Consider the following 72089-nt stretch of genomic DNA (forward strand, 5'->3'; position numbering starts at 1 on the left):
TAAGCAAAAATAATATCTGCTTTCTTCTTTGAGGGAAGCTCCTTCTACCCATGATTGCAGAAGATTAAAAACTATTTGCTTTTAACCTCCTCAGATTAAAAGAATGTAATCAGAGACAGAATGACAAATTGATTAAAATAAAAAGCTTTTTATAAAACTTGAAAAGTACTATCATCTTGTTATGTATTCATTCATATGAGTAATGTTCCATTTGAGGTCAAACAAAATATTTTCCAGAAGTTATAAATTTCTGTTGAACTACTATATTTCAAGTTTCTCAGCCTTAAGTTCTGTAAAAATCATGTTATATTGAATAAAAATGCAATTTTTAATAAATACAGAATCTAACACTGAAAAAGTTACAGATGGACAAATGTTTTTATCTTGTGGTTTTCCTGTTTATTTATGTTAAACAGTATGTAGAATTAAATCCATAAAAATGGAAGCTGTTTGAATCAGACCATCCTGATTCTAAGGTAACACAGAAGATCAGCTTTCTTTAAAATGGACAGAGAACTGGTATATGTGTGCTTTTGGTTTTTCTCTGGTGAAGAATTAATATGAAATATCAAGTTTTCAAAGGTTTCCATTTGTGGTCTTTAAAAAACATAGCTGTAATTTTGTGAACCTTATGCCAATAGCAGTGGGATTTGCCCCCACCTCTGATGCTGAGCTGTCCTGGTCAACTGCCTTGGCTTTTATAAGATGTGACAGGAAGCTATGTGGGGCAGTTTCAGAATCTACACCTCACCAGCTTTCAGAGCTTTTCACAACCTCCTTCCTCACTGCCCCCAGCTCTTGAGGAACTCTGGACCCCCCAAAAAGAAAAAGAGCCAGTACCGAATTTTAGGGTCTCTCAGCTGCTAAACTACTCATGCAGTGACCTCCCCCCACCCAGGGCAGCTGAATGAGGGAGCCCAATAGGCATCAGAGCAACCAGTTGGACACAGCATTGTGAGAAGTATAGGTAAGGGTTGTTTTCAGCCACTAGGCTTCAGGTTAAGGGATTCAGTGCAGCTACACAGTACAAAAATCTAATCCTCCACCAAAAGCTGGTACAAAAAATGAGTCCTCTTTCAAAAGCTCCACTTTAACATAGCCTTCTTTAGCAAACTTCTTTAGCCACTTTAGTGCTGCCCAAAAATCATCTTATATTATGTTGGCCTGGGTTTTCCTCAGAAACCAATCATAAATAAGGATTGGAGCTCAAGAAATTAATTTGGAGTTGAAATAGGGAAATGAAGAAAGTTGCAAATCCATCTTACAAAGAGCAACCACAGCTCAGTCTTCCTGGAAAACTTGGAGACTTGTGGAACCTGTCTCATAAGTCATTGTTTTCACATGCCCTCATGTGGCCCAACAGGGAGCTGGACAGTGGCAGATGATTTGGGAGAATACAATCATCTTTATGAGAAGAGATGTTTTTTCTTTTCTGTTCTTGATTGTATCAGAATTAGCGTTTTGTATAAAACTATCAGAAAATGATGCCATGGGTTTTAAGGTCTGGAATATAGAGTTGACACTGACTGGCCTGGGCTTTATGTCTGAGTATGCATATGGGAAAGAATGTATGCAAGTTGGACACTGTGGCATGTCTGATGAGGACCAATGGCTAGTGTGTTTAAATAAAATTACATGATGAAGGTTTAATGAGGTGTCAAAAAAGAAAGAAATATGTTTTGCATTCTAAAGCATAAATATACTTTGCATTCTAAAGCATTTATGCCTTTGATGTAAATTATATTATAAAATATAAAATTATAAATAAATATATAAAATTATATTATAAAATATTATAAAATTATAAAATATTTTTGAATTCGCCATTTCAATATTTAAAGTGATGTCAGGACAAAGAGATAAGGAGCAATTTTTCTTCCAGAATGTATTGCCGAAAGTTCCAGCTAAAACACATGCCCCCAATCTTGCAAAATCAAGATTTTTTAATGCAGCATTTTTCACCACTCTAATTTCAGTTACAACTTATCTTCAGATTCCTTCTTTCCTAATACTTTCTCAATAGAGTCCTCCAGATTTTGCCCCAGGATGCAAATGAAATAAACATATCCCTACAATTCAAGATCACACAATCTAGTTTGAACATATTAACACCACATCGAAATGTTTCCATGTCATATAAACTAGCAAAGTGCTAACAAAACCACTCAGCTAAAAACTACCTAAAATTTCTAATTTCCAATTATATTTGCAATGCCAAAAGCATTGCCCATACCAAAAAATTAATAAATGTTTGCTAAATAAATAAATGTATGAATAGCACATATTGGTACTATATGAAATAAAGGCAATCACATGAATGTTGATCAGCAAGTCTATCGTAGTCACAATTTCATGTAACATTATTTAATGGGGAAAAATAGAATATATGTGTGTGACATAAGAGTGGTGGGCATGTGGGAAAGTTTGATAGAGGTCAATGCATGGAGAGATCTCTAGATCTTATAAAGAAAAGGAGAGCTACAGTTGGGGTAGATAGTGATAATAGCAAAATAATATGCCTTGGAAAAGAATGTTTACAGAAACAATAGAGTTAAGGGAGAATTTTAAATATATTTTTAGAGATAGTAGAACATTTTTGAGAAAATAAGGTCATAGAGGCCTTAAAAATATTTATAAAAGATGACAGGAAGAACGTTCACTTAGAAAAATGCACACCTGACTCTCAAGAGTTTTTTCCCTATTAGTAATATAAAATGTGAAGTGACTTGAACAGATAGTGTTGCCATTGATAGGATTTGGGAAGGGGTGATCAGTGGGTCCCACCAGTCACTCAGTGCAACATGACTTGTACTTACATTTCTGTTCTTACAATCACTCTTTCTCACATGTTAGGCCCTTATTTTTTTTTAATTGAAGAATAGGCCTGAATAACATGCTCATTAGTACTGATGAATAATGATTTAATTGCTTTCTTATTTGCATCTAATCACATAAAGGTCTTTAGCACATCCAATATTTAAGATTGTCATTTTTGAGGGAATTAAAGTTTGTTTTTCTGGAGAATTCAATCATATTTATTATTTTTAAAGATTTTATGGTTAAAGAAAAAAGAAATATTTCCTGATAATAAAGAGTACTAATAGTATATGTATGTATACGTATGTATACGTATATACATATATATATATATATATATATATATATATATATATATATATATATATATATATATACAGAGAGAGAGAGAGAGAGAGAGAGAGAGAGAGAGATGGTGGTTTGACTTCCTTCAGGTACATTTCCGAAAGACAGATTGCTGTGTCATGGTTGTTCTATATTTTTTCATTAATTTTTATGTATTTTAAACATTTATTTCCCTCAAGCCTTTATTAGGTGGCTCTTGTTATCAATTAAACTTTTTAGAAATTAAAAAAGTTTTAAGTAGACTATTTCATGAATTAGTAATTGTTTTATTACAAAAACTGCAATTAAGCCAAACAACAAAAATATAAATGTATGCATAATTTATACAAATAAAGCTACATGGCCTGCACAGTGGCAACCGCCTGTAATCCCAGTGGCTAGGGAGGCTGAGGCAGGAGGATCTTGGGTTCAAAGCCAGCCCCAGCAATGGTGAGACACTAAGCAATTTAGTGAGACCCTGTGTCTAAAAGAATAAAAAATAGGGCTGAGGATGTGGCTCAGTGGTTGAGTGCCTCTGAGTTTAATCCCCAGTAACCTCCCACCTCCAGTAAAGAAAGCAAGAAAGCAAGCTATGTGTGTATATAGTAATGTACCAGTTCTGCAGCAGGCCTAAGTCAGTTCATTCTATCAGGAGATCCCTGGTTTTATGCTCTGGGCTCCCTCAGCAGCTTAATTTCCAGTGTGGCTATTCTCCTAGTAGCCACAGTGCATAAAACATTTGGAAAAGAGAGCATCTGTTCTGCTGCTATTTCAGGCAACAGAGAAAACACTTTTTCCCCCATTGTGTGTCACTCACCTAATGAAGACAGTGTGGATACATTCTTTCCATTAGTTAATATTGTAGTGCTCTGGTAAATTAAAGGGGAATGAAATAGGACCAAATGAGCACTTAGGGTTCACCTGGAGTTAACAATGGAATCCATCTCACCCAAAACCTGTGGCTGAGAATGGGAGAGGGAGGGATTCAGAAGGAAAGGAGCAGTTAATATTAACAAGATAAAGACAAATGGTTGGTGCAAGAGGAACAAATGTCCACAACAAAACTACATAAAGACAATGGGCAATGGTGCATGGCTATAATCTCAACAGTTTGGGAGGCAGGAGGATCTCAAGTTCAAAGCCAGCCTCAGCAAAAAAATAAAAAATTAAATTAAAATTAAAATAAAAACCCAACAACAATAATGACAAAAGTACACAAAGAACCTGAAGGGTGTTACTTTAAAGGTAAAATTCCTTAACAAACTTTCTCAACAGTGGCAAGACCAGCCTTTTACAAAAGTTCTAATCCAAGTGTATTTTCTGTTGTGTACATAGGAAATGCTGTTATTTTAATAACATTGGGCTGCCTAAGAGGCCCCAACAGGAACTTTTACAAATAGATTCTTTTATTGACTAAGTGGAAATTTAGTAATGAAATTCAAGTACTCAAAGGTTCTTATTAGAAAGGCTGGTGGCTAACTGTTCTCAATCTCTGCAGAGGATGCAACCAGGGGACATGTGTTTTGTTCGGAGCATGAAGAGTTTATATATAACATAAGGAATCTAAGCAATTTTTTTCTGTGAATGGGATTATTAAATCATGGGTGTGTTGTTAAGGGAAGCTCTGAAATTTATCTCAAGACCTAAATAATTTTATTTTTTAAACTAAAGTTATTCAGGGAAATTCCATTTAAAGGATGACTGGATAACTTTTTACTAAATATTTAATAAACATTGATCTTTTTAAAGGTTGATATTTTAAGATGGAAGACAACAACCATGAATAGACTAAAATAAGACAAATTTTTTTCTAAATAGAATTAAATCCCCAATTCCTTGCTTAAAATACTGAAACAGAAAAAAATGTAAATGATTACAAGTTATTAATACAACAAATGTGTGTAAAAGTCAGCTTAAAATTGTATATTAAAATAGTCACCTCTTAAAATGTATTCAGCATATAAGCACTTTGGATATAGGATTTTTAGAACACGGGACTAAAGCCTAAAATGATCCAGGTTCTTCCAGGTTCTCAGAAGGTGTAGATTTATTTACTATAGTTAAAGCCTAATTAGTTCTCAGGGGATGGTGTATCTTTTAAACGTCTTTATTGCCACCATATTGGTTTTCTGAATAATCAGAAACTTCTGTTGTGATTGTGTACTGGTGTTTGAACAGAAACTCACTGTAAGTAGAAACAAATATCAGCAATTGCTAGTTGTCACTTGAGCAAAGTGCATGCACCAGAGGGGGAAGAAAGAACTTGGTGGAATATTCCTAAGATGGATCATCTGACCCAGTCTTGAGGACACCAACAGGTGCCTCTGTCCCTCCTCTGGGCTCGGTGCCCTCGGGCATTTCTTCAGCTCTGGTGGGCATTCTCACTGCAAAGGCTGTGAAGGAGGGCAGAGCCCTTCCCCCTGTGCGACTCCATTTCCTTGGCCACATGCACACTGTGAACACAAGCCCTGTCCCCTCCTGTCAGAGCTGTGCTCCTCCTGCACGATTCCCTGTTCCAGCTGACCAATTTTTCCCATCATTTGCAGGTTGATGTTTGAGATGGCACAGGAAATGGGCTTAATTGCCATTGCAGTCCGGCAAACCCAGGGCAAAGGTCAGTCATCTTTTGTTGTTTTTCTTTGCTAAAATCTATGATTCTCTTGGCCAGAGAGCCCACTGATCTTGTGTGCTGATCACTGAGACAACTTGAGTTGGAGTCTTTCCCATTTTCACAGCCCTCTGAAATGGGGCCAGAGGGAAGGAAACCGTGTTGGGAAGCGTTAGCCTCAGCAGAATCAAAATACTCTCTCAAACGGCCGTGTAGTTTGGTCACTCGACATTTGCTTCTGATAGCCTTAACAACCACAGGCCTACATTTTGTAAATTCTTCTCTCTGATGTGTTCTGGTCTTTGCATTTGTAAATCATAACTGTGTTAGATTTATTTTCCTGAAGGTCCTCCCGAGGGTCCTTCTGTGTCTCTAAGTATCATGTGGAAGGGCTTCTCGCTTGTGGATTCCCACCCTAGCCAGCACTGGAATTTTCATGAGGTGGACACTAGATCAATGATCTTTTGCAAAGTGACCACAGAAGCAGGGTGCTACTTGGGCCTCTTCCACCCGCTGATCGTGGAACAAGAGCCTGGATCCTCCAGAGCCCATGTGCAGTCTGCCCCAGGTTCCTTGCCCAGTGTCTGCAAGAGACACCAACAAGTTGGCCCTGCCCCTCCTGATCCCCAACCAGGCTCTCAGAGGCTCATGTAGCTTTTTCAGAAGAAGCAGAGAAATAAAAATCTGTTATTTTACACTTATTCCTCTTGAACATAGCTCAATAAGAAAAAAAAATGATTCAAACTATGGGACTCAGTATGGTGGATTTTTAAAGACATTCTAAAAGAACTTTGATTAATCATACTTCTCATTTTGATCATTTTACTTTCCTAAATTAAATTTTAAGAAAAGTAACAACTCAGAGAGTTAATGTTAGGGGTCATTTTTTAAAAACTACTTTCTTGAGATAACCAGCATGTGGTATACAGTCCCCCCACTTGAAGCAAACTGCTGTGGTGTTTAGTAATGTTCACTAGATTGTGTGGACAACCCCATAACAGGATCACTTTGAAAAAGTGGCTTGCAGAACTTCTCCTGTATCAGTGTAGATTGCTCCAGTTTCCCAGCATGTCTGTCTTCACCCTGTGACCGGCAGTGAGAATGAGGCAGGCCGATGTTCAGACACTGTAAGATTCAGTCATCAGAGCATAAATGATATGCCACAGGGCATGATGCTAATTTAGGGAAACCCTTTCAGCAACACAGCTTCAAGTTTTACAGTGCCCTTCTGATTAGTGAGTTCACCCCAGAATATGCAGGCATGTACTAAGGGGGCGCTCTCCCACCTCAGAGCGTCCATGTGGTGAAGCACTAGATTCCCAATGGTCTGTGTTCCAGGGCGGGGACCGAATGCCTGGCTGAGCCCAGTGGGCTGTGCCCTTTCTACTGTGCTGGTCTCCATCCCCCTGAGGTCTCAGCTGGGACAGAGGATTCTGTTTGTGCAGCACCTGATGTCCCTCGCCGTTGTGGAGGCAGTGCGGTCCATTCCCGAGTATCAGGTACGTGTAGTTCAGCTCCCTCTTACCTTCTTATTGAGCCTGCAGAGCTCGGCCTGTGTGGTTTGTGGCATGTGTTTGCAGAATTGGCAGCTCGACTTGAACCTCCACCTGCCCTTTGCTGGCTGCAGAGTGGAGTTTTACGAGCACCACCAGGTGTCTCTGCTAGCCCTGTCAGAGTGCCTGTGTCCCCAGAATGCTCTGTCCTTCCTGTTTGTCAGCTTTCTTGCTTTCCTTTTTTCTTTCTGATGGAGTACTGGATGGGAGCTATTTTTCTGTGTTTTCTGTTAAAAAGTCTTATTTTATGGACTAAAAATCCCCTTCTCGTTTCCTACCTGCATTTACCATTGTCTCTGCTCAGCAGAGCTACCCTTTGTCTACGGTTGACTGAGTTTAGCATCCAGGGTTGTCAGTCACTGTCTTTCCCAAAGTAAGGACAGAGGTACCTGTGTCATTGTGACTGAGGGATGCTTTGGTGGCAGTTATTAAAAAGACAAGGAAAAGAGGATGATGATAACTGGATCCTTTCCTTCCCTGCCTCCCCGCATGCCCCCCAAATGTTCCTGCAAAGATTTCACATGGATATGGAAAAGAGGTCCTCCCACTCCCTCCCACCTTCAGTTCTCATGATCATATGAGTTCCTGGAGCAACATGTTAGGAGCAGGACTCTCAGAGAAGCTGAGGTCCTCCACTGGTATTCAAACAAAAGTCCTCTCCATTGCCTCTCACCTGCCATCCCCTGTGGCCACGACTTCATATGCACATGTGACTCTGCTGTCCCCTGGGTGTAGATAATTCCAAAGTCTGTGTTCTCCACATTATGCTGACGAATGCTTATTACCAGATGCTCAGTGTCCCTACTGTCTGTAGAGTTGGGGGCTCCTCAGACAGTCACAGACCTTCAGGAGCAAGGTCTGCAGAACCTGAGCTGCACACTTCTCAGAGGAAGCTTCAGAATCCAAAGCTCCATCATGGGAGGAAGTATTGTCAACCGAGCAACAGGTAATGAGGCTTAGGAAAGTAAATTAAATACTGAGACTAGAATCTTAAATGAATCTGTTAACCTTTTCAGGGCTTTGACCTTGTAGCCTCACTGGTTAACCTAGCAGCATTCTTTGATCTCCTTCTGTATACAGGGCTGTTCCAAGTTCTGGGGGCAGCAGGCTGTGGGGAGGGAGAAGGCTTGCCCTTCGTGGTGCACCTTAAGAAACTTCTACTACCAAGGTTCCCAGCCTGTTTCCACAGTCATTGCCTCAGCACCCCTGTGTGTGTGACTTGGATTTTGAATTGGATTTATTTTTAATATAGCCTCATTGGCCTACATAGAGCCACTATTCGATGGTTGAAATGGCCCCAGCTATGTAGAGTTCACTTATCTTGTGACCTTCACCAGGGTTTCAGCTGGCCCCTAGTTAGATGTCACATCAGCGTGGAAACCAAGACCAGACCCAGGCACATCACTGCAGGGCCCACCTCCTTCCAGAGCTTCTGTGGGAGGCCTGCTCTGGCTCCCTCTGCTCCTTCTCTCTGTGACGTCTGCCTGGGCTCTTGCCCATCCCTCCCCGCATCCCTGCTCCTCCCTCTCCTCTGCATCTTGAGCTTCTGCTCATCCTTTAAGACCCAGCTCAGGGAGGTGCCTTCCCCGAGTGTCTCAGCGGTCACTCCTTCCACAGCTTGATAGCACCTTGAGTGTCTGAAACACTTTTATGACATTGCTTTGAAGCAGAGTCATGTGGGATCTTATTCTATCTCCCATGAAGTTCCAGCTCTTTGAAGGCAGGATTCCTTCACCTTGGGTCCCCACAGTACTGAGCACACTGCTTTAGCCACAGGAGGATCACAGCAGCTGTTTGAATAAATGATTGGGAAAAGAAAAACTGAGAACGTGGCCTGTCTCTTCATCTAGGGATAGACGTTCTTGTTTGCCCTCATGAGAACCCAGAATTTCTTAAGCTGCTTCATTCTCGTACAAAATCGGAAAACAAGAAGCCTAGCCAGAGCTGGCGCTCAGGGCCAGCTCAGAAAAGCTGCTGCCCACCAGGCAGAGGAGCCATGTCTGAGCTATGGGAACTCTTTTGTCCTCCTGTGGAGGCAGAGGCTTGACTGTGCCATTGTGGGGACACAGGTGGCAGGAAGAGAAGAGAAAGAAATCCCTTGGAGAATTGGGAGAGTGACAAAGGCTCAAGTCTCCAGCTCACAGGTTTTCTAGAGGAGCCTCTCAACCTTAGGCCTGTTGATAATTTGCTGACATATTTGTCCTCGGGTAGTGCTGGCCTGAGGGGACATGCAGCAGCAGCCTCGCCTCCGCCCACTAGATGCCAGTGCACTGTCTCAAGCTGTGACAACCAGGATGACAGATGCGTCCCCGCATTGAGAACCCTGACTCGAGGCAGAAAAGAGACATAAAGGTCCTTGTCATTGAAAGGTCCCGTTGTGAGCACCCCACGTCCTATTGGTGCTTGGGCTGCTCCTGCACTTCTGCTCTCAGCCCAGGCTGCTGTGCTAGGACTGCAGAGCTTCTAGAGCAAGGGAGGTAAGGAGCCTGTCGGAAAGGAGGGCTTCACAGGAGCAGCAGGCCCCACGGCGCAGTGTTGTAACCCAGGCCTGGCTGTCGGGGAGGCCTGGTCTGAATCCCAGCTCCGCACTTCCAAGTGCTGGAACCTCAGTCAGCCTCATAATCTCTTCCATACAGACGAGACTAGTCCCAGCAGGCGAGTTTTGTGCTGAGAAGGGGCTTGGTGCTGTGCCTGGGACACAGTGCAGGATGATGAGCCCCCGAGGGACCTGGAGACCACCAGCTTCTCTCTGGTCTCTGGCTTCATAGTGCCCAGTGTCTCTTTCCCAGCTTCAGATCCCCAGAGGAGCCTCCTTTACCCCACATGGCCAGATCTAGCTGCCAGCCTCAGGTCTGAGCCTGGTGTCTATGACGTCCACATGGTCCAGTCCCGTCTCTGCTCATATGGGTGGTGAAGGCCTGGGTGGTCTCGCTCAAAGCAGTATCTCCTCTTGGTCCATTCTACCATGACCAGGGCACAAACAGATCCCCAAGATGGAGTGGAAATGGACCAATGACAAGTCCACTTCTGTTGTCCAAGTTGACTGTTGGCAGATCTTCAGGGTTTTCTCTAATAACTCAGTAAAACAAGTCCCTCCTCTGGGTCTTCATAGCATTCTGCTCAAGACACTTCTACAGTGTCTCAACAATGTGGCCTGAATCAACATTCATGATGCTGGTAATTCAGGGCCATGTTGTTTCTTGAGCACCATCTTCTGAAGGGAGTGAACCCTGAGAGTGCCTTCTCTTCCTGCCCCTGCACCTAGCACGAGATAGGCACATAGGCACACCTCGCTGGAGGCTCTTGATACTGAGGTGATTGATGAACTTGACTCACAGGAGGCATCTTCAGAAAGTGTCTTTGATGATGAAAAGCAGTGATGGGGTGTAGAGGAGAATTCTGGGGTTTGTGCTAAGTATGTTCTCTAGGTCTCTCACCTCTGGCCCCAAGAGTTGCTTTAATATTGAAATGTCCCCAAGAAGTGATTAGTTGTCTGAAAACGGAGAAGGGCCCAGGCGAGGCCCCTGATGCAGTAGTTTCAGGAGCATTCTGCTCATCTTCTTTCGGCTCAATGACTCCATCTGATCCCTCTGTGTCCTTGATTGCTTCATTAATGTGCAGATTTTCCTTTAGGATATCAACTTATGAGTGAAGTGCCCAAACGATATTTATTACAGTGACCTTATGAAGATGGGAGGAGTTCTGGTTAACTCAACCCTTATGGGAGAAACATTCTACATACTTATCAGTAAGTTTTTAAAGCCTTTCCATTTGCAGTTTTTAGATTAATAAAACAACAAAAATTAAAACAGCTCATTCATGCCTACAATGGGAAGAGCAGATTGTCAAATGGGATAACTTTTCTGGGTCTTATAGAGTATGGTAATGTGCAGAGAGGACCAAGGTGGTCGAGAGCAATTCCAGGGCTTAGAAGTTCCTGTCTAAGGCCATGGAAACCACCAGATGGTATCACATCAAACAGGTGTGGTCTTATCCCTCACACACTCCAGCTTATCATTGAATTTGAAATGAAAATAAACAATATACCATTATGTAATAAGAAGGTTAATTTCTAAGAGTTCTCCTGCTGACCTTACATTCTTTTTGGGGAGGGGGTACCAGGGATTGAACTCAGGGGCACTCGACCACTGAGCCACATCCCCAGCTGTATTTAGTATTTTATTTAGAGCAACTTACTAAATTGCTGAGGCTGGCTTTGAACTCGTGATCCTCCTGCCTCAGCCTCTCAAGCTGCTGGGATTACAGGTTTGTGCCACAGAACCTTGACCTTTCCAGCCATGAAAGAGTTGCCTTATTTTTAACCTTTCTAAGCAGTTGCAGGCTGGTCAAGGTGGGGTCCGGAATCCCCGTTTCACCTCTGCATATTCAGATCAGGCAAGAAGAATGATTCAGAGTCATTTCCAGAAGTTCTTAGGTCCCTGTTCCTCTAACTGCTGACATGCCCCTGATGCCCAGTAGAATTTAATTGGTGTTCAGAAATCAGTAATGGACAGAAAACATGTGACCATGTGTTGAAGTGCCAGCCAAAGAACACAAGGCTTATGTTTCCAGCTCTGCTACCAACTGGCGGTATTATTCTGGGCAAGCTACTTCATAGCTTACAGCTCTGTTGCCTATCTTTCAATGAATTATTGAGGTAGATGCAAAAAATTTCCAAGTGGTGTTCACAGATATCAAAGAGGCCTGGGGATGGCTTTGGAATTGAAGAAATTAATTTAGTTTTGGAGCTAAAGAATTTTGTCTACAAGGGGGAATGAATTCGTAGCTATTACTAAATTCTTAAGGTCACTGGAGGATAGGGGCAATCTTCAACCAGGGAAAGATTCAGAGTTGTCAGCAGAATGTTCTTTGGTCCTTGGCAGGACAGAGCCTAAGTTGACAGTAGTTAATATCACTAATCTCCCTAGGACTTTCAAGTTTTTGAATGCAGGGGAGATTTTCAGCATTAGATCACTCTCAGTTTAATGCTCAGCTTTCAATAGGTGCTTCAGATATGTTGCTGGATGAGTGGACAAAGGCACAGCTGCAGATTCTGCCCATTACCATAAATACTGGGTCTTTTTCCCCAGTGCAGTTTACATTGCTTTGTGTTTTAATAACTGAAATATGCTTTTAAAAATCAGAGGCTATCCCATCCATCCCTTTACATTAATAAAGGCCAAACATTTCCTGAAGAGTCCTATCACTATAGGTGTGTCATTGCACCTGAAGCAAATGTTGTGGGAACTTTTTCCTTAGAGGCATTGTCTGTGTGATGGCCTTGGCCTAGCTCTTGCAGTCCTGTTGTCCTGTTTTCTTATTGAAAACCTCTTAGGTTGATTCAGGGACCTGCTGCAGGCTGAGGTTGGGCTCCTCTGAAGTCACCACCCCTCCCCCAGAGGATGGGAGCAGTAAGCACAGAGGAGCACATTCAAACACCACACCTAGGAACTTGTTCCTTTCCAACAGCAGAGCCTCAGCCCCGGAGGCTTCCAAGGATAAAATATTAGTTGTGTTCTAGGGATGTCTCGTGGCAAAGATTTGAAATCTGTGAATCCAGAGTTTACGCCTTAAGCCCTGAATAAAATTCTCTCTCTTCAAGCATGTATTCTCTCTATTCAAGTAGGAAAATAAATGGATACTTCATTTTGGGCTGGATACAGAGCACAATACCTAGTTAGACCACATGAGAGTCATTATTTCAGAAATAACACTAAGTTCTGCTGCAATAATAGCTTCTGCTTAATTAAATTTAGTAAGATGTGAGTTTTTCCCCTAACTTCTTCTTTCTAGTGAAGTTGAGATGGTCCTCACTTATAAAGGAAGGATAAAAAGGAGATCGTCTCAGAGATATATCAGTCTCTAAGTAGCCAGAGACCGTAGATATGAAATGACAATAAGGAAGTGAAACAATTTTTGTGGGGCTGGGATGCAGCTCCATGGTAGGGCATTTGCCTAACGTGGGACAAAGCCCTGGGGTGGATCCCCAGCACTGCAGTAACAACCATAAAACAATCACTAACTTTTTCCAGGTGGTGGAGAGGAATGTGTGATACCATCAAGATGTTGAACTGCTCATTTTATCAATTATTTGTTTATTTTTGCCCAGGCTGTGGATTCAATGTAACCAAAAATAATCCTACCATCTGCATCAATGATCTTGTCACAGAATACAATAAGCAATACAGTGCAGCATTAAAGGCCCTGCAAGCGGATTACCTTATCGCCAGGATGGTGACAGTGCTGGAGACACTGATCCACACGTTCCAGGACAAAGGGCCCAATGGTGTTCTTCCCCTTTATTACAAATACTGGATACACAGGTCAGTGCTCATTTGTCTCCATTCTTTTAAAATTCCTTGGTTAAAATAGTGTCTTAAAACAAGGCCATGGATCCTGGTCTGAGTAATTAGTTTTCACTTTCATGATGGAGAATCCCAGTGGGCACCACCACTGTGACCAAGTTTCAGCGTTGCCAGGAGTGGGAACACAGGCATCTCATACCTCCCAGTAGGATGTGAGAGGAAGACACAATGTTGAAAGTGTTTAAAATCAGTTTATTATGTTCTGAGAGAAAATGATCAAATACATCTAAGTGGTGGAATGTTCTAGAACAGTGGTTCTCAAAGTGAGATCTCCAGGAAACAGGGGCAGCCTCATCTGGCAACTTTAGAAAGGCAAATTCGCAGCCAGGACCTACTAAATCCTGGCTGCACACTGTGTGGGGATGGATGCTCCAGGGACTCTCCTACAGCTAAGCTTTGAGAACCTTTGAGGTGTAATGACCAGCCTCCACTCTTGGGAAGGCAGTGTCTTCAAACTGGCAAACAAAGAGAAAGCCGAGATGTGCTGGAGATTAAAGAAGACTAAAGAGGTGTGATAGGTAAATGTGTTATGTTTAGAGGATAGCCATTGAACATGGGGAAATCTGAACAAAGACTAGCTACACATATATGAGATAGCATGTATATAATATGTACAATGTACATTAGATATCACTAGTGTATCAAGACCAGATTTCTCAAGGGTGACAGTGGTGTTATATGGTTTTATAGGAGATTGTTCTTCTTCCAGGAAATATATGTTAAAGTATTTAAGCATGAAGTATCATGATGCCTGAAACTTATTTTCAAAGATGCAGAAAAAATAAATGTGTTTGTGTGTGTGAGAAGAGAGAAAGCAAATACAGAAAATTGTATTATTTGGTATGAATATAAATGAAGGGAGATGAGGTTTGTTGGACTATTCTTTCAACTTTTTTATAGGTTTGGAATTCCTCACAATAAAAATTTGAGGGGCTACAGATGAAACTCAGTGGTAAAGAGCTTACCCAGCATATAAGGTCCCCAGCACCATTAAAATAAATTAGTAAATAAATAAATAAGTAAATAAAAATTTTAATGATACAAAATTAAAATTAAGGTATGAGGGAATTCTTTATTCCGAAAACAATTAACAAGGATGTAATAAACAGGTACATCTGGAAAATATTCAAAGAAAGCAAGATCAGAATTCATTTATCTTGTAATTTATGTTGTTCAGCTTTATTTTGTAAGACCAGTCTTTTATTTTGACTCAGCCTTTCTGCCCCAAGTCTCAACCCAACAACCCAGATAAGTGGCACTGTTGCCTTTGAGGGGTGGAGGGGGTGAGGGAGTCAGCAGGGTGATCAGAATTGGGAGTGTCAGTGGCTTAAGAGAGTCCAACCCACCAACCACCCTGTCGTTTGAGTAGTAGTTAACCAGTCACCTGGGACCCCACCTTTGCATAATGGGATAATCACTCTGCTACTTGTCCGCAGCCAGCCTGACCTGCTGTGCTTCCTTTTCAGCGGTCAACAAGTTCGCCTGGGAAGTGCCAAGGGGCCGAAGGTGTCCATAGTGGGCCTCCATGACTCCGGGTTCCTGCAGGTTCATCAGGAGGGCGGTGAGGTGGTGACTGTGCACCCGGACGGCAACTCCTTCGACATGCTGCGGAACCTCATCCTGCCCAAGCGGGAGTAAAGCAGGAGCTGGGTGACGCGTGTCTGCAGACTGCAGCGGCCTGGCAAAGCCACACAGGTGCTCTGCGGGTTTCGCTGCCGCCTTTCCTCACCAGGGGAGTTGGAAGACTAATGTAGAGTTCTAGGTGGATTTTTTTTCTCCCTCCAAGTCATTTCATAATTCATTATTTTTTTCTATATTTCTGGGCTTTTCTGGTTATTTTGTGGTTGTTATTTTATCAGGTATTTGACGGTGCTTCTAGATAGAGGGTTGACAGGTGGAAGATTCAGTGTAGTTTGTAAAGCCCCTCGACAGGTGTGAAATCACTCTCCCCCTTTGGGCTTGAATTTGTGTTTATTAGGGGGGAAATGTTATGTGGAAACAGCAAAGGACTAAGTCAGATACTCTCCCAGGAGAGGAGACCTTTACCACCAGGCTATTAAGAAGCAAATCAAGGGCTGGGGCTGGGGCTCAGGTGTGGAGCACCTAGCACTTAGGAAGGCGCTAGGTTTGATTCTCAGCACCACATAGGAATAAATAAATAAAAAAAGGTATGGTGTCCATCTGTAACATACATACACACACACACACACACACACATATACACATTCACACATACATACACATATACACATATATATATATACTATAGATTTAAAAAAAAAAGGCAAATCAAAACATGGCAGCCCGGGCCAGCAGAGGGTTAGAGGTATCTGATCAATGTTCCTGAGCATCCAGGGAGAGATTTTTCCACCAGAACAGACAGTGGCACTTAATTATTTTACATTTGTGTTTGTGAAGAAAAGAGAAGGCAGGCTTCCAAGAGTTGCTCTCTGCTGTGGTGGCCCCGTAACCATGTCTGCAGGCTTAGAGAGGCATCCAACTGGCGTGGTCACAGTGACTTGTAGAGGAAATTAGTCAAGTACTTCGACATTATTTTATGTGCTCTCCTTCCCAAGTTCAAGTTTACTGCATATTCTGAAGAGATTTGATCAAGTTCAAGATCTTTTAAGCATCGGTGGGGCACTGCTTAGAGGCAGGAGTAGATGCTTGGGCTCTAACAGCTGGAGATAAAGGTTCAGTCTCACACTCAGGGAGGATTTTTGAAGCTTTTAAACCAATTTCAGGCTCATTTCAAAATGTGTAGCATTCCTACAAGACTCAGTACACAGAGGATCCAATCCATGGCATTGCGTTTGTAAGGTGTTTTGCCCCCCATTTCCTTATGTTGCCAAGAGAGAAAATGATGTTGATACTGAGTGCCATCAGTTCAGAGAGAGAGAGAGAGAGAGGGGGGGGGGAGGGAGTGTGTGTGTGTGTGTGTGTGTGTGTGTCTCCATGTGTGCGTGTGTGTATGTGTGTGTGTATGTGTGTGTGGCTTTAAAAGAAAACATTCAAAATCTAAGTGCTAAAAGTCTCCATGGAAGAACAAAGGGAAGGAAGCCTTTGTACCTTGGCCATTTCCAGATGTACCCACACTTTTTCCACACAACTCCTATCTCTGTTGAGCGTATGAATCACACCCATTACTTTTCAGCTTTAAAGAGCCAATTTTTGTCCCAATTGAAGCTAGTGGAAAGAAAACTTGATGGAGCCCTCAGCTTTCAACAAAATCCCCTCATTGTAAACTAGCACCGTCTTTATCCAGGTCTTACGTAGTCAGACACAGACAGCCCCATAGGAGGAAAAAAATAACATGTTACATTAAGTACACCAATCCAATATGTGTCTTTTGGAAATGTAACTTTTTTTAAAAAAAGAACTTCAAAAGTAATTTTTGCAAATAAGGCTCTGATTAGAATTTTTTTTCTTTAAAAAAATCACTTTCTCTTAAATGCCCAGGTCTTCTTTTGGAATTAGTGATGAGTTAAAATAAAAGTCACACCGCCCCAAAATTGGAAAATGGACTCACCCTTGAGAGGGAGTCTGCAGAATATCATCAAGGACAAAGATCTCCAGCTAACGTTGCAAGTTTCATTTCTTAAACTTTGTAATATAAGGCCAGTCATCCCTCAGAGCTGGCATTTTGAATTTTGAATTTCTTTGGGGAATTATTTAATTAAAAACATGCTATGTTTTGTTTTAAGCTGAAGGCCTATTCTGGACAGTTCTGCTTTGGAAAAAAAATGTTATCATTTAATTTCCTTTCTGTAAATTAAAACTAATGAAGTGTGGCCATGTCAAAGCAGCCGGAGATGTTGTGGGTGCAATGCTTGGCCTTAGTAGTTGAGCTTTTTAAGGGTACTCTTGCTCGTCAGGACATCGAGTTGTCTTGAGGGAGACAAAATAGACATGAAGCAGATGCTGTGTTTTCCATAAACCTGGTTTTGCCTCACACAAACCAAAGACTTGGAATTTCTGCCATATGCACAGAATGAAGGCGCAAAGTAGAGCTGGGGAAGTCTGCCAGAGGCTACCCACACTCTACAACTGGGGGATTTCTGTGCTCAGCAATCTGGCATCTCAAGGAGCTTTAAAGTCTTCATGGAAACTTTGTGTTTCCTCATAACTTTTCACTCGTAGCCACTAAACTGTAGATCACTAGATTGTCCCCCAGTTTCATTGAGTGTCTCCCAGGTTTTGTTAAAAGGTGAGGTATCCCCCCTTCTGGAGTGGTGGGGAAATGCTCCAGAACAGGACACGGTGGGAAGGGGCTTTCATATGGCCCCCTGAAGCAAGGTGAGCATCCTGCAGGGACGTAAAGGAAGGAGGAAGGATTTGGGTCTGGTGGATCATGCCATAGAACATCGGCATGACCTGACACAGGAGCAAATAGCCTGCCTATCCAGCCTCAGTGAGGGGTAGATGCACAGGTCTGTGAAAGCCAAGGGACTGCAGCCTCTGGTGGCCCCTGACCCTCAAATATACTGTATGATGGCCTCTAACTCTAGTGTCTGGGAGTGACCAGCCTCACAGAGTGCAAAGGGGATTCCAGAGGGGGCCAAGAGGCCAGGGGGCTTCCCTTCTCTCCATCTGCTGGCTCTCACAGACAGGAATGGCAGAATCATTATTTCCAGGTCATTACTATGCATCTTTAAAATAAAAGGAAATGTAAACCTTTTCTTTTTTTTAGCTTTTCAAAGAATCATCTGTGAAAAGAATCACTTTAAACCAATGCCTATAAAAAGCGAGTCTACCAAAATAAACTTTATGTACTTTCTCTGTTTTGAGTTTGTTTGTATTTCTACTACACATTTAATTTTTTTTAAATAGGCACTTGTTTTAGTTACAGTATTTTATGTTTATATTTAAAGACTTTTTTACATAAATAAATTAAATGTTTTATGCAATAAGGAATATGGATGTATTTCTAAATATTAAGAAGCTTGATGTGTTTTTGTTTTTATGTATTTTTGACAAAAGAGCAATCTTGTTATTCCAAAGAAAAAAATTAGCAAAGGTTGAAAGAAAAAAACAAAACAACAACAAAGCTTTAGTGGCGATGAGAAAGAAATCTAACAACTTCTAGATTCTGTTCTTTTAGGGCTTCTCTTTTGTGAAAACTGTTCAATTTTTGTCAAAAGCTTTCCCCCCAAGATTTTAATCTTACATAGCATATACCTAAGCTCAGGAACACATTGACCCATGCATTTTAAATAACCAACAGACTATGATTCACCAAAATTTTAAGCTACTGTAATTTTATGGCATTTATTTGAAAATGTTCTTTGGCTTCCATCTTATCAGAAGTAGCCCCCATAGTCTACTCCAATGTACAGTTCCAATAAATTACAACCTGGGTGAATTTTATGTATGGACCATTGGAAATCTCACCTTAGGTGGGAGAGAAGGGGGGCATGGCTGACAGGACTTTTAAAGGGATGAAAGGGTGGGGGTGGGGGCAATAGGGGTTCTTACAGATTTCCTCAGGGCCCTCATACCCGCTCACATCCCTGCAGAGGTATGAATGAAATGGCTTTTCTAGAAAAGGGTTTCCAAGAATATAAAGAAATTCCTTTCCCTGGGAGGCTCCTTGGAGGGCCAAGCCAGTCCTGAATTGGGCTTATGTCTCAAATCCACTTGATCTGGTATTTTTGTCAACATGGTACATGTTAGGGCCCAGTACGATTCTTCTTTTTTTGTCAAAGGGAGGCATATTTATTAAAATGCTTCCTCTTCCCCTGCTAGAGCCTCACAGAATTCGGGGAACCGCGCCGGCTTCAGTGTGCAGACTCTTGAAGATGGAGGAAACAATATTAGGTTGCCGTGGTAACTGCTTGCCAACTTTGCATTGAGCCGTAGGCCGTCTTGAAAGGGGCTTTGAGAGGAATCCTCCTTCCCGTTCTAGGCTGTGAAAATTCTGATATTTGTTCAGATGAGGAATTTTCCACGAGCACACATTTTATCTTTCAGTACACACTCTTGGTTAAGTCTATTGACACTGTCATTTGTAAATCTATAACAGGGCCATTTTCCTCAGTGGTAACCTTTGCTATTAACCTGCTCCAGAAGGCTTCCTGATTTGTGTGTACTAAATATAGCCCCAAAGCTAATAACCAGGTAGATGTTAAAACATTTGTGGTACTTTATTGAAAAATGTTGGTGATGTCTCCCATTAATCAAACCTATACCTTGCAAGAATCATGGTTTAATTATGAGACTTGCGACCATAAAAAAAGAATACCCTTGGTTTCTTTTATGTGTGTACACAGTCCATCAGAGCAGCTAGTGAGGTGTAGCTCAGTGCAGGAGAGAGGTGTGTGTACCCATCTGTGATCCAGTCGCCTTGTGCATGACACATGTTCCTAAGTTTGCAAAATTTAACCTGCATACTATAAAGCCAACTGATACCCTGAAGAGATTATATAGGGTCCTTGCTGACTCAGGGTTGGCAAAAGATCAGTTCATGTTGTGAGAACACTTTATGCATTCTCACTTTGATTCTAGAAGGATGAGTTAAAAGTATGTGAAACCTTTTCCTATTCAGAAATGTGGAAGAATTTCCTAAATAAGCTTTGAAAAAGCAGCAAAGGGATACAGTTGTTTCTAGTGCAGAGCAAATTGAAAGGTGGTAGCTCAATGCATCTATTCCCTCAGATCCAATGTTGATATCTTTAAGGAAAAAAAAATTCATAAGAGTGAAACCAAAAGTATTGGAAGTTTATTTTGAAAACACTGCTGGTGCATTATAAAAGGGTCTCTGTTCACCTGTTACGCACATGACACATTCATATGAAGCGCTCTTGCTATGTATAAAATGCAGAAAATGCTTAAAATGTGTCCATCATTTTCATTACACCCTTGAAGCAAGTTTGTCTTCTACAAGGTGCAGTCCATGACAGTTTTCCATATTGCACATGCAATTTAACTAACTTCATTAGCACTACTTGTAGCAAACACGAGCCTAGTGAATTATAGATCTGTGTGGGACAGAGGGACTTTGCTGTGGAATTAAGTTTGACAAGGTCATTCTCATAAAATATCTGGCTATATATTCTTTTTTGCATTTAATGCCTATTCAATATATTCTGAAGGTGCTATTCCTGGTGTTACCAAGAGTCCATAAGGAAAGGGAAGGGGGAGTAAGAGCTTGACCGTGTACTTGGGAAGCACACCCATGGCTACACACCCCCTAGGTCTTGGCTTGTTTTGTATTGAAGAAAGGACTAAAAAAATTTTTTTTAAATCATGAATGATTTTAAAGACAGTGGAGTTGTTGTCTATTCATGGGACTTACAATGATCACATTCTTCCTGTACCTAAGAATCAAAAAGGGCTCAGAAATCGGTAGGCTTCCTCTTCCTGCATGCTAGCTGCCAGGACGAGGTCGCCCTCCTTAAAGTGTATTTATGGAGCTGCCATGCCTTAAAGCCCCAGTTTTTGAGCATCAGAGACCGGGCTCCATGCCTTCAGCTGGATTTCAAAGTGAGCAAACCCGAGACCCCGGCGCCGAGGTCACAGGTCAAATGCCGCGACCTTGGGCTCTGTCTGAAGATGGGCCCCTGGAGAAGAAGGATGGGCGGCTGTGTCCCGACCTCAGGCTGCGCCGGGTTCTCTCCACGGGGGTACAGGGCAGCTATGGTCACGCCTCAAGGTCAGCTGCGTTCTATTAAAATAGTTGTCTCTGTATAAATTAATTTATTGGTGCCTACACAGCTCGCCCCTCTCCTCCGCTGGACTTTGTGAACTAGGAACCAGAGAAGGCCTGGCCTATGGCTTCTCCCTGCGGCCGCCCTGCCTGGGCAGAGCCAGCCCGGCGGGTCACTGACCGTTGGTGATAATGACCAAGGCTCCCAGGTGGTGCGGCCGGGGCGCGCCGGGCGGCGAGGCAGCGCTGGGGCCTGCTTGCCAGCGCTGCAGCACTCCGGCCGCCGCCTCGGGGGCTCCGGGGCCGCAGACGAGGCCGGGCGCGGCGGGCGCGGCGCCCCCCAGCGGCCCGCGCCGGGCCAGCACGTGGTGGCAGTTGAGCAGCACGAAGGGCAGCTGCGCGGGCGCGCCCCGGGGCTCGGGGACAGCGGCGCGCAGCACTCGGGCGCCGAGCGGGCCAGCGCCAGCCGCGTCCCATCGCGGGCGGCCTGGCGGGCGGCCTTGGCCTGGCCCAGCGCGGGCTCCTCCCGGTAGTGGCCGCAGCTCTGGAAGCTCGGCGGTGGTGTCCTTGCCAAACGTGCGCGCGGCGGCGGGCGCTGTGGGGACAGGCGATATGTTAGATGCTGGCATCCAGGGAGGGAAGGGCCTGCCCCAAGCAACGCCACCCCTCGGCCACCCGCGCCCAACCCTCGGGCTGCCACCGTCCTTGTTGCGTGCATTCCAGGCGCGCATTGTGCAACCACAAGGGACAATTGCAAATGTCCTGCGAGCTGTGTTAAAAAACAGGTGGGATTCGTGTGGACTAATGTACCTAATGCAACATACCAGGGAACGTCGATGGTGACCAAAATTAAAAACTGTTTATTCTTTGGTGGGGAAGAGGGTTCTTTCTTGAACAGCACTGGCCGCTTTTCCATGTCCATAGATGGCCTTGCCGGCTAATGCCACCTTATTGAACAACAGGGGTCTAGAGGCTACCAAGGGCCCTCCAGTCTACCCTTGTTTTTGCTTATCCCTGGAGAGGCGCTATTATGATCCTGCTGAGAGGATCATAATTAAACCAGCCTTCTCAATTACATGCCTGACATCAATTAGCAATCTGAGCTTTTTACTTTATGAGGACCTTTGTCTTCCTTTAATACCCAAATGATTAGGAAGTTGATCACAAATTGCCTCAAATTAACATCTTTGGTGTCCCCCCTCCCACCAAGCTTATGATATGTAGGTAGTTATTAACCTCCTTCACTTTTAAAATATCAATAAAAATCAAATTCTGTGTATCATATCAATAAAATATGATATCAATAAAATATCAATAAAAATCAAATTCTGTGTATCATATCAATACTGAACCCCCCCAAAAAAACAATTATTTTTAAGTCCATCTCAAGTGAGTAATATTGTCAACTATTGTCAAAACACTTCACTTTGTTTTTCTTGGCTTTGTGAAGGACCCGGTGACCAGGGGGGTACTGGGAATACAAATCTGAGGAATATCTGGTTCTTAGGACAGGCCCAGGCCCAAGACAGGGTGGCAGGCCCTGATGGCCGATGTGGTCCTTTTTAAATTGTCTACTTTTGAAAAACATTTCCTCATGATCATCAAGAAGGTTAGATTTCTCCCATGAAATCTCAGGTTGGTATGAAATCTATCACCCTCCTGGGCACATCATCTACATTTACTGCTATCCTAGTAACAGCCACAGGACATTCACACCATCTTGGTCTATAGTCTGAGCCTCAGTCAGGTCTGGGTGGATCAGGTATATATCTCCTGCAGCTAACCCTCAGTCCCCACCTTCCACCCTCTTTTTGGGGTTGGTTCAGTAAGTCAAAGGAGTTGGCCGGTGTCCTGAGCAACTGGTGGCACTCCACTAAGGATTGCTTACCTGCTACCAGGGGGAGAAGGCTAAGAAAGCCACTCTGATCTTTGTTGTGGTTTGAACTGGCAAGTCAAGGCAGACACATCACATGGCTTATGATCCCATCTGACTGATGAAGAGACTGAGGCCTGGAGAGTTCGTTATTTGTTCTAGATCTGGTGAGTGGCACTTTTGTCCCTGAGCCCATGGGTTATCACTACTCCTTTTCTGCACTTTGAAAGCAGCATGAGAAGGAAATTGGAAGCCTCTTTGTCTCTCAAGATCATTTTGGGGTAAAGTGAAAAGTAATCATGTAAAACAACAGACCTATTGATCCCCAGCCCAGCAAAACAAGAATAAGTAATAAATAAATAACTGGACCTGGGGGTTCTCAAAACCTGGGAGGGGGTTTGGAAATCACAGGCCTCCCTGTGGAGTGGAGGATGCCGAATTTATATGGAGTCTGAATGTTCAGATCCCTGTCCCCTTTAAAGTGCCACTGGTGTGCACGAGGCACAGGTGACTTTCTCTCTTGTGAAGCACAGGAGAGCAGGGAAGCTGTACTTAGGAGCAGAGAAGGGCAAGGTTTACCCAAATCCCGAGGACTCCATTTCTATCTGCCCCCACCACCACCTACCGCCACATCCCCCAGCCGTTCCCAGTCCTCCCCTCGGTGTCCCCGCCTGCCAACAGGACCCACCTTCATAGTATGGCACGAGGCTGTGCCGGGCAGCTTTCATGGGCGGTTCGGAAAGGTTCTTAGCTGGAAACAGGTTGCTAGGCACTAGGGGGTTGGCATAATGCCACTGGCATTTGCCGCTGGCTGGCAGTGTGCTCAGGAGAAAGCATGCCACCTCACACGGGGATCCCTGGGGCTGCCCGAACTTGGCTGGCAACATTGGCTTTTTACCGCTGAAGACATGCGAGTCCAGAGGGAAGTGTCCGTAATGGTAGGAGAAGGGCAGGCTGTAGGATGGCGGGTACAGAAGGTCACTGCCTTCTGAATGGAGCTGCTGTTCTGGGGGAGCTGAGGCATTGACGGGGGGACTGGCTCTCCAGCTTTCCAGCTGGCCACATTCCAGTTTGTCCATTTGGAAGAAGTTGTATTGCTGCATGGAAAGAAGATGGATGGAGCCGAGGGGCTGTGGGTAAGCCATATCCCTGCCCCATGCCAAGGTGGGCCTTCCCCAGTGACCCACCCCCTGGATGGAAAGAGACCCCCACCCCAAATGCACATGGATGCTTGTTATATCTGACAGAACACCAAGTGCTTTCAAAGGGGGAGGAGAGGGAGCACACTTGTAACCCAGCTGCTTGGGAGGCTAAAGCAGGAGGATCACAAGTTTGAGGCCAGCCTCAGAGACTTAGTGAGACCCTGTCTCAATGTAAAAAGGGCCGGAGATGCAGCTCAGGGGTATAGTGCCCCTGAGTTCCATCCTAAAACTAAAAAAATAAATAAGGGGTTTCATTTTTTAAAAATATTATGAAAACATGACACATGTGATGTGCTTCTAACCCCTATTTACATGGAGTCTCACAGGCTCATGTGCCCTCCCAATGGTCTTCTAGTTCCTATTCTTGACAAGTCCACCTGGATGTCAGCTGTCCCCAGGTTATGTCACCACCCTGTGGGCAGGACATCCTTGGGGACCCGCTCCATTCTGTAGAGATATCCAGCTACATGTTCAGAGGGCCATCACTCCTTAGCATACCCAGGGTGTCCCAAGCCCCTGGAACAGACATCAGCTGCATCCCGTACCACGGTGGGTTACCTGTGGGGGGTAAGGGTATGTCCTCAGCTTTGTCTTCATCTTTGTGCTTTTGGGTTTAGCTAATTTCCTAGTTTCTTGTGAGGTAGACAAGGTGGTCCTCCAGGAGTTCTGGGACTTAGAAGTGGAGACCTGGTCCAGTGACAGCTGAAGTTCCTTGTATTCAATGTCCCTGGAAAGCGAGAGCGGCCTGTCATGAGGAGGAGTGGTGGAGGAAGAGTGGGTTCCCTGGCTCTGTCCCCTGAGCGAGTTCCTTCTCCAAATTCCTCGCATCCTCTCACTGAGCTTGGGTTTGGGTGGCATTTGAGGACAGGACAGCTCAATCTTCTGATAAAAGCTGCCTGAAGCCCCAAGAGGGTGACCCAGAAATGCTGGCAAGATTAGTGCTATTTGGCAGGAATCGAGGGAGGTCAGAACAGCCCTCTCCAATCCCACACAGCCCAAACATGATTCCTGGGGACATCCTGGGCCACTAAGGCTGTCAAGGCAAAAGGGAGGGCCAAAGTGCCACTAATCACATCATCTCATCCCTGGTGCACATCTGTGACCCAACTGATTCTCGTTGAGCACCAGGGAAGCGGGAGTGAGGGGCCCTGTAAGGGCTGGAAGCCTGGAGTTGGCCTTGTCGGCTTTCACACCAGGGGCTCCTGACAGCATCAGCATCCTGGAAGCCAGCTCAGCATCCTGTTCCTGGAAGGAGAGGCGGCCCCCCATGTCCAGCCAACACCTTGGTGCTCAAGAATAATAACTAAGCCAAATCATTTCTCCCTTACAGTTTTGCTGGGACCACTGTGCAGCTAACACACAGAGACCCAGCGGTCACTCTGCGCAAAACCTGGAACCTAACTTCTCATTGCTTTTTTTTTCCCCCTTCCATTTTTGGGATCAAACCCAGGGCTTTTTGCAGGCTAGGCAAGTGCTCTGCACCCCCGGCCCCACCACTGCATTTAGAACACTAATGAGGACTCTTTTCCAGGGTGCTGGGGGACCATGAGGGCATCGAGTACAGGACTAAGCCTGGGGTCAAGGTGGTTTAATACACAATAGCTTTGGTGGGCAGAGTGACTCATGTTCAGTTGCTTCCAATGGCCTTAAATGTATTTGCAACTGAATTTGACTTTCGGGAGTTTTCAGTATTCTCTGTCATTTGCAACAGGCTATATGGATAGATGACGGGAAATGAGAGTTTTCCTCTGTCCCACATTGTAGAAGCATTCAAGATGATCCAGGTTTGTGGACATGGATTATGTGAGCTTGTATTCCTGATCCAGATGTGCACTTCTTTGTACCCTGTTCAAGGTGGGGCCTTCCCCCAACCCCCCACCTGGGCTCTGTGCTGGGATCTGAGCCCCCCCCCCAGCACTCACTCATCTCTGCTGAGCATGGGAAAATCTGGACCCTCCCCCCAAACTGGACTCTTATTTTGTTCAAATAAAAACAAAACAGGAGACAAATGAAGAGTTTTCGAAAGAGACAGAGCGTTAGGTGACACTTTTGGAGCGATGCAATGAGTGACAGGAGGAGGAGCAAGGGGAGGAACAATAGGGCTGACTTACATGAGGACATAATTGACACTCACGATGCAGTGGGGCCAGCTGTTGTGCACGACGGTGGCGTAGCTCTGCACCCACACCCAGCCGCCCAGCTTGGACAGCAGCCGGTAGTACTTGGTGGTGACCTGGCCCTTCACCAACACTGCAAGCACAGGGTGACATGAGTCCACGGGTTCTGCTCTGGGATGCCACCCCACCAAGGACCTGCATCCTGGGCCTTGGGGCCAAGGACCCCTCTGAACTTGATGGAAGAGTCAGGCACGCTTACACACGCACTCACACCCAGATGCTGCCTGCAACCTCAAGGAGTCCACTAAGACCCCCAAGTGAACAGCACTGCTCCACTGCAGGGAAAAGCCTCTGAACAACTCAGTACCTGGCAGGGCAGAAACGTCCATCTGCTTTTTTAGAATCCAACATGTCACAGTTATGTCTTAATCCCCCCAATCTTTAATGGCAGAGGGGGTGAGTGATGTAGTGATCTAAACAAAATAAAGTAACTGCAGGGCACTGGGCTAGGAGTCAAATGTTGCTGATACCCAGACACTGTGTATTCACAGTGAAATCGCTTGCTACTCTGTTGCCATTAAAATTTTCTTCCCAATTACCCACTTTCTTGGGGCCAATTTATTTCCTGTGTTGCTCGGGTAGCAAAGTCCTCTGCTTGGTGACATAGTTCCTGAAAATTGGGCCTGTGGGCCCATCTTCTATGCATGGGTGCAAACCTCAGTGCTGAGCAGCTTACCCAAAGCCTCAGTGGACCCACAAACTGACTCTCCCTTACAGCTCTCAAGGAGGCCCATGGAGGCGGCCTGGAGGGGGAGGCAAGCGCCAGAAGCTGTGTGTGGGGAATGGAAAGAATAAAGCTCCGCCCCATCTGTCCACCCCCAGCTCCAGAACATTCTTGTTTCTCAAGGTACGCCTAGCACCAGGCCCCCAACTAGCAGCCGCCTGAGCAGAGATCTGGGGAAGAGACCAAAGGGGCTAAGTCTGTGACTGTACTGGCTATCAGCACCACCTCATTCGGCTGTGGTATTATACCAACAAGACAAAGCCCCCCTTTCATCCCCACCCAAACATTCCCCGGGCTCTCCCTGCCATTTGTGCTCTCTTTCCACTTTAACACCCACATCAAAATATTTTGGTGCAGAAGGAAAAAAATGCTACAAATATGATAGGCAAGGAATTATTAACCTTAATATATAAAGAGTTACTACCAATTTATAACACTCAGACCCTGAAAGCAATACAAGGGAAAGACATTAACAAACAATACACCAAAGAAGAAACACAAATGGGCAAAGTAATGAACATGTGTTCAACTCACTGAACTGACTCATAGAGAGCCCATCCATCAAATCAGCACAGTGTAGGACTCCCTCTATCCCAAGTGTCCAGAAGAGGCAAGTCCACAGAGACAGAGCAGATTTGCAGATGCCAGGGGCTGAAGTGGGAGGGGGATTGGGAAAGAATGTAACAGGACTGGGATGCTTCTGGAGACCTTGAAAATATTCCAGAATTAGAAAAAAGTTATGGCAGCACAGCACTCACCAAAAACCACGGAAACGGTTAAGAAGGTGAGTTTATCTAAAGGAGAAAAAAAAAAAAAGAAATAGCAACAGGCAATCTGGCTAATCTCTGGAGAAGGTGTTCTGTGTGCTGATGGAAGGGAGTCGGCCTGATCCTTTGGGAAAGCAATGTGGTGGCTCATCCCCTTCCAGGTTTCTACTTCCAAGAATTGATCCAATGGAAATAAATTATGAGCAATGTAAACACAGACTAATGTACTAAGAGATTCGATTTGCTTAAAATGGAAGAAGAAAGTTTTGGGGAGATTTACCTGCCCAACAATGAGGGAAAGGGTAAATAAGTTATGGAGTACTATGCAGTCACTGAAACAGTGATTCATAAAAATTTGTGGTACAGTGGGAAATGCAGATGACATAGTGTTAAGACGAGATTCAGGAGTGCACAGAGCAGAACCCTGATCATGAAAGAATGAGCTCACATGCGTTTGCACATGCACCAACGGTGTTCTTGGACCAGCTACTGACCCTCTTGTGACTCAGTTTCCTCGTTTATAAAAGAAGGATAACCCTAACCCTATGTTATATGGTTGTTGGGAGGATGAGGCCCTCCGTGTGAAGATTTCTGCCGTGGTGGACACGGATGACAGGATCAGTACCTGCTCACTTGTCTCTGACTGGTAAAACCACAGGTAATTTGCATTTTCCTCATTTCAGCTTTTCTTCATTTGCTAGATTTTCAACAAGAAGGAGGTGTGAGTTTTAGAAATACAGGGCCACATCCGTCAGGGCCACATCCTAAGGACAGTCCTGCTGTGTAACAGCCATCCCATCCCCTTGGAGAGGCAGCTCCCTCTGGGATGGTGTAGAGACCTACTCTTTCTGTCCAGAATCAACATGGCAGGGGCAAAATCAGTGCTGATGAGTGTAGACAGAGGCAGTATTGAGAGAAGCTTTGTAGCACTTCTCCTCTGGGGGCTTGCTTTTTAAGCAATAATAACCCCAAATGAACTAACAAAAATCCCCAAGGTTTCTACGTCCAGCTCTTTCCAAATGCCTTGCCTTGTTTACTCCATTACTACAAACTGTAGCTGAGGACACATGGAACTGTGGGAGGAAGAATCAGTGGCCTCCAGAAGGTTCTCTTAGCCATCTCTGGGGTGAGCCAACTTGTTGATGGCTCCCATATAACCAAGAGATGCCATCTAAACAAACTGGAGTCCCAGACTCTTCTTTCTTTAACAGAAATGCTTGCTGGTCTCCCGGAATTTAAAATCTATGCCTAAACCGGTCGAAGTGGTGCACACCTGTAACCCCTGTGGCTCAGGAGGCTGAAGCAGGAGATTGCGAGTTCAAAGCCAGCCTCAGTAACTTAGTGAGGCCCGAAACAACTTAGCGAGATCCTGTCTCTAAATAAAATACAAAAAAGGGCTGGGGATGTGGCTCAGTGAGTAAGTGCCCCTGGGTTCAATCTTCAGTACAAAAAAAAAAAAATCCACAAGTAGCAGTGCCTGTAAAGCACCATGGGAGAGACCTGATTATCTCGGACCTTCCCCGACTATCATTTTTGTCTAATTCCTAACTCTGCTATGATCAGGCTAGATACAGAGATAAAACAACCAGATACTTGCTTTTTTTGATTTTTTTTTTTGCTTCCCTATGACCCATGGCAATAGTCAACACATCAATCCAAATCGAAATCCTAGACACTTAGTCACAACATTCCTTGGTCTGCATCAATTCTCCCTCCAGTCTGTCATCCTTGATTAGCTGCCTGAAATGATCCCAGGCTGCAGAACTATAAAGTAAATCCCTTCTTGTGGTGGTGGTGGACGAGTTGTTCCCTCAACCATGAGTCCCGAGGGCAGAAGCCCTCGCTGCACCCCTCGGTGTGTGGCATCTCCAACACCACCATCGGCAACGTCCTGGATTCTGCGTGATCCACGCTTAGATGAAAGCCCCTAGTTCTGTTTCTTTTCCCCACCCATGCTGGGATAGAAATTCTAGTTCCATAAATATACTGTCCAGAGGAACAGGCAGCCTTCCTGGTCCTTCTAGAATTCCTCCTGCAGCTCTGGGAATACTTCTATTCTGTTTTAGATTTTTTTTTCTTTTACTCCTCTTTACCTCCCAGTATCAGGGATTGGACCCAGGCGTGTTCTATAACTGAGCTATATGCTTAGCCCTTTCTATATTTTTAATTTGAGACAAGGAATTGATAAGTTGCCCATGAATTTACGATCCTCCTGCCTTAGTCTCCCAAGGAGCTGGGATTGCAGGCTGCACCACCTCACCAACTTTTATATATATATATATATATGTGTGTGTGTGTGTGTGTGTGTGTGTGTGTGCATGTGTGTGTGTGTATGTGTGTGTGTGTGTGTTGTAGAGGGACATGATGACTTTTACTTATTTATTTATTTTTATGTGGTGCTGAGGATCGAACCCACTGCCTCGCACATGTGCTAGGCAAGTGCTCTGCCACTGAGCCACCACCTCAGCCCGTCATCTCTGTTTTACATTTTAAGGGTAGAAAAGGATGCTGCAATGCCTGTCCTGGATTGCATGGACAGTGTCTCCCCCAAAAGAGATAGATATTGGATCCTAATCCTTACAACCAGGGATGTGTGAAAGAGTCTTTGCAGATGTGAGCAAGTGACAGATCTCAAGACAAGGTCCGTGGGCCCCACTTCCAACAGCAGGTGTCCCTATAAGACACGCAGAGGAGACACCATGTGAAGATGAGGCCAACTGGAGTGATGTGGCCCCAACCAAGGGACACGTGAGGCCACCCAAAACTGAGGAAGACGGAAGGCCCTCCCCTGGAGCCTCTGGAGGGAGCTTGGCTCTGCGGTTCTTTGACTTCAGACTTCTAGCCTCCAGAGCGGAGAGACAATACCTTCCTGTTGTTTCAGGCTACCCAGTTTGTGGTAATTTGTTACAGCAGCTGCAGGAAACGAATCCCTTTCCCTGCTGGGAAAAAATGGTACAAGCAGTCCCTGTGCCCTCCATGGGACTCGACTCCTCTACCAGATGGGACTCCAGAGATTATGTAGCTGGTGATGGAACCCATCTTTTGGGACTGGGTCTCCATTTCCCAGTACAATCTCCCCCACCACCAACACTACACCTGCTAGTTGGGGGGTAGATGGACCAGGAAGAAGACATGCCAACCCAGGGGAGAGAGGAGTCTCCTAGGGAAGAGCAAGAAGGCCCTTGCCACTAGCAGCCTCTTGATCTTGCCCTTCTCCGTTTTCAGAACCATGGGTTTCATAAACCTGTGTTATTTATAAATCACCCCACCTGTGGTATTTGGTTGCTGTTTTTTTAAAGAGAGAGAGTTTTTTTATTTTTTATTTTTTTAGTTTTCGGAGGACACAACATCTTTTTTTGTATGTGGTGCTGAGGATGGAACCCGCAAGCGCGCTGCTGCTTGAGCCACATCCCCAGCCCAGACTCTGCCACTTTCTATTGCCTTATACTAACTTGCCCACTCCTGCTACGTGCCTGGCCCCCTAAGCATCTGAGTTTATGACTACCATGTGTCCTTCAGAGAGTGTTCTTCTCGGCTCTATACAAGTTACTCTAATGTCCTATAATTTTGTCATAACAGTTCTGCTTAAAATTTTGTAAACTACACATTCAGGCCCCAAAGCCTTTCTGGGACATGGCCTGCATTCTCTTCTGTCATTTTGGCTTGGGGGCCTACCCAAAGAGGTGAAATTCTCAGTCCTGTGGAAGGTCATGATTCTTCTGAACCATGGACACAGAAGCCCACCAGGTGTCCCTCAACACCTATCATCAGGTGCGCAGACACGGAGCCCTCCCCACCAGCCTGTCAGGGTGTCTGGGGGAGCGGGGCCTCTCTGGTCTGAAGCCAGATGACTGCATCATGCCTGGGGTCCCCAGGCACCTCCACAGCCCCACAGGAGTGAGGTGGGGGGGGTGGGAAGGCCACAGTCTCTCCTGTGAGGTCTTCACTTGTGGTCATGGAAGGTTCTGAGGTAGACCTGGCACAGCCTCACTTGGAGACCTTCCCTGGGACACCAGGCCCACTTGCCACTGTGGCCCACAGAAGCCCCCCTGGGCTGCAGTGCCACTCACACTGACCCCAGAGGCCTCCCGACAGCAGTGCCAGGCTCTGCTTTTGCTCACACTTGCCTTTCTGGAAGGCTGTGAGTTATTTTTCTTGGGGACCATGATTCTGCAGACCCCATGGACTCCCAATAAAGATCATCTTTAAAAATGTGTGAAAACCAGCTGACGATGGCCCTCGTGTCCAGTCAGGCCTCCGCAGGGCCTTGGCCCTGTCTCCAGAGAGCCTGGCTTGTGTGGAGTGTAGTCTTGGAAACCTCACAGCGACCCACTCTGGTCCCGCAGGGTGGCTGCTGCTTGCTCCGTTCCTGTGCTCAGCGACCTCACCAACTGGCCGGAAGGAGCCTCTGTGCCTCTCACTGTGAAGTCCTAAGGAGCCCAGGTGGGTGGGACCGTGGCCTACGGTATCTGCAGCCATCTGTGGAGGATGGAGCGGGAGCAGAAGAGGCTGCCAATGTCCCTGTGTTCCTAAGAGAGCCAGCAGGCCAGCTCTAGCTGATCAGAGCAAAGGACTCAAGTGCCGGGTCGGCAGCAGCCGTGATGCAGCTCTGGGTGGAGCATGGGAGGGCAGGAGGCTAGAATAGCAGGCCAGCCTGGGGTCTCCTTTCGGGCCAGGCCCCTGAGCCCTAGCACCGTGTGACAAGAATGAAAAATCACATTGCACAGTTACGCCTTCAGCCTTCTCAGGCTTCTCTCATGCTCCCCAAGCCGCCCAGCCAGCTGGACTGAGGCAGCCCAGCCCACGACATGGGTGAGAAGCAGGAGGGATCAGGTCCCCTGCCATGAGGTTCCCTGTGGAAGGCCTCACCCTACTACCTCAGAGCATGTGACTGTGCTGGGGGACAGGCCCTCAAAGAGGTGATTACAGAGGCCTGGGGTCACATCATTCATGTGACTGGCGTCTTTGCAAGAAGAGGAGATGGGGTCCACAGACGCACACGGGGATGTCCATGTGAGGGCACAGGGCAAGACGCTACTTACAAGCCAAGGAGAGGGGCCCAGAAGGAACCAGCCCTGCCGATACCCTGATCCTGGACTTCCCAACGAAGAATTGTGGAAAAATAAGTGTCTGTCACTTAGGCCACCTCATCAGCAAGTTTTGTCATGGCCACCCTCGCAATCTCGCCCAGTCCCCATGAGGTGAAGGGAAGAAAGGACCTGGGTCCCTGGGTGGGCTCTATGGGGCCAGCAGCTGGACACATGGCCCCAGGAGGAAAGGTGGCAGCCTCTGGCATCTAGCTGGAGTGCAGAGAACTGGCCTGTGTGGGGGCTCCCTCAGCCCTCAAGCAGGAGCTGGACTGGAGGACGTTGCAGCTGGCCAACAGGGTCCCAGGCAAGGAAGGCAGAGAGGTGACGGTGCCCCTGAGAGAGGTGTGGCCCCACCAAACAGAGGGAAGTCGAGAGCCAGGGCTGGCAGGAGAGGGGAACTGGTGCAGGGCCAGTGCCTGGACTGCATCACACAGCCCCAGATGGTGGCCAGGGGACGTGGGAGCTAAGGAGGGACTGGGGGAGGCTGACCTAGGCAACAGATGGTGGCCACTCCCGCTGCCTGCCTTCTCTCCCTCCTCAGGCCCTGCCCTGAGATCAGTCCTCAGGCAGTGACTGTCAGGGGCTGGAATCTAACTACCTGGGCTCCCTCTCCCTGTGGGCTCCATAATTCTGGGGCAGGGGCCATACAGGCTCCAGAGTCCCGGGGACTGAGCATGAGCCGCCCATGCAGTAGCCCATAGAGGCAGACTCTTCCTCCCTGCTCATTTCCCTCTCCCCACCCATATTTCAGTTCAACTAAACAACTGCTCCTGTACTCCAAGCTCACTGTCTGTAACTGGAGTTTAAGGAAATATAACAGGTGCATCTGGACCCAGGGATGGAGAGCTGGGACCAGGAGGCCTGGCGCTGGCCTTTCTGCCCCAGTTCTGGGCCTGGGGAAAAAAGGGGAGCCTCTGGGACCACACACTGAGGAGGTTTTGAAGTTGTCAAAGTGTCACATCATGAAGTCCCAACCCCACCACCCTGGCTGCTGGCCATGTGTCCTTATTTTATCTGATGAGTCTGGCCTGGGAGAGGAGGGGGTTAGGGCTTGGATCTGGAATGACCCCCAAAGTCTCTTGGTGAAAGCCTGGTTCCAACCACAGCAAGGTTCAGAGGCGGGGCTTTAGGCAGTGAGTGGATCCCGGGGACCCTGACCTCATCAGTGGATCAGCCCAGGGACCAGTCCATTGATGGGTGAATGGAGCCATTGGAAGAGGCGCTCACTGGGCAGGGGTTTGCCTGTCCCCGGCCCTTCCTCTCTTTCTTCCTCTGCAGCTTCCTAGCTCCCATGAGGGGAGGGCTTTCCTCGGCCACGCCTTTCCCCCATGACATTTCTGCCTTCAGGCCAGCTGCCTGTGGCTACATCCTCTGACACGCTGAGCCAGAAGAGATCTTTCCTCCTCTAAGTGCCCTTGTCAGGTATTTTGGTCACAGTGACAGACACTGAGGGTAAACTGCCAGGTTGGGGTCATGGCTGCCCTGAGGGCTGGTGCTGCCCAGGCACAGGGCCTGTCTCGATGTGGAAGCGAGGCGTGAGTTCGGGGCCGGCTCCCGGCACTCTGCTGGGTGAACGCCTGGACTCCTTGATGCCAGCCCCTCTATGCACCAGGACACCCTGGCAGAGGGGAGGCTGGGCAGTCACCGGGGCTCACAGTGGGTCCCACCATGTTTGCCCTCCCCGAGCCCGGGAAGAGGGTTGCTGTCCCCTGGTCTCTGGGAGAGCTGCTCAGCCCCAGCCACCGTAAGAGCCCTGGAACGGTCACCATCATGGCCACGATGGCCTTTTCTGGTTTTCTTTGATTTGCCCATTCTGGCCCTGGCCAGGGTCACATGACTAGCGTCACTGGGCCCTTTATGATTTTTCAAAGCACAAATCCTCTTACCTTCTCTCAGGGAAAGGGGTTCCATCTCCAGCACCACAAATAAAATAAAAATTTAAAAAGTGAGGACTTTCAACGCCACCGGTTCTCTCTCCCCAGGCTCTGAGGCCTCATGGGCAGCGTCCAGCCACACTCTGAGCAACTCTCTCCCGTGCAGCTCAATGCTGCAGCAGAAGCTCCCAGCACGCTCCTCCCCATAAGCCCGTGGGATGGCTGCCCCCTTGGCAGAACCACTTCCAGCTCCTCAGGGGTGAGGCTCTCCTACGGACTCCATCCAGATGCTAAGCTGTTGCTTCCCTACCCACCTTGGTCTCAGGAGTAACAGGGATGCTTACGAGATTGTGATTTGAAAGAAAGAAAGAAAGAAAGGAAGGTACGGATGAAGGAAGGAAGGGAGGAAGGATGGTTCACAACTCGGAATCTTCATGTGCACACAGGAGCAAGGAGTCTGTCCAGCTAAAAGTCCTGATTGCCACAGCCTCTGCCTGTGGTGACTCGGGGAGGAGAAAACAGCAGCCACACCCGAGTGATGCCATGTTCTATGTTGCACAATGTGGCTGCAGACTTAACTGCCCGGGGACCTGCCGCCCACCTCCGACAAGATACCAGCACTTGTCCTCTAACATCTCTTAGTTAACCCAGCAAAGTGAGAATAAAGGATGAGCCCTCTGGGTCCCTCTGCAGGAGACTGAGCTCCTCTGACCAACTGTATGTACCCACTAAACAGCAGCAGGAGGAGGAGGTGTTCCACTCCATCCAAATTATTCTTTGCTTCATTTGGACTCTCGGAGTGTCACTTTGATAGTGATACTTCGGTGACTGGAGCATCCCCTCTGAAACATGCAGATATCCCCAAATCACCTCCATTGGCCGATCAAACACTGTTCTGTTCACTCACTCCAAGCTGATTTCTATCGTGGAACATGAGCATCGCCAGCAGGGTCGGGGTTCAGCAACTGGACTCTGCTTAGGTTTGACTCCTAGATCTGCCACCTCCCTGATGAGTGACCATAGGCAAGTGGCTCTACCTCACTGGACCTCAGCATCCTCAACAGTAGAAGGAGAAGCATGCACACGAGACTCCCCCTCACTGGGTTAGTAATCTGCTTAATCCCTTAAACCAGTCCCTGAACACAGTTAATTGCTCAGGGGTCAATTCTTCTCTGGTTATTGCAATTATTCATAGCTGGTGTGCAGACTTCATAGAGAAGCTGGATTCCAAGTCCACAATCTGGAATCCAGGCAATTCCCCAACACCCTGCACCTGCCAGCTTCATGAGCAGGCTCTGGAGAGGATGCTCAAGAACTGGAACCTGTGAGGAAGCCCCTCTGAGGCTTCAGGCTCCTCTGGACACTGTGCCAGGCAAGGGATGCTCCCTCCCCGGCCAGCTGCCTCCCAGGCCCAGGTGGTACTACTCACGGAGGTGGTGCGCATAGTTTCAACCGTGCACATGATGGTACAGCGTCTTCTCAATCAGGTCCTGTGGCTCATAGCCTGTCAGCTCGGTCACCCTGGGGGAGGACGGCAGCTCCGTGAGTCACTCTGCTCTGCAGATTGCCTTTCATTTAAACTAATATTGGTTTTGCCAACTAATCAAGTGCTAAAAGGCTCAGGGGGGAAATGTTGATTTTGGAAACTGAGAGTGATCTTTTTTACAAGAAGCAAATCTTTGAAGTCTCGCCCAGTGCAGGATGTAGCACTATTTGTGAGCAGGAATGTTCTGAAACCCCTGGCTCAAAGTGTGTTTGGGATGGCTTAGGACTGCAGGCTTTTTCTGGGGTGAGCTTATCTGAGGGCACATAGGAGTGAACTTTGATACCAACATGGGGAGGAAGAGGCTATGATGAGAGCAATCCTCTGTTTCATGCAGAGATCACGTTTTGCATTTTGTGGATGGGCACTTGGGTTGCTTAAATCTCCACTCCATGCTAAACACACCTAATGGACACAGTTGATCTCTGGGACCCTGCAGTTGAGTGATTCCTACTAATGGGAATTATGGAAAATTGCAGATGTTTAAGCCTCATATCACTAGAGGATTATCTCAGACCACCCAGGAGTAGTGGAACATCTGAGGATATTGTGACTAGAGGGAAGACCCGAAGCTCTCCATAGAAATGGGAGCCTCTATCCAGTGCCTGTGGGACTCCACCCCTCTTTATTCCGTCAAGCCCTGGGCAGATTAATTTCCAATTCCAGCTCTTTGAAGAACAGTAGCTGTCAGCATCCAAGACCACCTCTGCACTGACAGCCTGGGGTGGCTCTGTCTGTAGGTGAAACTGTGTGTGGCAATGGTTGGGTTCCCCAGCTGCAGCCCCCGAGCTGGGAGCTGTGCCTTTAGAGGGGGTGGCCCTAAGCCAGTCTTGCGGTGACAGATATGCAGAGACAGATGAAAGAGGAGGACAGGAAGAGATTTCAAAGGCTGTGCGACTATGGTGAGAATCAGTCCTGGGGGCAGCAGTGAGGAGGGAGCACCCAGGAAGGCCAGGGCACCCGGGAGGGCCTGGGCTAGAGACTTACTAGCCAGGATATGAAATATGTAAAATATGAGCTGCAAATTAAACTGGGCAATGACCTCACGACCATTCTTGAGCCCGCTTCCCCTTCTGCTGAGCTCTGCTGGGGCTTTGGGTGGTAAATCTCTGGAAGCCTCTGGGTTCCCAGGAGGGCCTCCCAATTTGTTGTGCACATCCCCATGGTGTTCCTACAAGGTGGGAAAGGAATGGGGCTTGAGGCAGAGACTTTACTGCCTCCAGTCCGGTCATTCAGGGTTCAAGGGACTTGTCTAAGGGCCACCTAGAACTTCAAGCCCCATCGGAGTCAAACTCTATGGCAGGAAATTGAGATGTCTGGCTTCCCCCAAAAAGAAAAACAGACATCTCCACAGCCTTCTCGACGTCAAATTATAGAACAAGGGCCCTGAACGTGTAAATGAATCAGAAACACATGTATTGAGTTTCTCATCAAAGTACATACTGGCTTTAAAAATTAAACAAAAGGGGAAGGGCTTGGCAAGATGCCCTCTTGGTTTTTTCCAAACCTCTAGTGTCTGAAGACCTGTCACAAGGATCTGCCAAACCCCAAACATCGCTGGGTTCACCCATCCTTAGCAAAAGCTCCAGCTACAGTTTCAAAATGAAGTGCCACAACCCCCTAGGTACCTAATGTCAGGTTATGCTGAGTTCAGTTTTGCCTGGGACCATCCTGGGTAGCATGCCAGAGGGCCCCCTGAAGCCTACCACCCTTGATCCTGTGACTTGGAGCCACTGGGCCTCTGGCCAAGCCCTTGCTGTGGCTCCTGGGGTTTGGACCAGAAGCTGACGCCTCCACCCAGCCTGGCCACTGCTGTCCCCCGAGTACTGGGCCAGCCCAAGCCACTATGCCCTGGCCCAGAGGCCTTTCAAAAACCATAGGAACTGCAACCAAAGCAAGACCACTGTGACCATGAAGAATTCTCCAGTGCTCTTTGGCCCCTGAAGCCCTCCTCCATGAAGGAGTTTAGAAAAGCCTTAGGCTTTACTAGAAGCTTCATGATACTTAGCAGGAAGTGTTGCAGGGCTTAGGTGGGGACAGGAAGTCTCCTTTGAGTTTGTTTTTCTTCGGGGGGGGGGAAGGGGTACTGGGGATTGAACTCAAGGGCACTTGACCACTGAGCCACATCCCCAGCCCAATTTTTTGTGTTTTATTTAGAGAAAAGGTCTCATGGAGTTGCTTAGCACCTCACTAAATTGCTGAGGCTGGTTTTGAACTCACGATCCTCTTGTCTCTGCCTCCAGAGCCACTGGGATTAGAGGTGTGCTCCACTGCACCCAGCCTTTGAGATCTTTACGCTTTTTCTCTAGTTTCTCCAGGGGTGCAGTTCTTACAGGGAGGTTCACAGGCCCTCACTGGTACCCCACAGGCCATATCTGAGGAACAGGAAGCAGCCTGTCTTGCAGCTAACCACCTGCACCCTTTGCTGGAAGACCCTCTGCATTTCACAGTGGTGTGGGCTGAACAACTTGAAAAGACTCCACATCTTCCCTCTGGGACTCCCCTTCTTTCCTCTTCTAGAGAATTCACTGGATATCAGGGCGGTTTTTGTTTGTTTGTTTGTTTTTAATTGTCTGAGAAATATTAGGAGGCAAAACAAGGGAGAAAGTAGTTGGATTCTCCCTAGTTCCCTTGGTAATGACCTTGGACAGCCAATTTCCAGCCTGCTTTCAGAAGTGATTCCTAAGTTGGGAAAGAAGTCTCCTATCACTGCATGGCCCACTGCAGGAGGCAGCTGGCCTGGCCTCCTCCCCATAGGGGCTCCTTCTGCAGGGCAGGAAAAGAGCATTTGTCACCCTTGGGCCACCCTCAAAGGTATCAACAGCTCCCCCAAAGAGTTCTAGTTGCCCTTGGCTTGCAGTTTCTGTGACAATAATGGTGACTCTCTAACACCACCTCTTGCTGCTCCTCTGTCTTGGATGGTTCTGAGATACAATCATGGTAAGCTCAAGTCATTTCTGTCTCTACCTCCTGCCCCTACCTAGCTGTGTCTTTTAAAAGTAAAAAAGTAAGAATAACAAGTAGTAGCCAGGCACAGTAGTGCACACTTGTAATCACAACTACTCAGACAGCTGAGGCAGGAGGATTTCTTGAACTTCTGGTTCAAAGTCAGCCTGAACAACATAAAAAGACCCTGTTTCAACAAAAAAATGGGGGAAATATAATCAGTAAATTCTAGCTTCAGGACACACAGGAACCAAAATGGATATATCCCCTCTTCTAGAAATCTCAGCCACATATGCCAAGTTAAAAGAAGGATATGAAAGCTCATTCCTGCCTGCACAGTCCAGGAATCTATGGGATGAAAAACAAGGTGGCCTTGCAGGCAACTGAGGCTCTGGGTTTGCAGCTGAGGCTCTGAGTTTTCTGTTTCTCATCTCTCATCTAATTTCATCCTTCTCTAGTCTTGTGATAGCCAGTGCATGGACAGGTCTCTCATTTTGCAGATAAGAAAATGGAAGAGGCCCCACAAGCCAAAGCCTCAAGACCATACATGAGCAAAAACATCTCATTATCCCCCACAAAAATACAGTTATTACTTGCAAAAATAAATTTTAGTTAAAAAAATAATAAAAAATACAAAGACTTTGAGGCCAGCAGCCTGCCCTTGGAGAGACCTGAGGCCTCTCTAGCACAGCCTCCAGAGACAAGAATTGGAGTGCCTCTGCCTCACTCACGCTCCCTTCCCCCAGCCCAGACACAGGCAGGGCACTGGCTGAGCTCTGGTCAAGTGTTCCCCCAGGGAAGGTGACCTCTCTGCTTCCAGCCTTCAATCTGCCATGACTGTGGGGGATCTGAGGGCTTCTCACCCTGCTCAGTGTGGAAACCCATTGGTTTTAAAATCCTACCCGCTTGGTGGAGAGACGAGACATAATTCTGATGTTGTGGGCCTTCAGAAAAGGATAACTTGTGCCCACAACACATATTCCCATTCCAAACTCCGCTGAAATGATTCAAATATAACTTAATTAATTAAAATAAGTCCCAGAATCCAAAGCTGAATTAATTCTTTCTGTTCATGACTAGATTTCACTAAATCCCTTTCTAATCCACATTCTTAGCAGGACTTATTCCTTGTTATAGTTTGGCTTAACATCGCGGAGCTCTGGGGCCAATTTCTATCATTGGTATCTTTCAGAATGTCACAGCAGTGTTGTTGGCAGGTGCCACAACTCACCTGGAATCCAGGAATATCAGCTTCAGACCGAGGCTGGCCCTGAACATGAACGTGTTACTATGCAGCTTGATCTCTGTGATGGCACTGGGAGGCAGGGACTGGCCCACCACCAACAACCCCACGATCTGGTAACAGGAGTCGTACAGGGACATGTCCTGCATGTACTGCCTGATCTTCAAGTAGCCACTGCAGTGGGTGACCTGGGGGAGCAGAGGGCACGTCAGCTGGCCGTGGCACCCACTCCTCCTGACTCCTTTCATGGAACGTCCCCAACCCAGGTTCTACCGAGAATGTGGCCAATAGGCTGACAGATGCCTTTGTTAGCAGACAGTGTCACAGTAAAATATAAGGGCTGTCTTATTCTGTCAACCCTGAGTAAGGAATGTCACAAATTAGGACTCTCTGACATAGGATGAGTTTATATGTAAGGAACCCACTGAGAGTCGTGCTTAGAGAACACAGCAAGACCTTCTTAGGAGACAGCCATTTGTTTCACTAATGCTCGCTTCAGTAATTAAAATGCTTCCCACCTTCCTTTGGGACTGAATTTGACCTCTGCCTCACCTGACATGCTCCTACACTCCAGTAAATTAAGAATCCTTTCAATAGATTTTTTAAATCTTCATTTTTATGTCTTTTAATTTCATGTATTTTAATTCAAGATCTTAATAATCAACAAGTCAGAGTGGCTATCTAAAAGCCTTCCAGTTAGAGCCAAAGACCATGTAGGCAAGAACGCACCAAGTTCAAACAGGAACCTCTATACCACCTGGAGCCTGATGAGTAGAAGCATTTATGCCAGTTAAAGTCGGTAAAAGGCTGGGGCATAGCTCTGCAGGGTATAGTTTGTTGGACTGCACGAGACTCTGGGATCCAGGATGGCAAAAACATATTAAGTCAGTGAAATCGTGCTGGAATCACAATCATCGTAACTGCAGTGGTACAGACTAACATCCTTAGCCTTCAAGTTCTCTGTTCAAAAACCCTTTCTCTAGGATCCCTCAAGGTATTCATCGTCTGTAGAGCTAGAAGAAATCTCCAAATCCTTGTAGTCTATTCTCCCATTTTACTGAGCAGGGAAGTGAGGACAAGATAGACAGGTGATGTTCTGCTGCAGATTAGACAGCTGGACCGTCAATAAGCAGCAGAAACAAGTCAAGAGCCAAGTCTCCTGAAGAATGTCTCCGGGAGAGGCCGGGCTGGTGGCTGCCCATCGTGGCCCAATGTGGCTTAGAGCCTGGGACAATTAAAAACCAAGGGAGCAGGGGTTGGGGGAGCAGCTCAGTGGTAGAGCTCTTGCCTCTCGGTGGCAGGCGCTGGGCTCCATCCCTTTTATGGCAAAAATAAAATAAAACAGAACAAATGAGGGGGTCGATGTCTAAGGGAAGAGCTCAGAGTGGGATGGCCGAGGAGGGCCAAGGGGAAGGGTCAGCCTGGAATGGGGAAGGCACTGGGAGGAGCTGAGGGGAAGGAAGACCCTGGGAGGGGCTGGGAGAGGCTTGGGAGGGGTTTTCCAGAAAGAGAGGACAAAGACACAGATGCCTCCTCTTCTCCCCACTCTCCTTTCTCCTCTTCAAAGCAACAAATGTTTCTAGAAAATCTTCCTAGCTGTCTCCAACTGCAGAGTGACTGATGGCTGTGGCCTCTCAGGGAGGACAGCAGAGAGGATCCTGGAGGCAGTGGGGAGCTCAGAGAGAGGACGGAGGGTAACAGGCTCCTGGCGCACAGCAGACTTCCTTAACCCACGTCAGCTACCTCTGACATTGTGGAACGACATTGCCAGCTGGCTCTGCAGGTCACCTGCTCCTAGACGCTGGAATTAGCCAGAACAAGCGACCTGTCTGGAAGACAAGTCTAACCTGAGCCACAGCCACTGCTGGTCTCATGGGAAGAAAGCCAGCCCGGCTGGAATATCCCTCTAAAGCACCAGCCCTTACATGGGCCTCAGAAGCAGCCATGAGCCAGTCACTGGAGACTTCTGCCCTGGTGGGAATTATATGTTCGGTTCCCGAGGCTTCCCTTCTGCAGACATCCTTGAGTGTGAGGCGGAATACCAAGTACCCAGTGCAGAACACGGCCAGCTCTCTGTCCCCCCAGGGCCCTTCATACCTTGTATCCACTGCACGTCAGGCCCGTGTTTCTTTTTGCCAGGACGCACTTCATTCATTCTATCTCTATCTCATACTCTGAAAGCAGGAGCGAGGTTCCATGGGCCACGGTCCCACCTGCTTCCCATCTCCCCCCACACAGCACCATGAAATTCCCAGGGCCACAGTCAGAGGCCTGCTCCTCTGTGCCCGACCCTGACTCTGAGACCTTGCTAAGGTCTGGGTGAGGAGGGGAGAGACTGGCCCTGTCCTGGTGTGGCTTCCACAGGCCCCAAAAGAGAGCAGATAAAATCTCAGCCACAGCCTGGAGGCCAGCCTGGAGTCAAGGGCTGGGCCTGGCAGAGCTCCACCGGCCACCATCACCTCCTAGAGGCCACAGAGTGGCTTGGCATTGGGAGAACTTCCTGGCAGTCTTGGGGTGGGTTCCTGAGATACCGTGAAGGCCCAGAAGGCTCCCCTTAGGTAGCAGAAGCTAAGTGTCAGTCACAGCGTAGGCTCTTTCCCTGGCAGAGGGGGCCAGACACTCATACCTCCTGCACTGTGGGCACTGGGTGCCGAGAACCACTATGGCCAGAGCAAAGCTTTGGCCCTCATTTCTAGCCCTGGAAGGAGCAACCCTTGTCTCCACCTCCCCAGGGAACCACTCACAGCTTAGCTAAGCCAGACCTTCCTTTCCTTTCTTTGAAAGGCCCTGTGCATAAAGAGTTCTCACTCTTGCAAACATAAAGGAGTCCTCCTCAGCTTTAAAGGACACCAGCCCTCAGAGACAGCAATAGAGAAAGGCTACACCTCTGAGTGAGGGGCTGTCACTCCACTCTAAATAGACATTTGTTGGAGGTTAATAAGTTTATCTATTTATTTATTTTGTAAATAAATACAAGGCCCTCACACATGCTAGGCAAGTCTCTAGCACTGTGCTACATTCCCAACCCTTTTCCATTTTGAAACAGGGTTTCACTAAGTTGCTGAGGCTGCCCTTAAACTTGTGATCCTCCTGCCTCAGCCTCCTGAGAGGCTGAGATTACAGGCATGCACTATTGTGCCTGGTGATAAATTTATCATTAAAAAAGGATTGGGCCGGGCATGGAGGCGCATACCTGTAATCCCAGTGGTTTTGGAGGCTGAGGAAGGAGAATTGTGAGTTCAAAGCCAGCCTCAGCAACTGTGATACATTAAGCAACTCAGTGAGACCCTGACTCTAAATAAAATACAAAATAGGGCTGAGATGTGGCTAAGTGGTCGAGTGCCCCTGAGTTCAATCACCAGTACCAAAAAAAAAAAAAAAAAAAGGATGGAGTGGTGCAAGGTCCTCCTCCACTGTCCCTGAGGGCACTGCCTCATGGAAGTTTGGGAATCGACTCAGAGGCCTCCTTGGTTCTCCCAGCTGGACAGGCTATGTGCTTTACCCACAGTCCTCCTGTTTGAACCAGACAGATGTCACTGAGGTGTGGAAGCTCACGTCTCAAAAGTACCACCTGGTCTTACTCATCTGGGGGGAGGGCGCACTTCTCACACATTTCACCACAAAACAATGAGGTTCCATCCAGGCAGAAAATCTGTGAGTGAGAAGAGCACCGTGTGCTCGGGAGCCTTCCCTGCACCCCTGGGCTGGTGCTGCAGGGAGTCAGCACGGGACCCTAGGCCCCCAGCTTGTTGCCTTTCCTCTAGGACTGCTCTCCACCTCAGCCTCAAACCCCACAGAAACAGGAGTAGACGGGCCTCACTGTCCCCCCAGCTTCACTTACTTTCATTCCTTCACCACTTTTCCAGAGGCTACAACACAGGAAGGGGAACATGAAACCCAGGGCAGCAGCAGAAGGCCACTGCCAAGCAGGGGGCACCCTGTGCGGTGTTTTAAGCAACAACATGGTGTTCTGAGGATTTCTCTAGGACTCCTGCTGTCTGTGTCCAGCTTTGAAAACTCACCAGAGTGGAAAGATTAGTCATTGTTGTTGGGAATGACTCTCGGCATCATTTTTTCATGTTGATTTAGACGCCATCCCATCCCAACGACTATCACAGGCTGTAGTTATAGTCGGGCCCCGTCTTGTCTCAGAAGCTGGCACACCAGACTCTCTCCTTGGAAAGGAACAGCGAGATCAACTGCTACTGGACAACTGAGCATGCGCTTCTGTGGTCCCTCCTCTGAGCCTGAGGGTAATCTTCCCCAGGAGGGAGCAATAAGAATTAAAGCCATATTTCTCCTCCATGGCTAAATGTCCTCACCACTTTGAAGTCTTTTATTTGCATTTTGTTCCACTGGGGAATTGGGGCCCCATTGGGTACTATAGTCTAAGGCATAAGTGAGACCCATTAGCCTGCTGGCCTCTCTGAGCTGTCCACGAAGTTAAAAGGCCGGGTTCCCAGAAAACTTCTGTATCTTCCCAGCATTTGTTCTAATTTTGTGATGCCCAGGGCATCTTAACTGATTTGTGCTATGGCAAAAAAAACCCAGACCCCTGCTCAGAGTAACACTTTTAAATGCATAAAATAAAATGCATATAGTTACAAAACAAACCAACTATGTAGGAAAGTAGTTATCCCAGTATTTAAACACATAGTGGCACACCCTGAACATGGATGTAAGTGTGCTATTTTATCACTACATTAAAAAACAAGGTTCAGTGGTGGGTCTCATGACTTCCAGAATTTTGCAGTAGCCACGAGCATAAATGATATGTTGAAATGTCCACCATGGCTACAAGGTAACATGAAAATAGCAAAGCCACTGTCCTCCTGCTCTCAGGATGGTTTACAGTCTGTGGTCATAGCAAAGGAACTGCTGTCACCCAGGGGAATTTCAGGCGCAGTTTCCCCCAGGCAGTTTCACAGCCCCCTGGGCTGTATCCTCAGAAGCTGCAGTCCAGGTCTAAACCTGTGAGGCTGCAACCTGCAATTCTAAATCACGAGCACCTTCGTCCCCAGCAGCTCTGAATAGTCTTTGGCAGTAATGGGGGCTGGTTTAAATAATCTGGTTTAAAAGACAGAGGCCAAAATGCACCTCCCACTTGATGGGGCCAAGTGTTGCCCTGGTAACCCCTAGACCTTGGCAGGTGTGGGAAGCCAAGCCCTGGGTCATAGTTAAGAACGTGGCCTTGTTTACTTTCACCTGGAGGAACTACCTTGGAGCATGGTGAAGAGGCGGGTGAGCAGCAAAGACAGCCGTCATCTTGTCGTGGTCAGATGGATGGATGTACTCATAAATACTGTTGCCTGTGAGCTCTACCTGCAGGGGTGGGAGGAACAGAAATGTAACCATCTCTCCAGGGTTGGCACCAGGGGAAAGTGCAGGGTGTGCCACATGCTCACACCCTGCTGGGGTCAGGACTGGAGTCTGCCCACAACCCACACCTGTGTCAAACATGGAACCTTTGCCTCCCCACAGCCCAGCTCTGAACTGCCTTCCATGCCTGAGAAGCCAGAGGGCCAGGCCTGAGCTCAGAGCCCAGGAGGCCTGAGTAGGAAGGAATGCCCCGGAGGGGCCTTGGAGGGGCCTGGGCAGCGTCCTTCAGAGACAGCTCAAAATGGACTCCAACTCTCTGGGCTGTGTCCTGCACCCCCACTCACATGCTACCTGCCTGAGATAGCCACTGCAGCCCTACTGTGCTCCCTCCCAGAGCCGCGTCCACTCCACCTCTCAGAGCTGACCAAGGGACCACAGGAGGCTCTACTCTGACAAAGCCCCTTTCTTCAGCAGCTCTGAACCGTGTGCCTCAGGCACTGCCAGGCCTCTCTCACATTGCCAGAAATGTATCTCTGGCTTTCCTGGTCCAAGATGACTGTGCAAATTCTACAGCTCTGGCCCAAGGGTGCGGCTGTGTCTCTGTGTGACCTGCAGGAGGGATTGGGGCCACTCCAGCCAGCCACATGATGTGGTGGTTATTTCCTGGGGTTGCTACCTCAACACCAGGGTAACGCCTCCTTCCAGACATGCCCCACAGGGGGGCCCCATGGCAGCCCTCAAGCCGTGTCTGTGTCGGCCTGGACCTGGCTCTGCAGGAATGGGTGGTTCCAGAAAAACTCAAAGGAACAAAAACAACAACAAAAACAAAAAAGGAATCAAATCCGTTGGTAAATGTTCAGTGAATGTTATGGATAAGAGTGCTTCCTGGCACTACTTTTTCCAACATATTAAAATATGTCTGTATGTTTTTGTGCCTGCAAACCTGACAGAATCCCCAGGTTGGATGCAACTGTTTTCTAATGCTCAGCCTCTGGACTAGGTGGACAAACTAACTGTATTTTCTGCTTATCTCTGCCTTTTTTAATACCACAGTTTAGCAACAATGACCTCTTGTTTACTAGCTTAAGATTTAAAAAAAATACACTGTCATAAGACGTAGATTTTTAAAAATTCCAATACTGGAATTAAAAAAAGTTTAATGAATCCTTTTTAAGCCTGGTGCAGTGGCACATGCCTACAATCCCAGCTACTTGGGAGAATGAGGTAAGTTCAAGGGCAGACTGAGCAACTAAGCAAGACTTGCCTCAAAATAAAATAAACATGGTTTGGGGGTATAGCTTAGTGGTAGAGCACTTGCCTAGTATGGAAGAGACTCTGGTTCCATCTCCAGCATTTAAAAGGAAAAAAAAGGCTTTGGGTATGAAGAATAAAAAGAATCATTTTTACATCCTCAAATGTATAATTCAGGTATTTAGATAGTACAGATCAAGAGCAGGACAAAACAGAACAATTCCCTTCTGCTGTGAATTTTCACACGATTATGGCAGAACTGATGGGGGAAGGTATGTTCCTGTGACCCTCTACCAAGGAGTGTAACCTTGACTTAACATGAACCTCACTTAATGAGACAATGTCACTGAGAGTAATTGAAAGTTCTAGGAACACAGACGAGCACCATGTAAATATAAGCTATTACTACAATTGCTATTCACCAGAAAACCTTTTAAAGCATTACTCTGTCTACTGGGTAAAATTTTACTAATATTTTTGTGTGTATGCTGGGGATTGAACCCAGGGCCTGGCGCAGAATAGGCAAGAACTCTACTACTGAGTTCTATTCCCAGTCCGTAAGCCTATTTTATTAAGGTTTTTGTTTTATTATATTTGTCCAATTCTTTGCTAATAATGAAAATAATCTAAAGGGTGCAAAACATTTTTTAAAAGAGTAGTTGGGTATTTGACATCCTATTCAATACTTTATTTTACTGTTTAAGTAAAGAAGACAGAAAAAATACACATTGCAATTCTACCTAGATTTCCTTCTATGGAGTTAATCATGAACAGAAGGCAGATCTAAGAGAAAAGTTTGTTGTTGCTTATTTAAACAGTTCACTGCGGAACACTCCCCAGCCACTGACCAGGGGCTCACACTGTCATTAAAGTGTTTTTGTAGCTGCAGAAGGAGGCTAACACAACTCCATGGAGAAATCAGAAAAAAATCAGTTGCCCTACATGATCAACTTGACTTATCTTTTTTACAATTGTCCTTTCATAGGCAACAAAGAAACTAAAGGAATCTCTACAACTTGCTTAGAAAATGGTCATACCTGGACTTTCTTCCCTTTTAAAACAACGATACAAAGTTGTATTTTTGCATATGATGAAAAAGAAACATCATGCTTTTATGTTGCCTCCATTTTCTCATGTGGAGTTAATCTTTTTTTTTTTTTAAACATTTCTTTTTTTTATTTATTTATTTTTCAGTATTTGGCGGACACAGCATCTTTGCATGTGGTGCTGAGGATCGAACCCGGGCCGCACGCATCCCAGGCAAGCGCGCTACCACTTGAGCCACATCCCCAGCCCATGTGGAGTTAATCTTGACAGAAGGCTTAGTCATTACCTTTCCTGTGTGTTGGTCATTCTTAATTATTGTGTTCATAATCAACAGACTCTTTTTCCCATATAAAAAGAGTCTGTGTGGAGTGCAAGGTAGGCTGGTAGGCTGAGCTGCCTGAGTGACAGATTGCTTAAGTTGTGCTCAGTACCTAAAGATGTGCCCACATATTCCAAGTGACGGAGCAACCCTAAGAGATGCCCACCAAAGGACTCTAGTTGCAAACTGTGTTTAATGAAAGTGAGGCTTTCTGGCTTTTGTATAGCTCCCTACACTTCACAAATCACACAAAATAGTTATTCTGATCTGTTTCCCAGCATGATCTGAAAGAGAGACAGAGCAGGCATTACCATATTATTTAAAATATAACCCCAGGACATTAAATTCCTGGATAGTTGAATTTATTTCCCATTTTGTTTTGACTGCTAGGGATCTCAGATATAAATTTAATACTGAAAAATAGTGGTCAAATTGATTTCTGTGATCATATGCAGAAATAAAACTTTGTATCCTTGCTTAAAAGGGAGGAAGGGCTAGTACTACCATTTTCTAAGAAAGTTGTAGATTCCTTTAGCTTCTTTGTTCCCTGTAGAGAAGACAATTGCAAAAAAAAATAAGTCAAGTTGATCATGCAGGGCAACTGATTTTCTTCTGATTCCTCTATGAGGTTGTGTTAGCCTCCATCTGCAGCTACAAAAACACTTTAATGCCAGTGTGAGCCCCTGATCAAAAATTTTTTGACAAATCATCTTAAAAATATATGAAATGTTTTATCTTATTTGTGACAATATTGTAAGACTATCAAAAGTAAATTATAATTTTAAAAGGTAAATAATCCACAGATTAGGTCAGAAGTAGAAACCAGTCTAGGTGCAAGTAAATAATTCTGATTAATTCTAAAAAATGTAAAGTAATAAATTTCTTTTTTCTTTCCTTTCCATTTATTTGTGGAGGATTGGGGATGAGGAGTGGGCAATACTTATTCAGCTAAGCACATTCTCTACCACTAAGCTGCTACAATCTCCAATCCCATAGAAATAGTAAATCTAATCTTCTCAAAACATTTCTCAATCTGTACACATATTTATCCCTCGGTTCAGATAGATGCAAGAGTCAAGCTTTGGAGGTTGGGGTTGTGTGCTTGCCTAGTATATGTGAGGCACTGGGTTCAATCCTCAGCACCATGTAAAAATAAAATAAAATTATTGTGCCACCTATAACTAAAAAATAAACATTAAAAAAAAGAATCAAGCTTTGATAAACTATTTGGGATAGCAGATTCCATAAGAGAAGAGAGAGTAAGAAACAACCTTCTAAACTATTTTAATATGCAATCTCCTTTAACAGACTTTGCATAGGAAACACATAAGCCCATTTGGATGTGGAGAAGGATGTGCATACATTGGAAGAGATGGCTGTAGAATAATGACAAGTTTTTTTTTTATGTACTGGCAGAAAAAGAAAAGGAATACACCCAACTCAGGTTCCTAAATTTGGTAATTTTGTTTTTCAATGAGAAAAACTCAAGAAACATTAATAGGCATGTTCCATTTGGGCTTAACTGTGGGAGAAGTGTGGACAGAACAGGTCACTCACCCGCCTTTCGGGAGCCCTTGTTCTGTCTCTGTCATTCACTGAAGTATGTCCTCACTTGTGATGAAAAGTCACGCTGAGAGCTCACAATATAAAGGAACGTTTAGTCCTGGCATGTATAAAAAAAATGTGACTTTTATCTCTCTGTCCCACGCTTGTTAAATCAGAGATGTGAAAGGGAAACCCAGTCTGCTTCTCCCTGTCCAGGCCATCCACAGGCCCAGACAGCAGCCGGACCCTCCACCCAACCCTCATCTGGCTGGGGGTCCACAAGCTGAGGTCATCTCTTCCTTCTAAGGGAGGAACCCCCTTTTCAGAAGATGGTTTCACTTTTCCAGAAAAATGGGTAATATTTAAATGTTCTAAAGAAACCAGGACCTTGCAGTGCAAAACAGTAGTAAACTGAATTTTATGAGTTTCTATCACAAGCATATAAAATGCTTTACTGAAACAACCACTGAACTGAAAAAACTCAGGAAAAATGACCTTGAATTCCATGTGAACACTCATAAATCTACCCCTTCCCTTTCTGTCTCCCCAAAACACATGCCGCATAAATCCATGTTCTACAGCAGCTTCCTCTCACCTCACAGCAACGCACAACACCATGTGCAGCCCAGCATGTGTGGACTGACTGGAGGTCCCCTGGGGAAGCTCTTTTCTGTGCCATCTAACATCACTAGGTGAGCAGGTAGGGCAGGGCATACATAGGACAGACTCAGAACAGGGCTGGCCACAGTGAAGACATAGTGGTCACAAGCCTCAAAGGAAAAAGAAAGGAAAAAGGTAAAAATGCGAAGAAGAAGAAGGAGAAGGAGAAGGAGAAGGAGAAGGAGAAGGAGAAGGAGAAGGAGAAGGAGAAGGAGAAGAAGAAGAAGAAGAAGAAGAAGAAGAAGAAGAAGAAGAAGAAGAAGAAGAAGAAAGAAGAAGAAGAAAACTGCATGGGAATCCTATTAAAGAGAAATTTGGGGTTGGGGGTAGAGCTCAGTCATAGAGCTTGTTCAATCCCCAGCACTAGGTGGGGGTGGGGGTATTTTGCAGTTATGAATAATGTTCATACACAAATGCAGACTCATTTTCAGGCTAGGCAAAGCTGTCACAATCTGCTACAATTTAATCGAATATTTTGATTGTACATAAAATTAGGCCATACCTACCTGGGACAAACCTAAATGTACAGAAGCCGTCTCGGATATATACATGATTTTGCCATCAGATGCTCCCACAAAAACAAATTCATCCAAAGTTTGAAAAAGAAAACGTATCAGGGTAAGAGATGTTAGTTCTACACCAGCATTAAATCTAGAAATTTTGCTGTCACTGGGCTGGAGGTGAAGTGGGAGGAAGGCATAAAGCTCAGTGGTGAAGTGTTCGCCAGCATCCATGAGCCCAGAACTGGGGAAAAAATCAACGCATATTTGTTAAATTCAAAAAAGAAGCCAGGGCCATGAGGACCAAAGGTGACAACATTCAAGGTTTATTTCCCAAGCCAGGCTCTGAAATGCTTTTAAAGCACTTTAAAAACAACCTTACATCCACATCACAAAAATCATGTGAAACATTTGAGAATTCCTATCATGCTCACTTTAAATGTAGTAGCTTTATTGTTTGGAGTTATTTTAGCACTTAGCACAAATCCGGAGTTCTATGGTACTTAGGGGAACATCCACTACTATATAGACCATTTAAGTCATAATTGGCGGTCATTTATACCACTAGGACATACTCGTTATTTGCCACCATATTCTAGTTACCCATAAGTATCATTTGAATAATAAATTCCGACCACTGCTGCTCCCCAGAAAATAAAACAAAATACCTGATTATTTTACCAGACAAAGTCTATAGAATTAACTATTTCAACTTTGTAAGAGATTGAATAACTTTTGCCAAATTCAAGAAGAAAAAGTATCTTCCAAAAAAATTAAAACTACCCAAATGAAATTCTGATTTTTACCTAATCCCTCTAAAAATAAGATAAAACTATAAGAGATAATTAAGACAAATAAAAAGGTAATGATTATTTTTCTGTGTCAAAGACTTAACTTTTGAAAAAGGAAACTGTACTTTATTTACTCATTCATATTTTAGATCCAGAACCAAAGAAAAGCAATAAAGTTTGTGAAAGACCCATACAATCCGCAGTGCAACTCCCATAAAAAATATTCCAAATTAATTTATGGCCACAAATTCTATTTTTACAGCATGTAATTGAAACCAGATTACCTTTGGGTTTTCTACCCCCCCCTTGGAGGTGGGCTATAAAGAATGTAGCAGAAATGAAACTTGAAAGATATCCTTACATTCTGCTGTCTCAAATACCGTTTGCTGCAAAAATTCTTTGCTAACTAAATTATCACTACCTTTCCCTGTGCTAGGTTGAGATCATCAACTTGATTATGTCTTACTTTCAGGTTTCTAACTCAGCTACAACACATTTTCCTAACAGAATCTGGGACAAACTATAAAGCAATTTCTAAAGTTACAGACACTTTGATGTATTTTGCATAGTTGCTAAACTCTAAAACCATTAGAGATACATTTAACAAAACAGATCTCTTGCAACATCTAGGAAAACAAATAAAAGTGAAGAAATTATCATAATTAAATTCTAAACGTTGCCAGCAGTAGCTTAAAAAATAATATTCTTAATTGAAAACATGGAGTGTGCTTTCCTAGCTTCAATTACCTAATTCACTTACATGTATAATAACTGCAAAGACAGCCATCCACACACCACTCAGGAATTAATTAAATGTAAGACCTCTGGAAGTGTTGACTTTGCCCACCAGACTTTCTCTGAAGTTCCCCGGCAAGCACTTAGTTGTCCCTGATATTAGTGTCACTTATAATGTGGACACTATGAAACACGGAAAACATCCAGCGCAAAGCTGGAAGGGGGGGCAGCCGGCGAGCCGAGGGCGTGTGGGCCAGGCTCCCAGAGAGCGTTACCTGGCCGGCTGCTATGCCACCGCAGTTCTCTTTAGTTGTGAAAGTTCCGGGTTTCAAATATTCCCCCATTCCCTTCTCCCTCGCAAATGTATTTTCAAAAACAACACACGCACACGCACACACAAACACACACACTCACACTTGCTAAACGCTGCCACATTGTGGCTCAATGCTTCCTGAGCGGTGCTTCTCTGGCTCCAGAGCCGGGCCCAGTGTCAGAGACAAACCGAAGTAAGGTTGAAACGATTTAACCACGTTCAGGGGCGCCTTTCCGCCTAGGTCTGGATGAGCTAGAAACTCCTGGGGCGCTGGGAGGGAGAGGGATGCAGGCTGGGGCTGGGGCTGAGGCTGTACCGGACAGGCTAAGCATCCACTGCTTGGGTTTTGACCCTCCCGGGCGGGAGCCACCCCCACCCCTGGGACTTCTTCAGCTTGGGGGCGGCCTGTGGATTTGTGCCGCGCACCTCGAGACTCGGGTGGCAGGGTCGGAAGGGAGCCCCCGCCTGGGCGACTGGCGGCGGCGGCGCTCCTCCCCCGGGTGGTTCTACCTGCAGCAAGTGCGATCCCAGCTCCTTGGCGACCCTGTCCAGGGGCCCGGTGCGACTCGGCTGTCCCCATGCATCTCCTAAACCTGGAGAAGGAAATGAAACAACCAGTAAACGGCCGCGTTCAGCAAGAGGCGGTGGCGCCACGCAGAGCGCTCAGAGACTGAGCTCCCTGAGCTCCTCGAGGCTGGAGCGTGCCCCTGCTTCTCCTCTGCCCAGCATGCTGCAGCCTGTGCCCTCGCAGCCGCCCCTTTGCCCTCGGTTTAAAAGAAAAAGACCTGAGGAGGAATTCCCTTCGAGGGCTCCAGCAGAGTGCCCCTGCGCTCACTGAGCCAAGCAGGCGGACGGCTCCCGCAGGTCGCCCACGTGCTCAAGGCTCTGAAATTGCCGTTTTATTTGAAATGCCACAAAGTAATCTAATCTGCTTTGAAATTGGCCATCCTCGTAGCCGATGGGGGATATCGATTTGACCTGTAAATATTCCCCTAAGGACCTTCTCTTCCTCCCTTCCCAGGTGTCACCTGCAATTCTGCCTTTTCCCCAAGACAGAGAGCCTCAGATGGAAAGGCCCCGCCGTCCAGGGGCAGCTTTTCCCATATTAAAAAAAAAAAAAAAAAAAAAAGAAAGAAAGAAAGAAAAGAAAAGAAAAAGGAAATTTCCCTCCCCTCCACGGTATCCCATAGTCTTCTCGGCTCTCACTGGCTTCCCGGAAGAGCTGTCCCCCTTCCAAACTCAGAAAGGTTTACCTGGGGGTTTCCAGGAAACACGCTCCATATCCGCCATCGGCAGGCGCGGGACGGGCCCAGAGCCGGGAGAGCCCAGGGTAGGTAAAGGAGAGGGGGCGGTTCTTGCACAATCCAGAGCCCCCCAGTCCCTGTGCTTTTTAACCGCCTCATCCCCAGAACCTCCTACTCTTCCCCACCACCTCCCCGACGGCCACCAGTGGTGCAGAAAATGCGTCAGGGGAATGGGGGCCCTGCGCATCCGAGTCCTCTTTCCCTGCGCACTCGGGCCAGCCGCTGTGACTGGGAGACTCCAGGCTTGCCTCTACCAACTCCAGAGGAAGCCAGAAAGCTCCTGAGGAGGCCGCGTAAGGAAGGATAGAAGAACCTTTAAATTTCCCCAGAATCCTTCCGTTATGGGGACCTCCGGTTAGCACATCGGCCTCTGCACCAGGAGACAGAGGCAGGTGACCCCCGTCTCCACTTGCGCCCTAGCCTCCTTAACCTCCCTCTTAGAGAATACGCCCTCGGGCTTTCTCCCTACTCCGGGAGCTCCCATTTCGGATCCGACCCCTTCAGGGTTTACACGTCCTCCCGGAAACCGTGGGCCGGACCCAGATCGCGCCCTTGAGTGAGGGACTCTAGGTCAGGAGTCGGCTAAATTAGGCGAGAAGTGCTGGGCTGAAAACCTGGTCAGCTGCGGTGGATCCAGTGTGGATCCCTAGGCGGCAAGTCCCCTCTAAACTGGGAGCCTGGCATGAATTCCCGGAGAGTCGCTGCGCTGCCACCGTGGGTCTCCTCTCTGACTCTGTGGGAGTCCGGGGTGTAGATTTGATTTAAAAATTAGTTGCTTATTTTAATTTCTCTTTGATAGATGTGCCTTTTGGTGCTGACTCAGTCATATATGAGTTGCTTGATTTTAGACAAATCACAATTAAAAAAATGTTTTTTAGTTGTAGCAGTAACTTTTTTTTTATATGTGGTGCTGAGGATAGAACCCAGTGCCTCACACATGCAAGGCAAGCACTCTACCATTGAGCCACAACCCCAGCCCCAACAAATCACAATTTTTAAGAGCTTTTAACTTTACTTTCTTCATCTAAAGTATCATGTTGATAATGCCTACTTACAGGATTATTGTGAAAATAATGTTAGGTAAGCATGAATATGCAGCTTTTAAAAATCGAACGTACCATTTTTAAGTATTGTTGTTGTGATTGTTGTTATTTTGTGTCTGGGTTGGTTAAGTTTCATGATTGTTGACATGATGACATCACCTGGGAATGTAGAATAAGTATGCATATCAGCAGATTTTAAGGTTATAAAAAATAACCTTAAAATCTGCTGATAACCTTTATTTGTCTTCTAATGCTCCATTGAAGGAATGTTTCCATTTTCTCATGAAATGGTGGAAATAAATACACCTTTTTTTTTAAAGAAAGCAAGTCTAATATTTTGTATCCTTTGAATTGAAAGACTACATTTCATTTTTTTCAGGGAAAATGGGGGACTACTGGGTTAAATTTTCAGCAAAAATAGCAGACACATAACAGGAATACAGATCATACCAAATAAAATTATAACTTGTTTTTAAAAAGTATCACAAAACAATATGAAAGGAAAAACTGGATATTTGGAGAAAAGTTCAGTCTTAAAACCTCATTTCACATCCTACATGAAAATAAATTTTAAAAATAAGAACATGTAGGCAAATTTGGCTCACTTAAAAAATAAATGATAAAAATTAAATTATGATTGTTCAGTAAGAAACGCAATATTTCTTCATCAGAAAAGAACGAATATCACCAGTAATTGACAAAATAAAAAAAAAAAACAGATGACAATAATTAACCCTCAATACTAATCAGTAATGGTAAGTAAAAATGATACGCTGTTTTGGCTCACTGCTCATGACAGTGCAGAGGGGGAAACCAGTTTCAAGAACTCAGGTTATAATTATAAGTCTTTACCCAGGAACCCCAATTGTAGACTCTATCTGACGAATATATTAGGAGCTTTGAATGTTAAATTTTGTGTCATTTGTTTTAGCCCTCACCATCAGCACATATTCTTTCTAAAATTCAGAAAAAATAAAAATAAATGTAAAAATCACAGGTCTCTTTGGTATGTCTAATGAAAAACAGAACTGATCATGTTAAAATACTAGATGAGAGGGCTCATATATGTAGGATGAATCTGCAATAATGTTCTGATTAAAAGATAATTAGTGGTAAATAGGTCTGGTAAAAGACAATTAGTGCAAATATTAAAGAGAAAAACATGAAAATTCAGCCATGGGTATCTAATGTAGTTGTGATTTTCTTTGTTTATATATTTCTTCATTTTCTAAATTATGTGTTATTGGTAAACATTTTCTTATTAGCAAAATTGAGAAACAATGGTCAGAAGACTCTTACAATTGGATTGGGCTCCCAATATTCTGAGGTTTACTGATTATTATTACTTTACTGCTCATCAGGACCCTCTCACTTCTGGTAATATTTTAAAAATTGTTTTCCAAATAGTAATATCTTGCCCTAGAAGGAACAAGTGATATGATTCAACTGTGATGTTAAGTTTTGGATATTAAATCTATGAACTACAAGGATTTATACAAAATGGTCTTTGTTGCATTTTCCACCCTACTTTAGAATGTAGTCCTAAAATGAAAGGAATAAGAGAGAATGTGATATGTGGATTCCTGACATTCTTTCCTAACAAGAATCATTTTTAAAACTCCTAATATGGAATTCTTCCTTAAAATATTTGCCAACTCTTTTTTTTATTTGATAACTTGTAGGGTTTTTTTTTAAAGATAAAGCTGGTGCTATCTTTTTATTTTCATTTGTTTATATATTTGATTATGTGATTTTCAAATATATGTTAATTTATAAACATGAAGTTTTTCTTTTTTTCTTCATAAAAAAACTGAATATCCAACAAGAGAAGCTGATAGGTCTAAAACTGATTAATAAACATTTTAATTATTTAAAATTCTTTGAAACTTAAAAGCCTAGATTGTCTTATTAGTTATACCACCCTACTGTTGAAATGTACTTTTGCCATCAATTGAAATATAGCCTACTTTAGCCACTCAGTATTTTTTGAGAGAGTAAACATAGAACAAGTTCCTTTGGGGAATTTAGATATTTTAGCTTAGCAATAGTTACCCTACATGGAAATGAAACACTCATAGTCTGTCTGCAGGAAAAAGTTTAGCTCTGTAAAATAAGGATTGATACATTCTGCATATGAAGTGAGAGTTTGGGGAATAGGTGTGCTTGTATTAGACTCTAAAACTGACTTTGTAAGCTGATAAGTTAACAATTTAGAATAAGTATAGGGTTTTTTCTTATGTAGACAGAATAGATTGATTGTAGTTCCAGGGAACTATTATTACATTTTAGCTATTTTAATCATGATTGGATCATATGCAGATGATTCTAAGTGATACTTTCATGTAACTAATCTAGTCCTAAATAAACAGGGCTAGAAAAAAATCTTATAAGTATGTCCTTTATTTTTGTATTGTAGTTTATCATTCTAATGATGTAGCAGTGAAAAACAGAAACAGACTATGAAGAAGAATAAGGAGTTCATGGAGTTTGAATATTTATTTCCTTTTCTTAATATTGATAGTTCTGGATTGTATGTTTTGGTTCCCTCCAGCAGATCTGAGTGGGTGAATTGCTAGACAAAAGGAACAAAGTAACAACAGCTCTCCTGTGGTCCCAGCATGGGCTATATTTGCCCACATGGAAGAATGAAAGCTGTGTTAGAAATAGATGAGGAAAGAAATCTTGTTGTGTAATATGCAAACTGATCTCATGTTAATATACTGCTTTTGAAAGCATACTAGAATTTCCTCTATTAGAAAAGAATGGGTTATATCTTATGTTTTGACAAAGTTGTTCAGAAAATTGGAAGAAAAAAATTATTTAATGTTTTAGGTTTATTATTGATTATATGTATCTATCCATCTTCCACATCTATGAAGTACATATGTATAAAATTGAGTACAAACAGCTACCTTTTAGCAAATATTACCTATTTCGTAGGAGAACTGAGTATTTTAAGCAAGAAGCAAGATTCATATTAACCCATCTGATTCTAAGGGCCATGTTTCTCACACTGTATTAGGCTGTCTTGCTAGAGTGATTGGCAGAAGAGCTATCACACATGCTGCTAATTAGTCTGTGGATCGGTCCTCTTTTACTATGCAATGTTAACCTTTTTTGTCTGACCTCTATAACATGCATTGCTTTGTTGGCTTTGGTTTGCTTGATAGATCTCAAAAGTTGCCCTCAGTTCTCAGGTCAGCCTGTTCTCAGGAAGCAATGTGATCTTCATCCTAGAGCTACTTTAGATTCCTGGCTTTGCTTCTGTGTCAAGAGGCCCAGCAGGCCTGGGTCCACTGAGCCTACTCAGCATGTTTTGTATTATATTATGGCAAAGCCATGATTGACAGAGGGAACTGAGAGGGAACTGAGCTGGGCTTCTTCCACCTAGCTGTGACACCAGACAAAATATTAAAACTTTCTGGATCTCCAGGTCTTCATCTTTAAAACAGATTACATGAAATCAGTGGTATACAATATAGGTCTTTTGGGGAGGAAGCCATAGGAATTGATGGGGAATAGGAGGTAATCTAGCATTATTCTGGGCCCACTACCATCCATGCTTCAACAACAGAGCAGTTAGGATTTGTGTGCATGGGACCTTGCACTTGTTCTATGTCTCCATCTCTCTTGGCTCTGATTCTAAATGAGTTTGTGTTTGAACAAAAGTTTGGGGGAAAAAAGAATTTGGAAAACACTGGACCAAATAGTTCTTAAGGTTCATTCCAGAGGAAGGAGCTGGTGAAAGCAGTTTTAAAGAAAGATTCCCACCATATATTTTTAAAATATTTTTTAGTTGGACACAATGCCTTTAATCAACTAATTAATTAATTAATTTTTATGGGGTGCAGAGGATTGAACCCAGTGTCTCACATGGGCTGGGCAGGTACTCTACAACTGAGCTACAACCCCAGCCCCCAAAGACCCCCACTATCTTTAATTTGACTAAAATATAATATTTAATATTGATGCAAAACAGTTTTGAATGAGAAATTTCAAAAATAATCTCAAGTAGCAAAATTATGGCAAGATATCAGGCAGGCTGCATGGTATTTATGTGTTCCAGTAGAAATTAAAATAAAATTTCCTCTTGTTTCTTTTGAAAGCATTCTTTTTCTTCTGGGGTAAGTATAAGATAACATTATTCCCAGTTAGAGGTCACCAGAATATTCTTTTTCAATAGAAAAGTACTACTCCTTGAAGACACCAGAAAGTTTACTTTCCATCTGTTCTTTTTCTCTTGAAAATTTATCATGCTGCTGACAGAACACATCTGCTCTTTCCTGTTGTGACAGTCGATTGAAAAGGTAACTAGATGCTAGAGAAAGGGAAGGAGTTTTGATGCAAAACTTGCTTTATTTGAGTTCCTTCTAGTCCTATTTTGGGGGTCTTATTTTAAATCAGTGTTCAATATGAATTATTAAGCAGTTTGTAGACATTTTGGCACAGTTTCTTTATGGAAGTCCTAGACATAAAAGTGGTAACTTGGAGACCATCATTCTAGAGTGGTTTTACCCAGGAGAACATTCTGTGATATGAAAATACTCTCTGTGTTAAGCAATAGGGTAACCAGTAGCGACTTGTGACTGTTGAGCACTTGAATCTACCCAATGTGACTGCTGAACTACATTTTTTGTGAATTAAATAAGTCATCAGATGTGGGAAGTGGCTCTTCTATTTTAAAGTTTAGCTCTAGAGGATCAATGAAAATTTTGATCAACAATCAGTGAAATTAGTAAAAAGTCCTATGCTTAGGAAATAGAAGACATTCCCCACTTTTAAAATACTATTGACAATTTATGGTTTGAAATATATTTTAAAATTTTTTTTAAATTTTTTGATTGAATATTTCTTCAGTGCCGGGAACATAAACAGTTAACAAATGACTATGCTTTTAGTAGTACCCTCCACCTCCACACCAGGTCTGCTTAACCTCAATTAGGAGGTGTCTCTTACTACCTATGGAAAAGTCAGTCTTTGACTTCCTGTGTTTTCACACTCATCATCTTCTCAGCAAGGTCTATGGATTCCAGTTTCCAGTTTTACTCACCCTGGCCCAAGCCCAGGCTACTCCTGAACACCTACAACAAGGCCCACCCTTTCCTAGAGCCCTTAGACTGTAGCTAACTGGACCATTCTATAGTCTGAATATTTGACCTTTTTCAGGGTCCAATGTTCAGTTTTAGCTCCTAAAATGAGCATCACCAAACTGGAGTATAACTGACATAAAAGATTGGATTCATGTCACATCAGAGTTGAAGGGACCATTACATTAGTCCTCTTTTATCCTTGGGAGATATGCTCCAAGACTCCCAGTGGATGCCTAAAATCATGGGTAGTACTGAACTCAAAATATAATGTGGAGGCTGGGGATGTGGCTCAAGCGGTAATGCACTCACCTGGCATGCACAGGTTGCTGGGTTCAATCCTCAGCACCACATAAAAATAAAATAAAGATGTTGTGTCCACCGAAAACTAAAAAATAAATATTAAAATTTCTCTCTCTCTCTCTCTCTCTCTATATATATATATATATATATATATGTGTGTGTGTGTGTGTGTGTGTGTGTGTGTGTGTGTGTGTGTGTAGTGTTTTTTCCACATATGCACACCTGTGATACAGTTAAAATTAAAAGTTAAGAACAGATAAAGATTAATAACAATAATAACAAAATAGAACAATTATAATGATATGCTGTAATAAAATTGTCAGCATCACTATTTTTGTGCTTTGGGGCTGCAGTGAAGTAAAATAAAGGTTACTGAACACAAGCATGGCAATATTTCAACAGTCTATCTGATAATCAAGATGTCAATGGCAGGTAGCATATCAAACATGGGTATACCAGACAAAGGACTGATTGATGTTCAGGGCAGGATGGAATGGGACTGCACAAGATTTCATGTTGTTACTCAGAATAATGCATAATTTAAAGCACTGTTTTTGGAGAATTCTATTTAATATTTTTGGACCCCAGCTGACTGCAGGTAACTGAAACTGCAGAAAGTGAAACAGCAGATAAGGAGGGGCTACTGTATATAGAAACTATTCAATAAGAATACAGCTATTTATATTCTGCTTTGCAACAGGCAAAGTTGCATACCAGAATATAATTAAATGATCCTCATTTAACCTTTTCAGCAATCACATGTCCAATTTATTTGTATATTTTAGAGTTATGCTTAGGCTCAGAGAGGCTAAGTGACTTAATTTAGGTCACCCAGGTAAGAAGTAGAGACCTGTGATTCCTATCTACATTCTGGCTCTTGAGCTTGTGTTTTTAGTTATAATACATAATAAAATAGCGTTTTAAAAGTCAGTACAGAGGGCAAGTCTAAAAGGAATTGAGTTTAGTAATTATAAAGAACAGTTTTCTAATAATTCAAGGTCTTCACGATCAAACTGCTCACTCTAGGTAGTACCATGTACCCTCATTAGCTACTTGAATGCCTGCGTTTTTTAATGCTCAAATATCAGTAACTTGGTAGAAAGAGTTTTTAAATTTATGGGAGCTCATGAGTGGCACATGCCTGCTGGGGACCTTTCCAATTCAAATTTCTTCTGATTATAATTTGTCTCTTGAGGACAGTTATTATCAATTTATTCTATATGATGAGCTTTCATTTTCCATGAAATTTATTAAGATGATTCTTTTTTCTATGTAAAACCAGAATGGAATTTGTTTATTACCTAAATTGGCAGAAGGAGGGTATTCTCTCACTGTAGGTGAACTTGTAGAGGAATCCACTTCAATTTTCACTGAGGAATAAAAAATGAGCTGGATCATGGAAACCCTAAGGTGATTGCCAAAAGTATTTTAAACAGATCTATTTAATTTTGTTAGACAATAATGACAAGCAGGAACGGAAGAAGGAAATGACACTGGATTCCAAGTTGCATGATGTGCCCTTCTATAACTGAGAGTCCTGCTATTATTTTAATATTCATCTTGGTATTACAAAGTGCTCTTGGTGAATTCTGATATGCTTTATATGTGCCTTCATTTTCCATGGATTCACTAACATTTTTATTTCTTAAAGATGCATTTTATGTTTTAAAAGAAAATACACTGAATATACTAAAATCTAAGATTTGATAGTTGTATTTTTGAAAATGTGTTGACTTTCTCTTATTAGAATATAAGCATTATTGGAAATGTTGTTAAGGATAATTTTATGGGAAACAAGGGGATTAGAGAGGTTTTTCTTCTCCCCTGTGAACATTCTAGATTCAGTTTGAAAAAAAAAATAAGTCAATATATGTTCTCTTTTCCCCCTCTATTTGTTAATCCTATCTTTCTTCTCAGCTGCTCCCCATTGTGTCAACCCTCCTGGTTCTCTTCCTAAATCACACAGTTTGTATCAGAAATTGGAAGAGAGTGCATGTAATCCAAGGGATCCTAACTTGTACAGATACTTTCATGAAGGTAGTTATGAATTATGATTATGCAGAAAGTTTTTTCTTGAAAAATTTATCACATATGAAGAACTTTAGAGAGAAAATATCACAAAAAGAGATGATGTGGCTCATGGGAGCTGTAAACAGGTTTAGAAGGAACTAAAAGGATTTAGTGTAGGAACAGGGAGGAACCTGTGTTTTCAGCAAAGGAGGGAGATTGAGAAAACTGAAATGAGTTAAGGTTTCTAGCCTGGGAATCTAAAAGGAAGGCTTCACTTGAAGTGTAGGCATTAAAGATGGTTAGGAGATTTCTATGTAAGGTAACGAATATCAGCAAGGAAAGAGGCAGAGAAGTGACAGGTATGTCTAGGGAATGCTGATCAACTTAGTTTACAACAGAGTTCAAGAAAGGGAGAAATCAAAATAAGAAAAATAAGTTCCAGGCTACATTGCAAGAGGTTTTTCTTCTCCCCTGTGAATACTTAAATACTAGCCTGTGCAGGAATGGTGGTTTAGCCCCCTTTCTTTTAGGAGGTTGGTATTTTTCATCAACTGTGCCACATATGTATGTACTGGCCCCTCCTACAAGGGAAGGCTCTCCATTGTATGTTTTGATTTATAGTGCTAATGCTGAACAAATTCTAGGTTTATTTATTAAATTGGCTGTTGACTATATATAAATCTCTGGGACTATCAAGCCCCCTTTATACTTTATGTGCGGATGATTGTTTATGGTGTTAATATCATATAATAAATATCATGAGTTTGTTTTATGCATTACATGTATGTTGTGTATATATTTGTGTATATATGTATAGTTTTATGAGTTTGTTTAAAACTATATTTGTTTAAGGCAGATAAAAAATCTTTCTAGATATTTAATTGGAACAGATACTTATCATGGGGCCAAAAAAGAACTTATTTTTTCAAACACTAAACCAACCATGGAATCTTGGAACTGCAACACTGTCAGCACTCATCTCTTCCTTTTTTCCTTCCCATTTATTTTACAGATGAGACAACACCACTTATCTCAAACTCACAATCAGTTATTGGCAATGCCAAGGCTAAAATTCAGTTTTCTGGTATCTTTCTATCATAGAAACTCTTCTTATCTGAAATAAGTGACTAATAAAAACAAAATATTTAAAGACTAACATACACTTGCAATTAAAAATAGATCACATCAAAATGGATCAGTCAGTTCTATAATTCAGATATAGTAGTAAAATTTTTGTTACCATTACATTAGCAGGCATGCTAAGTTTCTAACAAATCATTTTCTCTACAAGCAGCACCTCTAAATTGATCTTAACAAAGGTTAACCTGTGGCAGTATTGAGAACAAATAGAAGGACATTCTCTTCACCATGAGAATATTTCTTCTTCCTCTTTCCTGGCTACTTATCTTAGTTTATAATCGAACCTCTAACCACTTGATCACAAGGACCATCCTGGAGAGTCAAGTCCCTAGTTCCTGGAAGCTCATAGTGCAGAGAACTATTAAGAACAATGTATCCTATGTGGGCTTATTTCCCAAGCTGAAATATAATTAACACTATTAATGATGACAATAAGCATCGCTGGAGTTATTGTCACTCACTCAGTGTTCTGCTTCTAATTCTGGAAGTTTCTCTAGAGAATAGGCTGGTCTGTTTATCTGCATCATCCCAGCAGGCAGCTGCAGCCACACACCACTGAGTAGGTGGTCCTGCTAAAGATTAGTAGAAGGAATGTTTGGACACTTCAGACTTCCAAGGGGCAGAAAAGTAGCCCGCCTGAAAAACAATTTGTTCTGGATTCACTTCGAAGGCAAGGCAGTTTTTCACTCCTCTACTGAGCTCCGGGTTTCTTTCCCACTCAAGGCCACAGCAAACAATCAGTGAAGAATGAACGTCAATCAGGCTCTGAAATGGCTGCTATTCAGTTGGAAGCCTCATAGTTTTCCGTGCTTTGATCCCCCCCCCACCACCTCTGTCAAGTCCCCAGGCCCTGTGCTGCCCAGTAAAGTCCTGAGTCCAGCGACAGAGTCGAGGGAACCTAAAAACCGCGGAATCAGAGGCAGAAGGAGCGGTGGGGGCTGCGGGAGCAGGAGTGGAGGGACCGGCAGGCCTAGCTCCCAGGCTGCTGCGTTGGAGGTGGCGGCTGGAGGAATGGAGCCCTTGCGGGTCCTTGAGCTGTACAGCGGCATTGGTGGCATGCACCACGCACTGAGAGGTGAGAAAGGCCGAATGTTTTCTGGAAAGAATCTAGGGCGCTTGTTGGTGCCTCTGCGCCGAGGGGGGCGCCGCGGCGAGGCGCTAGGGGCGGAGACGGAATTGAGGCGGCGCTGGTTGCCCAGGAGACCGCCAGGTGCTACGCCTCCGTCCGCCCCTCCTGGCAGAGATTCCCTTCTCCAGGGCCCCACGTTGGTCGCTAGGGCGGGCCCTGAGCCTCCAGGGACCCAAGTTTGTGAGGTCGCTTTCGCTAGGCTGTTAAGTCCAGAGCCTGCGAAGGGGTTATGAAGAGATGATGGCTAACAGAGTGTAGGTAGAAAAACTTCTTAAGTTTTACAAGTACAGCAGCATATTTATAATTGGCAAAGATTAACTGAATATTTTAAATAAGTAGTAAAAATAATTTTGAATGTTCCCAGAACAACAACTAAAAATATTTAAGATGACAGATATGCCAGTTAGCCTGACTTCATCATCTCACACTGTGTACATGTATTAAAATGTCATATTGTAGGACACAGATATATACTTTTTCTTTTTGTCAATTGAAAACAAAAAATATATTCATCATAGTCAGATATAATCAGAATAATCAGACTAGTCTAACATTGCTAAACCAGTGTAAAATATAAGTTAAAATTGAAAGGATGGGAATATTGAAGGGAAAATGTAATTTTACAGTTGGCTTAAACCAATCAATTGCATAGGATAAGATGGGAAAATATAGTTTGACCTCAGTAAAAAGAAATCCTCAAGTTTAATTTGAATTCATGTTGAATTAATCCAACTATATGCTTTAATCTGTTTTTAAAGTTTAACTGCAATTTTCACTAATAAACTTTCAGCTCTTTTATTTTAAAAAAAATAAGACATCAAATTTAAATTAAATTTCATAAATTACATTTAAAAAATTCTGTATCAGTATATTATAGACATTCCTGGTAACATACATTAGAAGGGATACTGACAAATGAGTTTTAAATAATGGAGTTGCAAATATAGTACGGGTTCTGGGAATCTTGTCCAAAGTGAAACATATTTAGCATACAAAGGAAAGGCTGAGGAGATATATGATTCCTAACTTCAAATGTTAGACTTAAAAAAATACATTTCTAGCTCATTTTCACTTAAACTTTTTCATTTTGTAATAATTTCAGACTTTAAAACTAGCACAAAAAATAGGATACTGGTATATTTTTCACCCAGCTTTCCCAAATGTCTTTCATAACCTTAGTGAATTGATGAAAACCAGGAAATTAACACTGATAAAATAGTATTGACTTATGTATACATATTATTCAATTTTTGTCAACTGTCTCATTAGCTTCCTTTTTCTGTTCCAGAATCACACATTAAGTTGTGTTATCACATTAATTTTCTCCACTAGGGGACACTATCTTAATTTTTGTCTTTCTTGACCTTGGTCCTTTTTTAAAAGAGCATTGAACAGCTATATTTTAGAAGGTCCCTCAATTTGAGTTTGACTAAAAGTTCTTCATGAGCTGAGCTTAGTGGCCACACTAATAATTCCAACTATTCTTGAAACTGAGACAGGAAGATTGCTTGAGTCTAGAAGTAGGAGGCAAGCCTGTGCAACATAGCAAGGCTTGTCTCAAAAAAAAAAAAAAAGAAACTCTTTATGACTAAATTCAGACTATGCATGTTCTCCATAAACACCATGGAAGTGATGTGCTCTTAAAGAAGAGGTCTCATCACAGATGATATTTGCTTTGATCACTTGATTAAATATCTGCCATTTTTAAATTTTCTGTCTTTTCTCTACCATAGAGTTAATATTTGGAGTGTGTTTTTTTCATATATGACAGTACTTTCAGACTATGCAAATATCCTATTACTTATAATATTTTTACCCAGTAATTTTAGCATCCAGTAATGATTTTTGCCTACAATCATTATTGGCATAATATTTGCCAAACGGTGATGTTTCTCTTTTCACTATTCTATTTTTTCCTTGGAATTCTGTGATGAACGAGGTGTTTTTTTTTTAACTCTTTATTCATTTATTTATATCAGGATAGACATAAATTTTGTTTTTAAATTAATTTTTAAATTTGTTTTAATTATACATGACAGTAGAATGCATTTATGCACTTTAATATATCATACATAGATGGGATGTAATTTCTCATTTTTCTTAGTGTACATGTTGTAGAATCATATTGGTTATGCAGTCACGTATATACATAAAGTAATAATGTCTATTTAATTCTACTATCATTCCTATTCCCACATCCCACCTCCTTCCCTCCCAATATTTCCCTCTACCTAATCTAAGGTAACACTATTCTTCTCTAGTGCCCCCCACCTTATTGTGAACTAGCATCTACATATTAGTGAAAAACATTCAGCCTTTGATATTTTTTTTTAAGATTGGATTGTTTCATCTAGCATGATATTCTCCAATTCCATCCATTTACTGGCAAATTACATAATCTCACTCTTCTTTAAAGTTGAGTGATATTCCACTGATTTTGTATATATACACACTCAGTGATATATATATAATATATATATATATATATATATATATATATATCACATTTCTTTATCCATTAATCTATTGAAGGACAGACACCTAAGTTGGTTTCATAGATTAGCTATTGTGAATTGAGCTGCTATAAACATTGATGTGGTAAATACTGTGGTAAAATATTGTAGTATTTTAATTTTAAGTTCTTTGGATATAAACGGAAACCTTCCATGATAAACAAAAATACAAAGAATTCAAAACTACACAGCATACACAACAGAGCATCCTTGAAAAACTATTCCATGAGAATGAAGTGAAAAAAAAGTAAAAACCAACAAAGGGAAGATCTACACTAAAGGAACCAAAAGGAGAAACTAAAACAAATCAAAACCCAAAAATAAATAAAATGACAGGGATCACAAATCATATCTCAATAATAACTTTGAATGTTAATGGCCTAAACTCATCAATTAAAAGACATAGATTGGCAGATGGAACTAAAAGTAAAACCCAACAATATGCTGTCCTCAAGAGACTCATCTCATGGACAAAGATCCATAGGCTTAAGGTGAAAGAATGGGATAAAACATATCACTCATATGGATTACATAAAAAAGCAGAGGTTTCCATTCTCATCTCAGATAAAGTAGACTTCATACCAAAGTTAATTAGAAGAGACAAGAAGAACATTTTATACTTCTTAAGGGAAGTACATATAATATAAATATTTATGCCCCAAACAATGGAGCATCTATGTACATCAAACAAACCCTTCTCAATTTCAAGAGACAAACATACCACAATACAATAATACTGGGTGATTTTAACAAACCTCCCCCACTACTGGACATGTCTTATCTTCCAAAAAAAAAAAAAAAACAAAAAAAAAACAAAACAAAATAAGGAAACTATAAAACTAAATAATATAATTAATAATTTATACTTAACATAGATATATAGAGTATTTCATCCATCAATAAGCAAATATACTTTCTCCTCAGCAGCACATGGCTTCTTCTCTAAGATGGAGCAAATCTTATGCCAGAAAAAAACTATTAGTAAATTGAAAAAATAAATAGATTATACCTTGCAATCTAACCAGCCACAATGGAATGAAATTAAAAATCAATGATAAAATAAAAAATACAAACTATGGTAACAAATGGAGACTAAGTAATAAACTATTTGAATGATGAAATGATAGAAGAAATCAAGAAAGAAATAAACATATTCTTAAGAGTTAAATGAGAACATTGAAACAACATAAAATTTTATTTTACTCAGTGGATTTTACTCTATTTCTATCATTATTTTGTTGCTCATACCATACTACATTTGGCCATTGGAAATTTATTTACCTTGATTCCTGTCTTCTTTGTCTTATTCATATTATTTTTCAGGATATTTTCTTTTATTTTTTTTCTTACTATATAATATTATGTATTAATCCTGTATTTCCATTGCCCTTGCCCTTGAGTCAGTCATTTTTCTAAGGATGTCTGTTTTTTTTTATTAGCAAATAGTTAGTTTAGGTATCAAAATGCAGGCACTAAATGTGCTTAAATCTCTGAAGTGCCTTTGTGTATTTCTCAATGGAATATTATTAGAAAATATATGTATTATAATTTGATATCTAGATTTTTTGTGTCTTTTTGTTTACTACTATTAAAAACTAGCATATTTAGCACAAAATTTATAGCTAATGCTATAGAAGGAATTTCTCAGATATATAAATTTATATCAAATAAACATACTCTCTGTAGTGTTCATAATAAAAACATTGAGCTTTGTGCTCACTGGAACAGAAAGCTTTGATTATTATCAGAAACAGTGAAGGGGGTTGAAGGCATAAAAATCCTTTTATCCATTTTAGCCTGACTTGCAGAAGGCTTTATCAGTAAAGCTATGGTGAAAAAATAAACAAAGCAAATGAGGATATTTCCTTTATTAGAGTTCTAACATAAATTTGCTTTCTGTTCATTATTTTTTACTTTAGATAGATGAGATCCAAGTATAGGTATTTCTGCTATAATGCTATACATACTTTATAGTCTGCAAAATAGTAGCCTAAAAATAACAAGAATTAAACACAAAAAAGTAGATTAGGGTAGAGCCCTCAAAATTTATGGAACTTTATATGTATTAACAAAAACTTCTAGCAGTAATTAACTGTCAATATGCTGAGTGACTACTACTATGTTTACCTCTCAATAACAATATTTAACCAGAGTTTCTATTTCCAACATGTGCATTTTTATAGTCTTAGATGTTTCTAAAATATTACTTGTTCAATCTGTAGAGTCTCTGAATAAACAGTGGTTTCCTGAAGTAATCTTTGGATACCTGGGTGTTATAGAGGCTTTTTTTCAGTGGTAGTTTTGTGTATAGTTGTACAGTCTTTTAAATTCCTTTCCTCATATTCCTCTGCCTCCTTCTATCCCTTCACCTATTTCATTAGTCCCCAACTTGGGGCTAGGTTTTATGAAAGAAAAAAATATTGAAGAATCATACAATTCCCACTCTTTACAGATTGGAAATAATTTGGAAGTATTATAAGACAAAATATAATCAATTGGTAGAATGCTGTGTGCAGTTATAAACACTAGGCTTGCTTGTGCTATGTCCTAGCATTGCCCAGTTTTTCAAAATGCACTTCCAATGGGAGATGTTGCTGATCCTCCTCAGTCATAACAAGTTGTGAACTGATCTTTTCACTTGTTGACATTCCCAATTTACTGAAAGAAGAGGGTTTCTAAATTCTATAGATTTAATTTGTCAGTATTATGGTTTAGATGTTTGGAGTCCCCAAAAAGCTAATTGAGAGAGAATGCAAGAAAGTTTAGAGATGAAATGATTGGGTGACAAGGTTTGACCTAATCAGTACACTGATTCCCTGATAGGAATGAACTTGGGTGGTAACTATAGGCAGGTATGATATGGCTGGAGAAGGTAGGTCCTTGGGGCATGTCTTTGATGTTTATATTTTGTCCTAGTGTATTAAGCACCAGCTGGCACCATCTCTCTCTCTCTCTCTCTCTCTCTCTCTCTCTCTCTCTCTCTCTCTTTCTCTTTTTCTCCCTCTCCTCCTCCCCCCCCCCTTAAACTCCCCTATTCCTGGTGTGATATATTGAGCAATTTCCCTCCACAACACTCTCATGTCATTGTGTTCAACCTCATCTCTACACTCAAGAAATGGAGTCAAGCTACAATGGACTGAGACCTCTTAAATTGTGAGCCCCCAAATAAATTTTTCATCCTCTAATTGTTCTTGTCAGGTCTTTTGGTCACAGCAGTGAAAAAGCCAACTTAAAAAAATGAGTCCATCAGTACCACAAAATCTTGCCTCAAGAAATAAGAAGAAACCTTTTGCAATTTACATATTGTTTCTGTTCAAATTTCCTCTTTGGGTGAAGATATACTTTAGGGTGGCAGGTGGCTAGGGAACTCTTTACTACTTCTTGAATATTATATTATTTATTAGAAAGTTAATTAAGGAAAATATATTGTTCATATATATCTAGTTGTTGAGAAATAAAAAAGATGGAAGTAATTTAGAAGAATTTTAGAGAGAAATTATTTATGCTTATCTAAATAATATAATCAAGTAAATGTCTTTATATAGAATATAGATATTCCCATTTATATTAAAAAATAAACACCTAGTATGGTAGTGTACTAGTGTAATGTCAGCAACTTCGGAGGCTCAACCAAGAGAATTCAAAGTTCAAGGACAGTCTCAGCAACTTAGCAAGACCCTGTCTTCAATAAAAAAATGCTGGCAATATTTATCAGTGGTAACGTGCCTCTGGGTTCACTTCCTGGCACACAAACAAAAAAGTAAATAACCTTTTTGCAGGTAAATATTATATAATGTTTTGGGTGATATAGAGAATGTAAAAAGTATCTTGGGAATGGATTTTTCCCCCATGTTGATTTGAAAAAAAATTCTAGTTTTCTTGAGATTTTTCAAAGAATTTTTGTATTAGAAAATTTTATCATCATTCCTAAAGAGACAAATGGTCTATTACTTTCCTAAAGAGACAGATGGCCTATTATAAATCCTCATTATCCAGATAGAAAGTGGAGATTGAGAATGATGTAATTATCTTAATGGCATGTAAGATAACAGAATATAAGCCTCTAATATAAATATTCTATTGGGCATATTAGGATGATTTTGTTTAATGGAGAAAAAAATTATACTAATTGAAGATAGGCTACTAGGCACATGTAATTTAGTCTCCTACTCTGGTATTCAGTTCAAAATTGACTCCTGTAGTTAAAGAATTCAAAAGACACTTGGAGCCACATATATTTTTGCTTCGGTTTTTTTACTTTGGGATTTTTTTTTCAGGATCTTTAACTTAATTCATAGTTTTGTTTCTATATATATCTACAGTTTTCTA

General features: G+C 43.4%; 1 protein-coding gene and 1 pseudogene across 1 annotated transcript; one reads left to right on the forward strand and one right to left on the reverse strand.

Moving 5' to 3' along the window:
- The first annotated feature begins 8820 nt into the window (after window positions 1-8820).
- LOC144373816 (biotin--protein ligase-like) lies at window positions 8821-18420 on the forward strand. Its single transcript, XM_078036793.1, has 3 exons — window positions 8821-11050; window positions 13412-13625; window positions 15134-18420. Exons 1-3 carry the CDS (start codon window positions 10987-10989, stop codon window positions 15303-15305), a joined length of 450 nt encoding a protein of 149 aa, XP_077892919.1. The 5' UTR covers window positions 8821-10986; the 3' UTR covers window positions 15306-18420.
- Window positions 18421-20363: 1943 nt separating this feature from the next.
- Window positions 20364-54521, reverse strand: LOC144373804 (single-minded homolog 2-like; annotated as a pseudogene).
- Between the last annotated feature and the right edge of the window lie 17568 nt (window positions 54522-72089).

The sequence above is a fragment of the Ictidomys tridecemlineatus genome, unplaced genomic scaffold, assembly GCF_052094955.1.
Source record: "Ictidomys tridecemlineatus isolate mIctTri1 unplaced genomic scaffold, mIctTri1.hap1 Scaffold_50, whole genome shotgun sequence".
In the NCBI taxonomy this organism is placed as follows: domain Eukaryota; kingdom Metazoa; phylum Chordata; class Mammalia; order Rodentia; family Sciuridae; genus Ictidomys; species Ictidomys tridecemlineatus.

Coding starts and splice junctions, on each gene's coding strand:
- LOC144373816 (XM_078036793.1), top strand. CDS start 10,987: ATGAAGATGGGAGGAGTTCTGGTTAACTCAACCCTTATGGGAGAAACA. Junction 11,051..13,411: donor AACATTCTACATACTTATCA/GTAAGTTTTTAA, acceptor ATTTTTGCCCAG/GCTGTGGATTCAATGTAACC. Junction 13,626..15,133: donor TACAAATACTGGATACACAG/GTCAGTGCTCAT, acceptor CTTCCTTTTCAG/CGGTCAACAAGTTCGCCTGG.